General features: G+C 34.7%; 3 protein-coding genes and 3 long non-coding RNA genes across 7 annotated transcripts; 5 read left to right on the plus strand and 1 right to left on the minus strand.

Annotated features, from left to right (window-relative positions):
• Positions 1-1,833: 1,833 nt before the first annotated feature.
• On the plus strand, positions 1,834-2,810 carry LOC124456852. 2 transcript variants are annotated; one of them, XR_006952511.1, is made up of 3 exons: positions 1,834-1,855; positions 2,268-2,334; positions 2,420-2,810. It is a non-coding gene; the product is annotated as an uncharacterized LOC124456852 (long non-coding RNA). The 2 variants fall into 2 exon arrangements; XR_006952512.1 differs by having other exon boundaries at positions 2,486-2,810.
• Positions 2,811-3,349: 539 nt separating this feature from the next.
• LOC124457355 (52 kDa repressor of the inhibitor of the protein kinase-like) lies at positions 3,350-4,402 on the plus strand. Its single transcript, XM_047007623.1, has one exon. It carries the CDS (start codon positions 3,350-3,352, stop codon positions 4,400-4,402), a length of 1,053 nt encoding a protein of 350 aa, XP_046863579.1.
• A 2,225-nt stretch (positions 4,403-6,627) lies between these two features.
• LOC124456844 (nephrocystin-3-like) lies at positions 6,628-7,273 on the minus strand. Its single transcript, XM_047007166.1, has one exon. It carries the CDS (start codon positions 7,224-7,226, stop codon positions 6,669-6,671), a length of 558 nt encoding a protein of 185 aa, XP_046863122.1. The 5' UTR covers positions 7,227-7,273; the 3' UTR covers positions 6,628-6,668.
• Positions 7,274-20,335: 13,062 nt separating this feature from the next.
• On the plus strand, positions 20,336-21,332 carry LOC124456861. The gene is made up of 3 exons (XR_006952521.1): positions 20,336-20,382; positions 20,456-20,560; positions 21,308-21,332. It is a non-coding gene; the product is annotated as an uncharacterized LOC124456861 (long non-coding RNA).
• A 2,199-nt stretch (positions 21,333-23,531) lies between these two features.
• On the plus strand, positions 23,532-24,220 carry LOC124456858. Its single transcript, XR_006952517.1, has 3 exons — positions 23,532-23,571; positions 23,644-23,712; positions 24,208-24,220. It is a non-coding gene; the product is annotated as an uncharacterized LOC124456858 (long non-coding RNA).
• Positions 24,221-25,256: 1,036 nt separating this feature from the next.
• LOC124457357 (retinol dehydrogenase 8-like) lies at positions 25,257-31,574 on the plus strand. The gene is made up of 3 exons (XM_047007624.1): positions 25,257-25,317; positions 25,366-25,639; positions 31,430-31,574. Exons 1-3 carry the CDS (start codon positions 25,257-25,259, stop codon positions 31,572-31,574), a joined length of 480 nt encoding a protein of 159 aa, XP_046863580.1.
• Positions 31,575-72,089: the final 40,515 nt, after the last annotated feature.

A 72,089-nucleotide genomic window follows, 5' to 3' on the forward strand; every position in this document is an offset into this window, starting at 1 on the left:
CACAGCTCAGTAACCAGAGATACTTCAAAATTGATAGCGTTTGGACTTGTAAGTTCATCATGCAAAGTTTTGCCATTTTGTAAATGTTTGACGCAAATAAATAATTTAAATAGTCTATCTTACAACAATTTGAACAATTATAGACCAGAAAAAAATCACGTGTACTAATTGGAATGTTCAATAAATGCTTGATTTTAATCACCTGCTGTTTTTATTGTAAAATATTGAATTCTGTTCATAACAGCGAGACGATAAAATGAGATAGAAAAATTTCATATTTTAGCTATGACTGATGAGAATACACGAAAAAGGGATAAATTTTACAACAAATTATGTTTCAGTTAAATTTCATAAACCTTATACACAGTTCACATATATTTATTTGAATTATTAAAATGTTCTGAAAACTAAACTATTAACAAACGCAAAGTTGAGGCAGCCAGGCAAAATATATAATACAATTTTTACCAATAAGATAGGTCAAAAAAAGTAAGATTATAAACAACAACATTTCCAGTAATTATTTTTGACGACTGATACTAGGTAAGACGATTAATTTTGTCACATCTCAGTAATCAGAGATTCTTCAAAACTGATAGCGTTTGGACTTGACAGATTATCATGCAAAGTTTTGTCATTTTGTAAACTTTTGACGCAAACAAATATTTTAAATAGTCTATCGTACAACAAGTTGAACAAATATAGACCAGAAAAATCCCGTGTACTATCACGTGAATAAGTGAGACTTTCACTCCAAGTAGCCGCAATTTCTAAAGACATACCTATCAAAGCGTTTTTATGTCATCATCTGTGTTACGAATATGATAAATAGATACATGACTTTATGAATGAGGAGAAAATTCTTCTTGATAAAAGCCATGTTAGATAAAATTAAAATTATTACACATAATGATATGCATAACTGAAAAACTGTGAAGTGTCATAATTTTGATTTATCTTATTAAATTTTTAGCCTTGCCGTACAAATGATATTTGAAAAGACTATTGAAATTAATTGTTAATGATAATGCAAGAAAGGTCAGTATTTTGAAAAGATAAATTATCCAATGTGTTCAGTGGCGGATCTAGGGTACCTCAAGACCCTCACGCGAGGTACATAAAATTTTCAAAGAATTACGTAATAATTGAGATCATAGGTTTTAGTCCAGTTAACTGAGTTAAGTTACTATTTGCGATCAGCGTTCAGTATCTGATCGCAAAATACTCAAATCTGATTCCAGTTTTTATAGTTTGCTTTTTGAAGCAAAGCGATTTTTTTGAGGTACTTGTCAGCGGCTACTGAGGTACCCAAGCTTGAATGAGCATTTTGATTGGCTAAAACTTGCAGTTACCATGGTTTCTGAGGGACTTGAGGAAATTTTGAGGTACCAAGGAAAATTTTGAGGCATAAGGAGAATATTTTGAGGCACAAGCTGGTTTTGACCTTGAACTTTGTTTGGAATAATGTCTATGATTGGTTACGATGTTCCATGTTTATTCTAACAGTGCATTTTATTGGTGCATTTTATCAACTCCCTCAAGTACAGCAAGCGTACCTCACTATTTTCGACTTTCGACTTTCGAGATACTAGTATCGTTAACATTTACCGCACGCAATTTCTTCTGAAAATGGATAGAGATTGTTTTCTAGAAGCCCAAGAGGCAATGAACAGCAACAACAAAGAAGCTCTGTTGCTTCTGTACAACGAGCTACGCGGGCAGTTGAATTCAAAGCCAAGATGTTCATCTTACTTGCTTCGATCAAAACTGGGCAATTCACTGTACCGGCATATTGTCGCTGAGACATATATTCCAAGCAGTATGAAGTCGCAGGAAAGATCTACACTGCAATCAGGTAACGATGTGTTTATATGGCTGTTCAATTTAGCTTTTATTCTACTTCTGTCCGATTACGATGCTTTATCTGAATTTTAATAAGCTTGTCAATATCTGATGTTTTGTAATTCTTATATTTTGCATTACTTGCCAGTGCAGAAATCCTTCGTTTACCAATCGAAGTTTGTATTTTATTCGAATAATTAAATAAGCGAATAATAACTTATAAATTTAACTGAAATACTGGTATACTATTTATGTAAGGAAAATTAAGAATCTGAATGAATAACTTTATATGGCAATGTTACATGTGCTTAGCTGTTTTTAAATACGTAATATAACATTATTGGATGTTTAATATTTAAAGTTACGCTGTTTAGTACAACACAAAAGAAATTTAAACTAAAGAGGGATTATTTTGAACCTTGTAGATCTCAAGCATCAGGGAATTGTCTTTACAGCTCAGTATCTTTGCTGCTTGTAGGAGACAACAGCTTAGTAAATATTTTAAGAATACTGACTTCCCTTGAGCTATACCTTCATTGTGATTTTTACAATAAACATCCTGCATTTTCTTTGGCAGTGACTGAGCACCATGACCTTAGTCTTGTTAATCTTTTGCCATTATCAGTATCGGCCTCATGTTTAGATTCCGGCTTAAAGAATGAGGATTTAATTAAGCAAGAAGCTATTTTAAATTGTTATGATGGTACCTGGTCACCTTTCTTGTGTATTCTGGGCTTATCATCAGTTATTGGTAATGAAATATTTACTTATTATCCAGATTGTGGGGACATAAGACCCAAATTACTTTTTAATAGACATGTAAACCCTCGCTTGGCAAATGAAGCAATTGTGAAGGATGTTGCTGTTCACATATTATTCTGCTATGAAGGCAAGGTTAAGTCTGGCGAGAGCTTTTTGCCAAACCATTATGTTCCTCTTCTTTGCTCAACAAAAAATGAAAACATAAAGTGTGTAACAAAAGCGCAAGCATCCTGACAACTCTTCTCTACAAGAACACCAAGATATTAAGCGATTCTTCCAGCTGTCTTGCATTGATAAACCTTCTAACAGTAATTTTAAAACTGATAAGTCTAGCCTTAGCACCTTATCTATTGACAAGTCTTCTTCTCTTGATGCAACTTGCTACAAAAAACCCCCTTCTGATAAAATAGTGTCATTTAGTGAGGCTTCTTCTCTTGTTGACTGTCATATTCCCTTAATTTTGATGTTGCAACTTTCAGAGAAAAAGAAAAGGCATGAGCGATGGGAAATTTACAATCTCATAGTAAATGTTTATAGACCAGATGAAAATTTTGAATTCCCAAAACGAATGGAAGATCTTTTCGTTATGATTGGTTAGAAAGGTATGAATGGTTATGTTATTCTCCATCCTTGGATGGGGTTTTGTTTGCCATGTGTCCTTTTTGGTGATAATTTTAAAGATAAGGCCTCAAAAATTTCCAACCTATTCTCTCAGCCACTTCGTCGTTGGACAGATGCATCCAAAATGCTAAAACGTCATGATGGCAAAGAGAGTACTGGCAAAATGAGTTTTCATGGTTTGAATGGTTTGCATGCTTCTACTTTTCCAGTTTATTCTGCCTTCAAATCTAACATGTCTGGTAAAACAAAAGGCATTAATGTTATTATTGATTCTAAGGTTAAGAAAGAAGTTGAAGGTAACCGGGCTAAATTAAGTTCAATTACCGATACGGTCTTAACATGTGGTCGTTTGGGCTTAGCCTTTAGAGGTCATCGTGATGATGGGCACTATCATCCTGAAACTGGTAATTTTTCTGCAGGTGGTGTTGGGAATTTTGTTGAACTTCTTAATTTTAGAGTGCGTGCTGGGGACAAGGTGTTAGAGGACCATCTGAATTCATGTGGTAGGAATCAGACGTATATTTCTAAAACTTCCCAGAACAAGCTTATTAAATGCTGTGGTGAAGTAATAACAGATAAAATCATTTCTGACTTAAAAGCAAGCAGGTTCTACTCTGTAATTGCTGATGAGGCTCGAGACATCTCAAATACTGAACAGATGTCTCTTGTTTTGCGTTTTATCGACCAAAATATGGATATTAGGGAGGAGTTTGTTGGATTTCTTCCTTGTAAATGGGGCTTAAAAGGTGAGCAGCTTGCTAAGGTTGTTCTTGATGCTTTAGGCAACCTTGGTCTTTCTATTGCTGATTGTAGAGGACAGGGATATGATGGGGCAGGTGCTGTTGCTGGTCATATTAATGGGATGGCTGCTCATTTGCGTCGTTTGAATGATAAGGCTCTTTTTACCCATTGCTACAGCCACAGATTAAATTTAGCGATTTGTGAGTCTATTAATATAATGGATGTAAAATCGATGCTCAATAGAGTTAAAAAAGTTTCTGATTTTTTAATATTTCCCCTACGACAAATACCTTTAGAAAAGAATATTGACCTTCATGGTTCTTTATCAGCCGGTAGGAAAAAGAAATTAATAGATGTGTGTCGAACTAGGTGGGTTGAGAGAATCGACGGCTTAGATACTTTCCAGCAGCTTCTTATTCCTGTTTTAAAACGTTGAGAGAAATGAAGAAAAATGTAGATAAAGATCACAGTCTCAATGTTTCTTCGGATGCCTCTGAACTTCTTGATCTTTTGGAAAAGTTTGATTTTGTTGTTGCCCTGGTTATTTGTAGAAATGTGTTTGATTCTACAATTGGTGTTACTCAGCTTCTTCAAGGGAAGAGTATTGACATTATGGATGGTTTACATCTTATTACATCGTTGAAAACTTTTGTTGTTAATGTTAGAATTCCATTGATAAGTATCACGATACATGGTATGAAGAGTCTCTCGCACTGGCTCGAGAATTAGATATTGATGAAGCAAAGCCAAGGACAGTGGGAAGACAGACAACACGAGCTAATGTCCCCTATAAAACTACATCTGAGTACTATAAAAGAATTTTTCTATTCCACTTGTTGACCACCTAAACTCTGCGTTGAAAGCTCGTTTCAATACTGATAGCGTTAATGTGTACAATGGGCTTAGCATTGTACCATATAAAATGATTTCTCTTCTTAACAATGGCATGAATTGGAAAGAAAAATTCAAAGTTGTTTCCAATTTTATCACGATGACCTACCCAATCCATTGGCTTTGGACTCAGAGATTTTGCTTTGGGAAACTTATTGGGTTGATTACGAAGGAACCATTCCAGACTCAATTTCAGCAACTTTAAAAGCTTTAAAATTTGAAGGCTTTGAAAACATCAAAATTATTCTTCGTATTCTTGGAACCCTTACTATCACATCTTGCGAATGCGAACGCTCTTTCTCAGTTTTGCGCGAACTGAAAAATTATAAGCGAAGTACGATGGTTTCAGAGCGTCTAAACGGTTTGGCCATGATGAGAGTTCATCAAGAAATTGTGCCCGAAACGTCAGAAGTTATCGACAGATTTGCTATGGATAACACAAGATTAAAGTTCGTATAGTCATTATTAACAACAATCAAACATCAAACATGAAAACAAGAAACTTAAAATAATAGCATCATTAAGGCAAAGTTTCGCAACCATTTAACTAAATGGCAGTCAAGTTGACTGTCCATGTCTGGCTGCTTTTTAGAAGCATGCCTAGGCATGCTGATGAGCTCTGATATTGAGCGAAACAGTCAGAATTATTGATTGTATTAAGTGCTTCTTTAATCCGAAATCCTTGTTTTGCCACTGCTTCTTTTAAGCGCCGCCCCCTGTTACCGCGCTGCTCTTACGATCAAACAAAGTTACAGCGCTGCGGCGCTAAAACGAGCACTCATAGTAATGCTACTTTGAGGGAGGTAAACGATTGGCCTGTATCCGCCACTGCCCCAAGTAAAGTATAATTAAATCAATTAGCAATAACTGCATGTCTATTTCAAACAACTACAATTCTCACAAATAGAAAACATATTTTGTAAATTATATGAATAAATAGAAATAAATATAGAAAAGGCTGTATTCATACTTATATAGCAAAGCAAATCTTGTGGGATTTTCAGCATTTCAAAAAGGGATGTTACATGATCATGGTTGCTGTAAGATCAGTAATTACTCTCATTATACAAGAAAATGACCAAACAACATTCATTTTAAGGAACTTCACAACTTCTGAATAGCTAGATATTGCAAACTCATAAATACACTTTGATAGTTCCATACAAGTTTCTTAATAAAAACTGTTCCAGTAAATAAATGACATTTAAAAACTTGAAAGTACAAATGTTTGAATATTGTCAATAATATATTTATACATTTTATAAATATACAACTGTTGTTATTTGAACTTTGTTAAAAGAAATCTACAATACAACTGTTTCTAATCATCTTTAGTATAAAGAAGACATAACTAAAATGAAAAGAGAAATTTATTTTCTTCTTCATTGAAAATGAGCTACAAATTCATTTCCTCTTCTTCTATCTCCTTCTACGTTTTCTAGCAAATAAAAGATAAACAGAAGTCAAAATGCTTCAGTTTCAATAGCTATAGTTTGTTTATAAGAAAATAAAGATTGTTGTCTATTATTGCAGTGCATGTTCAGGTCCAAATGCTTTCGTCTTAATTTCTTTCGCTCGTTCATAAAAATCTTTGGCTTTTTTGTACTTTCTCATTTTACTGTAAACCAAACCCAGACTGCTGTACGTTGTCGCAACATTAACATGGTCAGGTCCAAATGCTTTTGTTTGAATTTCATCGCTCGTTCATAAAAATCTTTTGCTTTTTTGTACTTTCTCATTTTACTGTAAACCAAACCCAGACTGCTGTACGTTGTTGCAATATTAACATGGTCAGGTCCAAAGGCTTTTGTTTAAATTTTCATCGCTCGCTCATAAAAATCTTTTGCTTTTTCGTACTCTCCCATATTTTTGTAAACCAAACCAAGATTGTTGTACGTTGACGCAATATTAACATGGTCAAGTCCAACTGTTTTCGTTACAATTTCTATCGCTCGTTCATAAAAATCCATTGCTTTTTCGTATTCTCCCATTTCACTATAAACCAAACCCAGATTGTTGTACGCTCTCGCAATATTAACATGGTCAGGTCCAAATGCTTTTGTTTGAATTTCTATCGCTCGTTCAAAAAACTCTATTCCTTTTTCGTTCTCTCTCATATGTATGTAAACTGAACCCAGATTGTCGTACGCTGTCGCAATATTAACATGTTCAGGTCCATATGTTTTCGTTTCAATTTCTGTTGCTCGTTCATAAAAATCTTTTGCTTTTTCGTACTCTCCCATATTAATGAAAACCAAACCCAGATTGTTGTACGTTGACGCAATATTAACATGGTCAGTTCCAAATGCTTTTGCTTTAATTTTCATCGCTCGTTCATAAAACTCTTTTGCTTTTTCGTATTCTCCCATATCATCGTAAACCGAACCCAAATCGCTGTACGTTGTCGCAATATTAACATGGTCATGTCCAAATGTTTTTGTTTGAATTTTCATCGCTCGTTCATAAGACTCTTTCGCTTTTTTGTACTCTCCCATATCTCTGTAAACCGAACCCAGATCGTTGTACATTTTCGCAGTATTAACATGGTCAGGCCCAAATGTTTTTGTTTGAATTTTCATCCCTAGTTCATAAAAATCTTTTGCTTTCTCGTACTCTCCCATTTTAATGTAAACCGAACCCAGATTGCTGTACTCTATTGCAATATTAACATGGTCAGGTCGAAATGTTTTCGTTTTAATTTCTATTGCTCGTTCATAAAAATCTTTTGCTTTTTCGTACTCTCCCATTTTAATGTAAACCGAACCCAGATTGCTGTACGTTGACGCGATATTAACATGGTCAGGTCCAAATGCTTTCGTTTGAATTTCTATCACTCGTTCATGAAAATCTTTTGCTTTTTCGTACTCTCCCATTTTAATGTAAACCGAACCCAGATTGCTGTAAGTTGACGCAATATTAACATGGTCAGGTCCAAATGCTTTTGTTTGAATTTCTATCACTCGTTCATGAAAATCTTTTGCTTGTTCGTAATCTCCCATATTTTTGTAAACCGAACCCAGATTGCTGTACATTGTCGCAACATTAACATGGTCAGGTCCAAATGCTTTTGTTTGAATTTGTATCGCTCGTTAGTAAAAAGCTTTTGCTTTTTCGTACTCTCCCATAACATCGTAAACCGAACCCAGATTGTTGTACATTATCGCAATATTAACATTGTCAGGTCCAAATGCTTTTATTTGAATTTCCATCGCTCGTTCAAAAAAATCTTTTGCTTTTTCGTACTCTCGCAATTTATCGTAAACCAAACCTAGATTGTTGTATGTTGTTGCAATATTAACATGGTCAGGTCCAAATATTTTTGCTTGAATTCCTATTGCTCCCTCGAGAAAATCTTTAGCATTTTCATAATCTCCATTCTTCCAAAGCAATACACCCAGGTCGTTGTACGAATATGAAACATCAATATGATCAGCACCTAACACTTTAGTTTGAATTTCTGTTATTTCATAAAATACTTTAGTTGCAAGTTTATAGTTGAAACATCTTTCCAAAACATCTACAAAATATTTGGCAAGTTTCCAATTTCTTTCATCAAGTTTTTGTTTTGATGATTTTACATCGATCAACTTATTTAGGAAATGTTGAAATGGTGAATTTGTTATGAATTTAATTAGATGTGGAATTATTTTGATTTCATCTTCTCTGTCTTCAAAATTATTTAGTGCCCAAGCAACTTGACAGGCAAGATCAGCTGCAGACTTTTTAGAATTATTTTCGTTTTGTTTACAACCAAAGGTCTGCGATGAATAATTCATGATGGCTTCATGTACAAAGCTGTGCAGGCGGATGTCGTTGTTTTCCGTTTGAAGGAATAAAGAACAATGCTTTAATTGAAGACAGACATCTTCTGCAGATATTTGTGGATCAATGCTTTTAATAAATGATATTATAATATCTTGTGGTAAGGGATCGAAAGATATTATTGAGAAAAGTTTAAAAACATGTTCCAACAAGATGGATTCTTTAGCATTTTTTTGTACTGCTAACATAACAGTTTTCATTCCTAAGTAAGATGTGTTTATCTTTTGAAAATTGGCATCCATGTTCTGTCTCTCTCCTTCATTCAACTTATCAAAATATTGCTCCCACGTGAATTTCGGATTTACACTTTTTACACTACCTACGTAGGAAGCAGCATTTGCCAGGAACAACGTTTGACGATCTAATTTTTCTGATAAATCTTTTAAAAATTTTTCATCTTTATTATGAATATCAGAAAAGACAGATAGAATTTGTCGACATTCTGCATTGTTCATACCATGACTAACTGAAATGTGTTTATTTAAATTTACATCTGGTGGTATAGCATCTGTATTTTGGACAGTTACTATAATTTGTCCATTTTTCCAATTATGATCACCAACTTGAGGTAATAATGGATAAATTTTATAAAGTTCAACCACGTTATCTACAACAATCCACCATGTTTGCCAAGATTTCAGTTGCTGTGTCAGCAAAAATTGAAAATCTTTAATTTTTTCTTCGCTGCTTTTTGATTCTTTTAAAATATTTTCAATGACAGTTTTATCATTGTTTAATAGTTGATAAAGTTCAGCATAAGTTTTCAAAAGAGAGTCGATGTCTTTTCCTTCGAGTGTCATCACAAATGTCGTATTCTTTTCCCAGTCAAACGAGTTATACATTTCTTCGCAAATTTGTCTAGCTAATTGAGATTTACCACTGCCAGGATTACCAGAAATATAGTAATATGTTAATTCATTATTGTTAGTACTGCGCAAGTTATGAGATCTGCTGTGATTTGATTAAGTAATTCTTTACGTTCAACGACATCGTGATTTGCTTTGCCAGGAAGTACTTGAAAAGAATTAAATTTGTTTCGTTCACTTTTTATTTTGACAATTTCAGTGAATGAAAATCCTAGATCTTTAAACGACTTTTCAACATCACAAACCATTTTGTGACAATCAGCATCAGATAATTTTCCATCTTCATTATGAGCGATTTTGTTTCTTATTTTACGAATTTCATTCACAGCTTCTCTAACTTTTGGATCACTTTTTGCTCCAATTGATTTGGAATACAATATCGCTGCAAATAGTGTCGTACAATCCCACTTACTAGTGTCACCATTTTGAAAATTTGAGAGAATATGTTTTTCAGGAGGTCTCCCTATTGAAGTTTCAATTTTGAACAACTTCTGACCACTAACGTTTGTATTTTCCCATTGTCCGAGAGAATCTTTGTAATGAGTGTCCCATTCTTGGATAAAAAGATCAACAAGTTTCTTTGTAACATCTGTAAGTACTTCTTGCAGGTAGAATTTATTAATTTTTTCTCTTTACTGCATCTAGTGATCATCAAGTTAAAAATGTCAATATAAATTGGTTCTTTCGTTAGAGTTTATAGACAACTAAAATTGTTGAAGATCAAACATAGCTACCTAATGTTACAGTTTTACTTGTACGTGTAAATGAATATCGAGGATGGCAGCTGAAAACAACGCAATTGGACATTTTAGTTTTCCTGCATTTAGGCATTTGGCTACATTTTGGTAGTGACGTCGCAACGATTTTGCAAATGGGAGGGGGACGAAATTTGTACCACGTCCGTCGCTAGCGAAATGGCCCTAATAATTGCTTCTGCACTAGAAATTTTAGAAATATTTATCACAACATGAATAGTTTCAATTTTTTAACTTCCTAGTTAAACCATGGCGGATTTGTACATCCTTCGTGTTATAACGTTACGTAGATTGATTATTGATTTTAATGAAATGTTTTCATAATATAATACTTCTAGAATTGCAGTATTTTCATGAGCCTTACTCTTAGTCATTGCTATATTTGTATTTTTGTGTGTACAAGTTTGAGTCTACGAGTGTACTTGTCCACGTTCTCATACAAGTTCTATGATATGGTGTAATGTGGTTCATGATAAGCATCCCAATATTACTTGTTCTTCCTTGCCTACTAGAGACTTGTTTTATTCCAGAATTATTACTTTGTTTTTTTTTCATTTTTAAGGAATTAAAATCTTCACCATTCGGCTAACAACCCAGAAAGGGTAAATGCAACGCAAAATAGTTTGCACAGCGAATAGAATGCTTCTTTTTACAGTAAAGTTGTGCGAATTCCGTAAGAGCTACATTGATCCCATGTGTTTCTTTTTCAATTTAGAATGATGCATATGAAGACTCTTATAAAAAATTCAAATGGGAAGCACTTGGGGGGCACAGCCAATATTTAGGGGGCACGTTCCCCCTTCCCAGGCTCTCTTTAGGGACGCTACTGCATGTTGGAATGAAAATAGAGGTACTGAGTTATATTATCACTTAGTAAGGTGTTTAACAATTTGTCTAACTGACACACAAAGTTTGTGGAAGGCAGTCTACTTGAATACAATGACTACTTAGTCAGCTGTACAATGGAAATCTATATGAGGCAGAGTGTTCTGTAATTTAGCCTTGGCATTTAAAAAGATTCCTATTTCTCATAAAAGATCTGATTGCCTTCTAGAATTAATTGTAAAGGCAACCATGAGAAATTTTTCAGGTATTTTTCCTTTTCAATAAAAAAATCATGTTAAATATAGGACATGTCTTGGAAGTCATGTTTTATGAAAGAAAAACAAAAAATTCATTCTAGTTGTGTAGAATGCAGATTGAATTTGTGTCTAGACGAACATTTAAAAACGTGTCTGTTTTTTACAAATATATTGGGTGTGGCATAGGCTTATTAGAGAGGAGGCAAAAGCCCCCTAGAAGTTTGAGTGACCGTCGGGCATTTGAGCTTAACTCCATGGGCTCGTTTGCTCGAACTCAACAGGTTATGGGCCCAGGAGAGGTTTGCTTTTCGATGGAATCGAAAGCAAATACGAGTTATGGGAAGTAAAATTCTTGGGCTATATGCGTCTTCAAAAACTGTACGACGTATTTATCGAATCAGCAAATGAGAGAGAAGAACCAGCAGCTTCAAAACTGGCTGACGCTTTTGCAGAGTTGGTCAAATGTCTGGACGCTAGAAATTTGTCTCTTGTGATTCGGGGGGCGAAAAACAATGGACGGAGAGCTTTAGAAATCTTCAGACGTCACTATTAAGGCAGGGGAAAACCTCGCATCATCGCTCTTTACAAGGAACTCACTTGGCTGAAGAAAAGTGACGACGAGACTGTCACAGATTATATATTGCGAGCGGAACGATCGGCAACAGCCTTAAGAGAAGCCGAGGAGATAATAAGTGATGCACTACTCATTACAATGGTTTTAAAGGGTCTGCCAAGGACGTACGACATCTTTGCTACCGTAACAGTTCAAAGGGAAAGACAAATGATATTTACGGAATTTGAAAACTCGTTACGAAGTCATGAAGAAAATGTCAAAGTATTGTCAAAAAAAAAGGTAGGTGACAACGTTATGTATGTGAAACCAAAATTTGACGGAAATTGTTTCAAATGTGGATGAAAGAGACACAAAAACTCACAATGCCGACTGAAGGGGAACAATGAGGTAGGTGCTCCATATGCAAGACGAAGACCCACGACACGAAAGATTGCCGAAAGACGAAAGAAACGTCCAAGTCAGCTAAAGACGAGCAGCGCTGTGACAGTGAAGGCAACACTCCTTTTTATTCGTGTCAAAGGATGAAGAAAAAAACGCTGAAGCAGACGTGAAGGATAAGGATCAAGCGAATTTCACTCTACTGGTGGACACAGGAGCTACAAGCCTCATTATTAACGATAAGTCAAAATTTATAGATTTTGATAGTAAATTTGATAGTAAAGCGCATGCTATTGAATTAGCAAATGGCAGTAAAGCCAACGTAGTAGTCGCTAAAGGTACTGCTAAAGTCAAATTAGTTGAGTTGCATAGAAATGCACAGGATGTCTTATTTAGTAATGTGTTATATGTGCATCTTACGTTCAAAATATATTCTCAGTAAATGCTGCTGTAGAAAAGGGGGCAAAAGTCAAATTAGATAAACACGATAAGCATGTACAGTGCCCTGATGGCACAACGTTTGGAATAAGACAAAAAGGCAAACTTTACTATAAAAATAGCATATCATCTTCGAATAAAAATGCATGTTCTCTTTACGAGTGTCACAAGGCTCTAGGTCACTGTAACTACAAGGATGTTAGGAAACTAGAGAAGGTGGTTAAGGGGATGAAAATCACAGACTTGAGGAAGTTGAGTGTGAGGTTTGTACGCAAGGTAAAATGTGTCAGACGAAAAGTAAGCTGGAAGATAAAAAGGCGAGAGGTCCTCTTGAGTTTATGCACACGGATCTTGCAGGTTCTATTGATCCGGAAGAAAGAGAAGGGTTTAAATATTTATTGTCGTTTGCGGATGATTGTTCAGGATTGAATATGGTCTATTTTCTTAAGCATAAAAGCGATACACCACAAGCATTAAAACAGTTTTTAGCAGATGTTGCACCTTACGGAAGTGTGAAGCACATAAGAAGTGATAACAGCACTGAATTTACAAGCGAGAAATTCAAATCGATTCTTAAGAAAACAAAATTAGGCATGAAACTAGTGCACCATATTCGCCACACCATAACGGCACAGTTTAGAGATCGTGGTTAACTTTATTTAACATGGCTAGGTGTCTATTGCTAGAAGCGGAACTACCAAAATCCATGTGGACATGTGCCGTCATGGCATCTGCTTATATTAGGAGTCGTTGTTTTAATTCGAGGTTGAACAAAACTCCGTTCGAAGCGTTTACAGGCTCAAAACCAGACTGGACCAAAATGCACGTTTTTGGTTGTGTTTGTTATGGTTATTCACAAATTTCCAAAAAGTTAGACCCTAGAAGTAAAGAAGGTATTTTCGTACGGTATGATAAAAATAATCCAGCATATCTACTATACTACCCTGACATTAACAAGGTAGAGCGTGTAAGATGCGTTAAGTTCTTCAGGGAGGGTAGCAGGGAACTGCCGAAACTAGATGATGAAGAACTTGCACCTCAGATAGCAAAACTGCATAAAAGAAACCCCAAAACAACTAAAGAAGATATTAGTACTCCAGAGACGTCTAGAGAATCAAGATACCCCACTAGGATAAGAAGTAAGCCTAAATATCTTGACGAGTATGTGACAGAAGAGGTTTCAGGGAAGGATACTGTCTCATATACCATAGATTATTGCTATAGAGTATCCAACATCCCAACGACCTATTGCCAAGCAATAAGCTCCAATGAAAAAGTAAAATGACAAAAAGCCATTAATGATGAAATGAAAGCGTTAATTGACAATGATACGTTTGAATTTTTTCCACTCCCAACAAATAGAGACATAGTGGGGGGAAGATGGGTATAAACCGTAAAAGTAGGGTAACATGAAGAAGAGACCCAAAAACCTGTTACGTAGCTAAAGGGATACTCGCAGACTCTCGGTATTGACTACAACGAAGCCTTTTCGCCAACTGTACGCATGAGTTCTATCCGTGTATTGCTTAAAACGCTGTTCAAAACAACATGTCATTGCATCAGATGGATATAAAAACAGCTTATCTTAACGCCCAAAATGACGGCGAAATTTATATGCATTAACCTGAAGGATATGAGGAAGTAGATAAAAATGGTGAAAAATTAGTGTACAGGTTAAAAAGATCTTTGTATGGATTAAAACAAAGTGGTAGGAATTGGAATAACGTATTGCATGAACACTTAATCGGGAAAACTTTCAAACAATCATTAGTCGACCCAAGCGTTTACACGCGATTTGAAGGAAAAGATGTTACTATTCTTATAGTATGGGCAGATGATATTATCATGGTTGCTTACAATGACACATCAATGTAGAGTGTCAAGAAAATCTTAAGCGACCAAGCGTTTCAAGATGAAAGATTTAGGAATATTGTCCTGGTTCTAAGGGACTGAATTCAAATACTCAGAAAATGAAAAAACATTGAGTCAAAGGCAATATATTATTAAGTTACTAACAAAATTTGGCATGTCGGAGTTCAAACCCAAACCCACTCTATCATCTTCCGATACAAATAAAATGTCGCATGATCAATCGCCTCAGTTATAAGATCCGAGTCTTTACAGACAAATTGTCGGTAGTCTTATATATGTTGTGACAGGAACTAGACCTTATCTGTGCTTTATTGTAACAAAGCTGTCTCAAAAGATGGCTAAACCGACAAAAGCAAACCTAATAGAGGCAAAGCATGTTTCAAATCACATTTAGAAAATGTGAAAGTGTTTTAAAATAAGTTGGTTTTTCTGATTCTGATTGGACTGGCAATGCGGATGACAGGCGTAGTATTTCAGGTTACGGTTTCAGGTTGAGTGAGAACGGTGGTTTGGTTTCTTGGAGGAGTAAGAAGCAATCTACAGTTGCTTTGTCAACTTGTGAGGCTGAGTATATGGCATTGACTGAAGCTATTCAGGAAGCAAAATTTTTGAAACAGTTGTGTGTTGATTTGCGTATTTGTAAGGAAGGCGAGTATTTTTTGTTGAATGTTGACAATCAGGGTGCAATTAACTTAGCAAAGAACCCTATGTACCAAAAAAGGTCTCAACACATAGATATTAGATATGACTTTATCAGAAGTGAAATAAGGGCTGGTAAAATAGAAATTATGTATGTAGCAACACATGAAAATGTGGCTGATATATTTACGAAGGCTATAAGTTAGATTAAATTAAGTAGATTCAAAACATTTATAACTAGTAAATACATATTAATTTGTTAATTTAGTTAATGAGCAAGTGAGGGGTGTTGAGTCATGCTCATAAACCACAGAAACATGTTAAACTTATTGCACATAATAATATGCAAAACTAAAATTCTCTGGCGTGTCATTATTTTGATTCATCTTGTTGATTTTTAGTGTTGCCGTACCAATGACATTTGAAAAGACTAATGAAATTAATTTTTGGTGATAATGCAAGAAAGGTCAGTATTTTTAATTGACAAATTATCCAATGTGTTATTGGGAAAATCCCACAAAAATCAACAGATGTATCAATATAAAACAAATGAAGTGCGAATTTCACCACGAAAATGACATTGAGGTTTTTTATAACAAATATAACAAAATTCTAGACATAAGAACAAACAATGACACTATGATAGGTGAACTTTATAATAAACATACCTTAACAAATTTTGAAAGAATAAAGACGACGCAACCATCTACAGATGTCTTTGCTTTTTCTTGATAATAAAGAAATTGGAATAATCAATAAATGCTTGATTTTAATCAACTACTGTTTTTATTCTAAAATATTGAATTCTGTTCACAACAGCGAAACGGTAAAATGAGATAGGCAAATTTTTATATATTAGTTATGACTAATGAGAATACGCAAAGAAGGGATGATTTATAAATTTTACAACAAATTATGTTTCAGTTAAATTTGATAAACTTTATACACAGTTTACATATATTTATTTGAATTATTTAAATGTTTTAGAAAACTAAATTATTAATAAACGCAAAGTTGAGGCAGCCAGGCAAAACACATAATACCATTTTTACCAATAAGATAGCTCAAAAAAATAAAGATTATAAACAACAACTTTTCCAATAATTATTTTTGACGACTGATACTAGATAAGACGGTTAATTTTCTCACATCTCAGTAATCAGAGATACTTCAAAATTGATAGCGTTTGGACTTGACAGTTTATTATGCAAAGTTTTCCAACGTTAAATTATCTAAAATTTATTTGTGATTGTTTAACAAACCCCATCAAAATCAACAAATGTTTGTCATATCAAAAATGCCTTTAAACAAAGACACAGAAGAACACAAAAATAGTGATCATGCAAATCTGTAGCAACTAATTGTTCCATAGATATCTAACGCAAAATTTGCGAAATGTAAACATCTAGATAATAAATTTCATACTCTCTTTCGATGTAAATATTCTGGTGCTACATTGTATAAAATGTAGTACACGTTATGATAAAAGCCATGTTAGAAAAAGAAAATTATTGCACATAATGACATGCACATGTAACATTCTTTGACGTGTCATTATTTTGACCCAACACATTAATTTAATAAACTTTGCTGTATTAATATAATTTGAAATAAACGATTGTAGTAAATTGGTATTGATGTGAGAAAAGTCGTATTTTCCACGTGTAATGTATCCAAAATTTATCTGTGTTTTAAAATCCCACCAAAATGAAGAAAATTTATCCATATAAAACATACGTGGCACTAATTTATAAGTTATATTTAACTACAAAGTTCGCGACATCAAAACTAAACAATTGATACATGGAAACGAAACATTAAATTAGAAGGTTAAATTACACAATTACATAAAGGCGAGTAAACTTTAAAATCAACATACCTCAACGAATTTAGAAAGATTAAAAACGACGCAACCAACTACATGATGTGTTTGCTTTTGCTTGATAATAAAGAAATCGGAATGTTAAATAAATGCTTAGTTTTAATCACCTGCTGTTTTTATTGTAAAATATTGAATTCTGTTCATAACAGCGAGACGATAAAATGAGATGAGCAAATTTTATATTTTAGCTATAATTGAAATATACACGACAGGGATTGATTTACAAATTTTATTGCAAATTCAATTTCAGTTCAAGTCAATCAACTCTTAAATGTTGTACACATTTAACTAATATTAATTTTCAGTATTGACATGGGTGTACGGGACCAAAAACATCAGGATACGGACATTATTTTGCTCGACGAAAGCGGAAATCCTTTACATACAGTGTCGTAGTTAGACATGAAGAAAGACATGAACTTCTGGGGAGCATATTTTCTAACGCCAAACGCGTGAGCCTTTCTAGCGAGTCTATAAAGTCATGCTCACCTTTGGAAAATTTCTAAATCTGGAGTTCGTCAATAACGATTATCAGTGTTTCTGGAGTGTTATTTTTCATAATTCTTAAAGTTATTTGCTTCAAGAAAAACATTATTTTTATTGTTTACTTAAACAAAGCTACTGCCAAAATCCTTGCATTTAATTTTAAAATTTCTTTGTCAGAAAATTTCACCTAGTTTAGTAAGGACAACTTTCAAAGTAATTACAGCATTACTGAGGTAAATTTAGTATCTTAAATAGCTGTGCTTCTATCAAAATTGTGAGGATGTCGTGATATTGTCATGATAAATTTATTCTCCTTGGTGACATTTCAATAAATAAAATGCTCAACTGGGTTTTAACCAAAAGCATATTTTAATCACTTATAATGTCGGATTTTTCCTTTCAATAACTACGAAAAGTGGGCCGTTCAGATTGTGGGCCTACATGCTTTAATTTGGTAAGCTTCCTCCCCCCCGACTTTTAATTGTAGCGTTTGTTTGAGGACAGTGTTAACTTAGAGATCAGTGTCAACTTGATCTCGTCCAAGTCACATGTTTTTCATGTGCATATTAAAAGCCGTGTTAGGATTTATATATTAGAGATTAGAGGGAGGCCTTCATCCCATCTAATCCCAAAAAGGTGATTACGATGATTTAGTATAAGGGTTTGCGCATGAAATCTTTGATTGGCTAATCTATAATCTAAAACAAATATGGCGGATTCAACTCTCGTCTTTCGTATTTCAAAAATTTTAGTTGACGATATATTTTCTTACTTGGAGCAATACAATGTTTTCTGTTAGGATTGTAGATGCTGATTTTTACTAGGGAAAACCTATAGATGACTTAGATATTTTGTTTTCCAAATTTCGCGAGGCGAATGTTAACCGTGTTCCAGTTTTGAGAATATTTGGCTCAACTCTTGGTGGACAGAAAACTTGTGTTCATATTCATCAAGTATTTCCTTACTTATACATACCTTACGATGGAACTAAGCCCACAGATAAATATCTGAAACAATTTACGACATGTGTAGACTTTGCTGTTCAAGTTGCGTTTGGTAGAACATCATCTTCTATGAAATATGTTCATAAAACTGAAACTGTTAAAAAAATGTAAGTTATTTTTTTTCTCCTCATGTTGACAAAGCTTACTATTATTAAATCTTTTTTACTCTCTTTCTTTACATCAAAATACAAAATCTTCTATTTTCGACCCAATAACGTTTCAATATCATTCACCCAAAATGATTTTATCTTTTAGACCATTTTATGGTTATCATGAAAACGAAGAAGAGTTTATTAAGATGGAGTTGTACCATCCAAGAATAATTCCCAAGTAAGATATATTTTTCATGTTTTTCTAGCATAAAACGATATCAAAATATTTCGTTTTTTTCAGACTTGTTGATCTTCTTCAGAATGGAGCTATATTGAACAAGTCATTTCAACCACACGAAGCTCATATTCCTTATATTCTACAGGTAAATATTGTTTTTTATTATTCATGAGGAAAAAAACATCTTCGATTGTTATAACCCAGATTGCAGTGGTTAGTTTGTAAACTGTGCACCAGACAGGGGGCAAGGCCTGCAAAGTTTGTTTTTTATTTCTTTAGAAATTAATCTCATTCATTGTTTTTCAAAATAATTGATTAAAGCAATATTTGTTTTGTACATAGGAGTAAAAAATGGGCTGACTTTTCTACCGACATCAGAAATGCAACATTTGCATGTATAGGTGCCCACTTTGCTATAATTATACATCAGATCTCAGGTGCCCAATAAAAACATTCCATTGAGGATTATAACTGTAAATTTCATGTGCAAAACATTTTGTCAATGAAGTGAATGGTTTGAACACATTGTGGAAGTATAGCTGCATGTTTGTTGATGTTGATCATAAAGGATACTACAGTATTGAGAAGGACTGTTGGGGGTAGTCTTGATTGATGTTTCCACACGTAGATGAGATGATTACTGGTAACAATGTTAAAATGTCATTCAACACTAATACCACTGACCTTCTTTAATCTTTTCCTGCCTGGAGTGTCAACTTCTATAGAGTTTCACTAAGTTACATTATAAGAAATATATTGAAATATCGTTTATTTTTGTTTCTAATTGATTACAATCTTTATGGTATGAACTTACTTGAGTTACTTCAGGTAAGTTCATTTTAGAGGATTTTCATTAAAAACAGGAAAGTTTCATTATTGGTTTTTTCAGCATTCTATTAAAATCTAACACCACAAATGATTATTTACCATCAAATTGAAATTATAGATAAAAATCTTTATATAATAATAAATCAATTCCATTTCATGGTTCATCTCGAAATTCATTTTTCAATTTTCCTTCATCTCAACACTGGAATGAAGACACTATTCCTGGGTTTGTCTTATTCATATATGTTTTACACTTGAAGATTAATTGAAATCAAAAGGATTTGTGCAAATCCTTAATCCTAAATTTGACACATGTGCGTATGATTTATGCCAAGATTTAGAGTCAATGCTCAATCCAGATTACAAAATTTACATTTAAAAAATTAGTTTAACTTTGGAATGATTCTTTGTGATAACTATCTTTACAGTTGATATTCATTATTTTAATGTTGGTCATTGGTCATTATTTAGAAATTTATGCCTGGATCCTACTGTGAAAAAAGTCAGTCGCTGTGGACTTGAATTTAATGTAATTGCTGAAGACATCTTGAATCAAATAAATGTTGAAAGTAAAATTTACTTATCTTTATGTCTTCATTTTACTGTTTATACATCTTTAATGAGTTTATTATGTTTATGAAGGTTGTATTGGTCATAATCCTGGTATAACTGCTATGTGGGAAGATGAAAGACAACGAAGACGAGATATTGGACTATCTTCACAAGTTGCTCTTCCTGTTTCACAAGGTAAGGTACAAAAAAGTACATGTCACATCATTGTATAGCTCACAATACATTTCATGTATTTTATATTGTCATGGTATTTATGATTTACGAGGCTCTGACTTATATATCCCAAAATGCAGCTGTTTTCTAGTGTATAAAATTTCATGTTTTCTTAAGTTTAAACATTGTCATCGTTACATGAAGATGTGTACAACTGCTCCTTTATTAATTTTCTTTTACTTAACAGTTAACAATACGTAGGTAAAAATTAGTTAACAAACTTTTTTGTCGTTAGATCGTATTCAGTGTAAGAATTAGTTGAGAAAAAACGATGTGCAATTTTTTTTGACAAAAGTGTTTCTTTAGAGGCATAATGAAATCGTTACTACGTTAATTATTATATAGCGCTAATTGCTAAATTATTATTTTTATACGTGAACAAATTCATATGATTTACGACAGTGTTTTTCGTTGCAACCGCTGATTCAGTTACAAATGTATGAGAGAAATTTTTTGCGCATGTTATTCTCTCCTCTTTTTTGTGCAAAAGTGAAAAGAGAATAACCGAATATACTTTTGCTTTCTGATTATTAACATCCTTGATGTTTTCTTACGATAAAAAACATCATATTTGTTCAAGGTTGCCAGTTTGGCTTAATAATTTGAGCCAAATTTCGTTTCTTTTTCTCACGTTAGGCTTATTTAAAATTCCCTTTGGTTTATTTTTCAAATTTGGCTTAGTTAAGTTTTTTTTTGTCTTCTTTTAAGAATCAAAATAAAAATGTTTCCTGATTTTACTGAAAATACTCCAAATATCTATGATGCCGAAAACAGTACGTCTCTTGGCTTGGCTTCGCGAACGAAGATTTTATGAAGGGGGCTGTCCACGTCGACTACAGGCACGCTTGTGGCTGACAAGTCCGATGCGAGACAAACAGGTTCGGCCGCAGCGGCTACAGTCAAAGGTCACGTCAGGTAAGGCTGCTGAAGCTTCCCGGTTCTTCCTCCTGCGGCGTTTCTCCCTCAAGTTCTCTGTACGAGAGTCCTCAAAGGAGGAGACAGCCTGGTGGACAGTACGAGGCCAGGCATCACGGTCAGCAGCAAGAATACACCACTGGCGGTGGTCGATATGGCAGGCTCCGAGGGACTTCTTAGGAGAGTCTTTGCAGCGTTTCTTCGGTGCCCCTCTGTCACGGTGGCCAGTGGAAAGTTCGCCATACAAGGCAATTTTGGGCCGGCGCTGAACATCCATTCTGGAAACGTGTCCTGCCCAACGTAGCTGTGACTTCAGTAGCATGGCCACGATGCTGGTGATCTCCGCCTGTGTGACGACCTCAACATTGGTGACGTAGTCACTCCAGTGAATGTTGAGGATGGTGCGGAGACAGCGCTGATGGAAACGCTCAAGGAGGCGTAGGTGGTGACGGTAGATTACCTACGACTCAGAGCCGTACAAGAGGGTGGTGAGTATGACGGCTCAGTACACGCTGATCTTGGTGCCCTTCTTCAAAGAATTGTTGTTCCACACTCTGTTATACAGTCTGCCAAAAGCGCTGCTTGCCTTGGCCAGTCTGTTGTCGACCTCCCTGTCGAACTTCGCATCTGATGTGATAACACATCCCAGGTAGGTGAACTGGTGAACGCTTTTCAGCTCAGTCTCGCCGATGGTAATGTGAGGATTGCACTCTACCCGAAGTGCAGGCTGATGGAGGACTTCCGTCTTTTTCAAGCTGACCTTGAGTCCGAAGAGCTGGGCAGCCTCTGCAAAACAGGACGTCAGGCGCTGCAGGTAACAGTATGTAACGGTTTACAAAACAACGCAAATGCAAAAATTGACATTAATAATGTATTACCCCCCTACTGTCATAAGCATATAAGCACCATGTATGTTGACTGTTGACAGACTTTCCAGTCTTAAAGTGACAACGTCTTTGAATTTGATGACATTGTGTCAACATGGATTTTAATGTCGTGCAGCGCACTTGTTTATAAAGTAAAGATCAGTAAAGATTAAGCTTGAAAACTTTCCTCAATTTATGTGGTAGTAATCAATAATGAAGTTTTTTGCACATCGTTTGAAAAAGTGATCTGCAATTGTTTTCATTTTAGCTAAAACGATGTGCAAATTGCACATTGCACACCGTTAATTCGCACACTGCCATGATTAGACATGGATATCAATGGTGATTGTGTACAGTTTCATTTGTGTTTAGTAAAATTTCTCTTATATGAAGTTTTTTAATCAATCTTTTTTATTTTATTGTTTATTGAGAAGGTAATGATGATGAACATGATGAAGATATTGATGAAGATAAAGAATCAATATTAATGCCACAGCCATTTTGGAAAGATGATGAAGAGGAACATGATTCCCTAAGATAAAAGTATCCATTTTTGTTTATAAAATAAAGACAGAAAAATGCGTGCGTTTTTGTCTATGGTTGAGTTAACATTAGCTAACTTGGCATGAGCGAACCTATCTGAGCTCAATCAGTTAAAATCAATCAAAGATAATTTCCAAATCAATCATGAATACATGTTACAGGAAAAATTAAAACATTTCTTTTTAATTTGTCTGTTTTGTATTATCGTTGTTTTATAAAAGAAGTAAAAGATGTTTTTTTGTGTTTACACAGGCTTATGCAAATCTTGGAGACGTTTGTGAGAACTTTGGAGCAGGTGCAAGCCTTTGACTCTGGACATCACTGATCGAGTTCTCCCAAAGGTCTCCTTGCTTTTCATAATCCTGTGCAAACACTGTAAACATCTTAAATTAAAAACAATCAATCTTCTCTAAAGTTTTGAGTAGCTGTCTTCTTCACTTGCAGTTCGGAGAATGAAGAGGAAATGGACTGGAAATCACCTTTACGTATGTCTCAAGAGGATGGTCTTGGTGATGACGAGGACTCCAGGTGACATGTGTAGTCAATCAATTTTCACTCCGCGAGAGAATCTCGAAACACTAAACACGCGTGTCTGTGTGTAATCTCTCGTGTCTGGATGTAAGATTTGGCTTTAATTATTTGCTTCAGGTAGCGTTCCATGTTCAATGGTAACAACATACATCATCTTAATGTAATTTTATTTGTTTAATTCCCACGCAGGCAGAAAGTTCTCTCTCATCCTAAATGTACAGCAGCCGTTCGACAAACATCATTTAGTAAAGATGGAAGGTAAATTTTACATATTACGTTTCATCTCACGGGAACAATTTCTTTGTTTACCCATGTAAAATTATTGTTTTTTGAACATTTTTCAAAGTCAAGGAAAGCATGTGAAAAGAACATAGATAACATTTTCATAATGATAAAATAACATGTTTTTCTCATTAAAACTTTCACTTTGCGAAGATATTTTACTATTTGTTTGCCTGTGGCATATTTTTCATTTATCTACCAAGAGCCCATTTCCAACGCGAAATTGAAAGTGACCGTTTTCGTTCATTGGTCATTGAAAAAAAGTTTTTTGCGAGATTTTAGAGTTGATTTCACAGTATTTACACCTTGTAAATTGTCAAGTTTTTTAGAGTAAAGTCCACTTTGACTGGATGGTAAATAATTTGCATAGCGAATATTTCACTTTTGAACAAACTTTGCGAAATTTTTCGGAGAAGTTAAGTGAATTAACCATGAAATATTTATTGATCCTGTTTACATATTTCTTTTCAGTGTTTTACTTTGTTTGCGATGATGGTACTATATGGAGATGGGATCGATCTCCTTGAACAATAAAAACGGTTTGAATTTTTTTAATGTTCGTATATTTTATTGTGTCATGAAATTTTTTACCCCGCAGTAAAAGGTCTTTCTGCGCAATGCTCGAGCGCATGCGCAGATGATTTCTCTATTAAATTGTTACTAAGCATGCTCTTTACTTCAAAATCGGTGCTAGTACGTGCAGTTGGTTATTGTGCTGTTGCCATGACCATGAATATGCGCAGCTGGTCAGGTAGACTGCGCATGCGCTGATGATTTACTTAAAATTTGTAACTATGTCGAAAGAATGCAACAACTCAAGCTTTTGAATAACGATATTTATTCCCTGGCAATGTTTATCTCAAACATATATTGCTCGCTTTCTCAGACTCTCTCTTCAACAACTTTCCAAAAAAAACATCAATCAAAATTCTTTTAAGCCTATTGGTTAACGAAATTATAAAAACTAGGGAGAATTTATCTCTCTGTCAGTAGGACATTCAATTAACATAACTTATTCCCAACATAGGTTCATGTTTAGATATTTAACTTATTCATATTCATATTTTTATTCATGTAACCTTTGCTGTTACTTTGTACATGCCATGATGTACAATTGAAACAAACGAATGAATAAATAATAACGAAGCGTACAAGTTGCTCGGACGCAAAAGTCAACTACTTTGCTTCGCAATTTTTCATACTTCATGTTTTGATACGATACAAAGCAGTGAAAGGTCTTACTGAGTTACATTTTTGTACATTTTGGTTGTATTATATTTATAAATTTGACTTCAGTTTAATTACACGTGTAACCATTAAAGCTCATTTGGTTAATGCTTTCTTGTGTTATTTTAAGACTAGACATTTAATCAAAGAATTTATCTTTACTAACTTCAAAAGTTTAAGCAAATTGTAATTCAGACGGTATTTTGTTTACTTCGACTGTTCAAACGTCGCGTATTAATTTTAACAAATTGATAGCATTTTACCGTTGTCTATACAGTTATAGATACACGGGTATGACGTCATTTGTGATAAAAACTAAGAAAGCGGCCACGAGCCACGACATTATTGTCAAAGGTGTTCAATTTTAAATGCTTCATTATCACCATAATACTCTATATTTAGTGAACAACGCTGCTATTGGTTGGTGTGGTGTACTCGAAGTGCAGGCTTGGGAAAGTATCACAAGCATCTATGAAACGAACGTCTATGGGGTACTGCGCGTCATCCGTGCTGTTGTTCCCTCTATGAAAAAAAACAAAAAAGGGCGCATCGTTAACATCAGCTCAATTGCTGGAATATATTGCTCCCCGTTCTTCACTGTGTATGGCTCATCAAAATATGCTTTAGAAGGAATTTCGGATTCTTTGGTCCCTGAGCTTGCATCGTTTAATGTTCAGTAAGTATCTAATGTAGAAAGCTACATAATATGTACAAAAAATTTCATTAACATAACATACACGTTTCATACACTCACAAATATTCTCAAAGTAATGTGCGAAGTGAGTTAAAATGAAAAAATCAAATATAACTATTTACAAGATATATCATCAATCATCAAAATACTTTTTATCGTGTTCCTTTCCGGACGAACTACTCTTTCGGGGAACCTTTGACTGTTTGAAAAACACAATTTCGTATGCTGATCTTATGTAAATTTGTATAGGCTATAATTAATATCCCAATTCTTATGCTAACTTTAAACTTTTATAGGGTTGCTTCTTGTATTTAAATTTAAAGACAGTTGTTGTGAATGAGGAGGGGGGAAGGGGAGGATAAGGGCTATTTAAATTTTTGTTTTTGCTTTAATTTTTCAAATTTATATCCAGGACCCTTATTTCCAGCCAGATGTATTGCTTGGAACCCCCTAACTAGAATCATGCTCCGTGGTCCTCAAAAGACATTGGTTGTATTATTATGGGTTCATTATTATAAAATCATGTCCGTGAAATTCTGCAATGTCTTATATGCAGCATGTAACAATTGCAAATATTTTTAAGCTACATGCTGTGTTTGTTGAAGCTGAAAAATATCTATGATAGCTAGACTAAAATATGTTCAATCTACGTAACCTCAGCATTGAAAAAAGCCAAGTCATAATTTTTTAGTTTTGAGATTTTGACAAGTTATTTATAGCTCTGTCTAGAGGTTTTCCATAAGGTTGAAATTTGGAAACCAGGCTGCTCATTGCATCATATTAAATCATTTTATTAGAGAGACATTTTAGGTAATTCACAAAAGACAATTCTTGTCATGTTAGGACACATCTTACCATATGAGTATTGAAATTTATGCGCAACAAAACGGTGATCCAAAAATCATATGCCTAAAATTTCCGAGCGCCTGATTGGACATGTCATTTTCTTCGCTAGTGAAAAACGTCGTATTCTGATTGAATATACTATATTTTCACTAAAGACAAAATGCATATCAACTTTTACAGCAAATCGTGCACAATGTTATGTCGCTGTTTTCTTCTTTGAAAGAACATTCGTACTCGTCGTAGTCGTACTTTTGCTAAAGCTCTTTATTGGTGGATGGTTGGAGGACATTTAAAAATTAGAACCAAGTGAAACACAAAGTGTGAAGTCGTCTTATCTAGCGCTGCTTTTTAAAATTTCTAGAAATATCGATATGCACATGTATTTGAAGCGTTTGATGAATTGATCAGCAATCAAAGCAGATAACTTGAACCAAGTCAAAACACAAACCGTGACGTTTCTTGTGTAGCACTACTATTAAAATTGTTTAAAATTGCTAGAAATATCAATATATACATGTATTATTCACACTTTATACATTTATCTGCAATCGAAGCAGATAACTAGTTTCATTTACTTTACTTTTCAAAGCATAGAAATATAACCATGCAAAATCGGTGGTTCTTGGTTATGGTCTATCAGGAGAGTGAAATATTTTTACACTTCATTTCTTGTTAAAGGCGAATGCTCTGCAAGACAGAATTTTTTTGGAGAATGACCTAGATTTGGTCGACTTTTGAAATCTACATGCGAAGAGTGTCTTGAAGAATCATTGCAACGCCAATCATTTTCAACTTTACAATACACTACTGACTACACAAAATGAACAAAACTACACAAAGTGAATAAGTATAATCTGAAGCACTGGAACACAACAAAAGCATGAACCTGGCCACCTCTACATTTTAGTTCCATGATTTGTGCGAATTCTTCGAGGGTAATGGTAAGTGCTAATATAGTTCAGAAATAAGTCAACGACTGTTTTAGCATCGTTGTTGGAGCAACTGAGAAAAAGGATGACTCTTGAAAACCCATCAACATAGCCACGGACAACCATCCTCCATCTTAGTAATTTGTGATTACCATCAAGATGCCTATTAAATAACAAAAGTATCAGTTTAATTAATAGGTTTGGCCATTGCATTTTGATAAATCATCATGAAACACCACTGTGACATTAATACTGCACAACACCATAATTCATTTGAGTAGGAACATAAATTCGTCGCTGAATAGATGCGTGTCTCCTAAGTTGTTTAGTAACATGGTCAATTCTGTTAATAGAAGCACGAGTTATTCTTCTTTGTTCGTGCACATTTTGGGATACCCGTGCTCCAGTAACCATTCTTTCCACAGAATTTGGTGAGTTTGCCAGTATCGCAGTCACCGTTCTATCAAATTGTTCATCAGTTATGCGGAATTATTGTTAGCACAAATAGACTTGTCAGACTCATCACGACGACGACTCAATGTTTTCGTAGAAAATCCTAACATTGCAGCAATTTCTTTGCATGAGAAATTTAAAGATCGAATTCTCACTACTTGACTGTCAGGAATATGAACTTGGGCCGTTCCTTACTACTACATCTCTTGGGACTTGAAAGGAAATAAAAGCGTTCATCAGGAACATTCTCAAATAGTTCTCCATCTATATTACTCAATCGTTTCAGCTCATTAATTAGTCGGCATATACAATCGAAATTTCGCCGCTACAAAGATGATGCGCTATTACAACCAATCAACCATTAATGAACGCATTGCACCGTTGGCATAAAACAATTGCGTAATAATTTTGCACAGTCTAAAGATTTCTTTTCAGATCAATTAAGACTTGTTTTCCAACAAAAGATACGTTAACAAATTGTCAAAGAAAAGAATTTCTTCACCGTTCGCCATGTCATATTACAACAGTGGTTTCCCAAAAATATGCGGTATGAACCATATAACTTTTCAGGGGTAAATTGAGTCTGTGATCAGTGTATATTTCAAAATTGGTTTATATTTTATGATTGAATTATATATTTCGACTTAAGTACCATTTATTATGAACAAGTATTTCTGTCCAATTTAGCGTGTCATAGTTGCTGCACCAGTGAATATAAAAATCAGCGTGTAGTTTTTACTTCAAGCATAAGAATATTTCTAATTTTTCTATTTTTGTAGTCTTAGAAAGTACATTACACAATTTCTAAAACGTCAAGGAAAAAAGAAAAGGGAAACGGATGGAGTTAAAGAATTCAACAAGGTTACAATGTAATTTGTCATGCTGAAAACTGCTACCCAAGTGTCCACTGATATGATTCATATTGTGCTCAAGCAGACTTGCTTATGAAAGGTGTAACGTATTTTTTAAAAAAGTTCGCCGTGCAAATTTGCACAATCTGAACTATAATGAAATTACTGTTTATCAGAGCTATTGTATTTGGATTTTACGTTAAAACAAGAAGTGTATAGTGGACGAAACTGGAAGAACACTGCATTAGAAACACTGATGGAACAATCAAGATCAAAAAATTATTTTCAACAGCTCATTTGAAGAGCATTGCCATATACAGAATAGGAAATTGTCACTTGCCAAATCCTTCCAGACGGTGTGACCTACTTGATTGCAGATAAGACTTAATTATAAGGAAAATTTTGGGAGCCTAGTCCAGCTTTTTAAGCTAAGCAGCAATTTCAAAGAGCAGTTTCATTTCAATAATGAACTTGTCATATTTTGATCATATTTAGCGTGTCGTTTGCTCGTTTGTGCTTGATGATCGAAAATTGTACTGAGTACAATTCACAAATGGTGTAATTCAAAGATGTAATCAAGAAAGCACTTGAGGCGTGTAGTGTGTGCATTTGAGGATGGAAGACACGACTATCTTCACGTAGCAGAACAATTTTCTGAACTGTTTCAATGTATTTAAAATATATACGTCAGAACTGGCATACGTGTAAATGAAATCTCTAATTTTGATTTATTTTGCTGGTTTTCTGGCTAAACAAAGCTCGTTTTATCAACCAGATGGCATAAGTGCATTCCCTAAAGAAGATCTACGTTGAAAAAACTTTAGTTCCTTTTTATTATTTTCTTTTAAATCTCGACAATCATCTTGTGATTTGAAAGAAGAAGGAAAATTGCACATACTTTTGATACTTTTATTGATGTGTAGAAATACTGACGCACAAACTGGCCTTAATCTCTCACTTTTAAGGAATCAATTTGAGGAAAGCGCATAAAGAAATGGTATGAAAATCGTACATTCAAACATCAGACGTCTTGGATATAACTTTGATATGTTGTAGTAGTTTGTAGAGTCGTATTATAGAATCGATTAATGCCTGAAACACATCTGACCGACGAAAGTTACAATCATTAATTGCCCGGATATAACAATGTTTGTAAAAAGGTTGGATGACATGTAAATGTACGGATGATTTGGAAGGAAGCCTCTCCGACCGTTTATGTATTGAATTATTGTAAATCATTAAAAATATTTTCAACTGGTTAAAAATATTAACTCGGATCACTATAGATCACGAATAAGCCCTTAATGACCGAGGGCGAGGTCTTTTACGGAGAAATAACAGACCAATCTTTATGATAAAGGGAGTCTCTCTGTTAATAACAACGTAAACTACAATGACTCTATCAAAAGAATCAAACCAACTCTTCCAGCGTGATCTCTATTAAACCAGCCAACATGCACTCGTTCAAACCGGATGAAGTAAGCCCTTCCGACCTTGCTAATGTGAACACTACAAACCCTGTCAACATTAACATCACCTAATCTCCAATAATCACCGCTTTCGCTTTACGCAAAGCTCACCTTTATAGGTTTGAGCGCTCTGGTGCGCTCTGGTGCGCTCTGGTGTCTCTACAATACAATCCATGAAATGTGTAACCGTACGTCCTGTGTCCCAAGTGCAGGAGTCACTATTTTAATATGGTGATAGCCGGGAGGACACATTGTATATACACTTTGCATATATACAAAGTCTGTATATATAGTCTGTATATATACAAAGTCTGTATATATAGTCTGTATATAAAGACTGTATATAAATATTCTGAGCCTGCGATGATATATATATATTTGAAAATTGGTAACCCAGGCATATTATGATAATGATAAGGGTTCTCTGGATTTGTTTTAAATTTTTATTAAGCTTTCTACTCGGTGCTTCGAGTCTTCGTCAGAATGTAAGAATATATTATTTACAAAGACTTTGTAGGCGTTTGGAGCGTCTGATTGGTTGGTTAGTACTTGAGTGGATATAAGTGTATAAAACAGAGTTACAGTATTCACCAAGGTACGTGATATACATATATATATGTTAGAGATCATTAGAAATGTGGGATAAGTACAAAAAAAAGAGAAGGGGGCGAGGGTTAGTAGAGAAAAGTACCTTAGTAGGGTAGGGTGTGTTGACAAAAGAACCTCAGTGGGGTTAGGGCAGTAGGTGATTTGGTCAGTAGGGAGGGGAAGGTGAGTAGACAAAAGTACCTTGGTAGGGTAGGGACGGTTGATGATTTAGTAAGTATGGAGGGGATGGACAGTGGGTTATTTGTACAGTAGGGAGGGGAGAGACAGTTGGTAAGAAATCATTATAAGCACATGTCAGACATGTTTGTTTTCATTTGTGATATGATTTTAGTTGTGATATGTTCTCTGGTTTGTTTGTATACCTTTTGTTTTTATACTTTTTCTTTATTCTTTTATGCTTTGTATTTCTACGTTTATGCTTTGTATTTTTCTACGTTTATACTTTGTACTTTTATACGTTTGTACTTGTACGTTTGTACTTATGCGTTTATACTTTTACTTTGTACTTATATACTTATACACTTATATACTTATATACTTATACACTTATATACTTATACACTTATATACTTATATACTTGTACTTATAACTTGTACTTCTATTTATACCTTTAGAGTTAGAAGAAATGCAAGAACGGGGATAGAAAGGGAAACCATGAACAAGAAAAGCAAGGAAGAATGGAAAGAAGAAAGAACAGCAGGACAAGGCAGAAAAAAGCAGGAACAAGGCAGCAGGGGAACAAAGGAGGCAGATGCTTAACCCGGATACTGAACCTAACCGTGGATACTGAACCTAACCGTGGATACTGAACCTAACCGTGGATACTGAACCTAACCGTGGATACTGAACCTAACCGTGGATACTGAACCTAACCGTGGATACCGACCCTGATCCTAACCCCATAAGAAATGCCACCACTTTCCTCGCCAGTATTGAAAACATTAAACTACGAGCAGACGAAATCATGATATCCTACGACGTGACACCACTCTTCACATCCATACCACTAGACATCGCCAAACAAATTACAAACGAACTACTCACAAACGACAAAACTTGGCAAGCTACAACACAACTAGACAAAAATGACATCCTAGACTTACTCAACCTTTGCCTCTCCACTGAATTCACCTTCCAAAACACATACTACAGACAAATTTCAGGCACACCAATGGGATCACCACTATCCACCTTCCTCGCAGAAGCTGTCATGCAACACCTCGAAACACAATCAGTCACAAACAACACAAACATCAGACTATGGAAAAGATATGGCGACGACATCTTTTGCCATAGTCAAGAAAGACAAAACTGAACAAATCCTACACACCATAAACAATACCACAAAGAACATTACCTTTACTAAAGACGAAGAACACGACAAACAACTTACCTTCCTCGACATCCTACTAACCAGAACAGATGACGGTACACTAAACACACAAGTATAACGCAAAACCACCCACACAGACCAAATACTCGATTTCAACAGCAATCATCCAACACAACACAAAATAAGCTGCATTCGAACACTTTTCAACAGGATAAACACTCATTGTAATACGGAAGAAGCCAAAAAAACGAACGCAACTACTTATACTCCACATTTATTAAAAACAACTACCCTAGAAACTTCATAAACAAAACTATATACAAATTACAAAATAAAACACAAACCGACAAAAGCCACATAAAACCGGACGAAACAGTAAAATGAATGTTTTTATGCAGTGCGGTATTTGAAATTAAATGAAGATATGATCTTCGCACTTTGCTGGACAATTTAACAGCGCGTTCAGACTGAGTGCTCCGGTACGGTGCTCAGGCACGGGCACCAATGTGAACGCAAAGAACGGCGTCACAACAGAGATAGCGGGTGCTAAATGGACGAACGAGGAAACAGTTGCTCTTTTGAACGCTTATAACTCGGAAACTGTGCAGAACAACATTGATAGTATGAGCTCAAATAAAGAATTGTTTAACAATATACAAAGAATCATGAAAGAAGAGTCGCATACAGAAAGGACTGTTGATCAAATTAAGACAAAGCTGAAGAAGCTGCGAAGTGGATATGTAAAATTGAAGGACAGAATGAAAACATCTGGATCCGAACACCCATACTTCTCAAGCGCTCTTAGCAGCGTGGAAAAAATGGCTTTAAAGTACTGGGACTTGCTGGATGGAATTCTCGGTAAGATAGCATTATCACAGCTCTACCTAAAATCTTTGTTTTTCTACCAGTTATATGTTGTTTTTGAAAATACTGAAAACAATTGATGTAAACATAATTATTGATTAAATATGAAGGTACTAGGCCGGTTAATGATCCTCCTGAGGATCAGTTGTTTCAAAGTGAAAGTGTGGTACAGACAGAAGACTCTGGACAGGATTGTACTGGTCAATTGGTCACTGGTGTACATGCTACTAATCATCATGCTGCTGATCACGATGTTGCTGATCATGACCATCTACTGCGCCTAAACACTGGGGGATATTCCACTTTTTGGCAAAACCATCTACTATTTCTTTTAAATTTCTACGCTCTTGTAAACGATTCAACATATATGTTTTTGTACGTATCAAAAATCTCAGAGCTTCGTTGACTTTTGTACAAGCTGTTGACGCTCCTACTCCGAATTTGTCTCCGATTTCTCGATAATCAAGACCCTTTCCTAGCCTTTTTAACATCATTGCTACAATGATGTTAACTGTATAACAGGTCGCAGCCTTGTGGATTGTCGACCAAGTAAACGCATCGAATTTACTAGTTGCAGAAATAGGCGCTTTGGTAAACGATAACTCTCCAGCCATCTTTTTCGCTCAAGCCAGTGAATTCACTGTCCAAAATGTTTTCATGCGAGGAAAGGCCCATACACGTCCACAACGATTATGATGTTTTGATTCAATAATATTATGAATTAAAGATCTTGTCTTGCAAAATACTTTTGTCACATGTAAAACTAAAGCACGATGACCCTGCAATCTTCTGCTGGACTCTGCTTTATTATGGTGAAACATTACAATAGATACGGCCGCCATCACACATACCATAACCAGAGTGAAATGTACGCAGAGGCACGTATTGCACATGGTTTTAAAACTTGTTAACTATGGAAGAAATCAAAATAAACATAGACGAAACTAGTAAGTACTTGGTAGTGTGAACAGCCTGCAGATCTGTGCCCGAACCCGGGTATCGTTCTCCGGCACTCAGTCTGAACGCGGCCTAAGCAATCGTCTCAGGACCTGAAAAAATCAGGTGACTCAACGGGATTCAAACCCATGACCTCTGCGATGCCGGTGCAGTGCTCTGACCAACTGAGCTATAAAGTCACACAGTGGGGAGCAGGTCAATATTGTTGGGCTCATGTTTTCTCGCGAAAGGAATGTCGTATGAATGTTTTTATGCAGTGCGGTATTTGAAATTAAATGAAGATATGATCTTCGCACTTTGCTGGACAATTTAAGCAATCGTCTCAGGACCTGAAAAAATCAGGTGACTCAACGGGATTCGAACCCATGACCTTTGCGATGCCGGTGCAGTGCTCTGACCAACTGAGCTATGAAGTCACACAGTGGTGAGCAGGTCAATATTGTTGGGCTCATGTTTTCTCGTGAAAGGAATGTCGTATGAATGTTTTTATGCAGTGCGGTATTTGAAATTAAATGAAGATATGATCTTCGCACTTTGCTGGACAATTTAACAGCGCGTTCAGACTGAGTGCTCCGGTACGGTGCTCAGGCACGGGCACCAATGTGAATCAGCGTGGCAGCACACTAATCTTGACATGTCTCGGCCCATTCCTCTACTCGACCAATATAGAGGTAAAATTTCGATTTGTGTCGGTCGGTCTGTCTGTTAACATTTCCGGGGGGGATTTTTACGGAATGAGGGGGGAAGAACAATCACAATAAGGTAGAACCTTTCGGAACTCCTGTCAGTTTCTCTTTGATTTTAAATGTCTGGAATCCGAATAGATATGGGGCCTAAACAACGTTATACAGTAGATACCAAAATCGAGTGATTACCGACATCAATTACACATATCTCGTTTGGCGAAAAACACATGAAATCGATTCACCGTGCCGTATTTAGCCAGCTCGGTTCACATATTTTATCTTGCGCTCTATGGTCAGACGGTGAGCAAAATATAGTGTAAGCATGTATTTATTTTCGTTCGAGCTTTTATTATTACTTGAAATATCGGTGTGGATTTAACAAAACGTCAAAATAATTTAAACGCGTGGTGCGAGTTCAACCATGAAATATGAATTATGAATATGATGAAACGTTTGCTCTTTGCGATAACTATACATCATTTTATCGCAGTCGCACAGAATCATCGGAAAAAAGGTTCTATCAAAATGTTATAAAGGAAATAATGGAAACAAAACTACAGTTTTATAATATAGTCCGTTTCTACGTTTGTAAACATGCGGACGATTGTTCGGTTGAGTAAACAACGTATCATACTTTTAATCAAAAAGCATTTTAAAAACTCAAAAGAATCAAAACAATCAAGACATTTAAAAGAATCGAAAAAATGTTTTCATTCAAAATGGCAAGGAATTTATCTTTTAATTTTATGATTAAAACGTATGACTGACGAGAATCGATTGAGCATTGAAGCACTCACCTCCATATAAGGTGAACTGTGCGTCGTTTGTGCATGGCGATTGGATAGAAATTGGAATGCTATGATTAAACGATCGTGACTAAAACACCACACGAGTACATACGAGTACATACGAGTAACATACGAGTACATACGAGTGACATACGAGTACATACGAGTAACATACAAGTACATACGAGTAACATACGAGTACATACGAGTGACATACGACTATTTTCTGGTCAACAAATGAGAAACAACACAATTTCTTCAATACATTGATATTTGCGTTTATTTTTCCTTGTATTTGTATGGACTTTGGGGCAACCATTTGATGGATTTAAATGCTGAAAAGGTATTTTACTTTTATACTACATTCATTTGTATGTTTTAGTTGAATTTATTATAGATATTTTGTCGATGCGATTTGCCATTATTTGAGCGCTTTTTGAAACACTTTCACCTAGGAAATACATATTTATGAAAGCGATTAAATAAACAACGTGTAAATAATGTTTTCAAAACGTGCTACATGAAATAAATGTACATTATATATATTTGAATTAAATGAGAGTTGCACTGTTACGTATAGTACTGAGACGGACTGTTTTTGTTGTTGTTGACTGACGTTTCGACAACCTTAGCGGTAGTCATCTTCAGAGTCAAAATGAATGTATAATCACTTTCATAAATATGTATTTCCTAGGTGAAAGTGCTTCAAAAAGCGCTCAAATACTGGCAAATCGCATCAACAAAATATCTATAACAAATTCAACTAAAACATACAAATGAATGTAGTATGAAAGTAAAATACCTTTTCAGCATTTAAATCCATCAAATGGTTGCCCCAAAGTCCACACAAATACAAGGAAAAATAAACGAAAATATCAATGTATTGAAGACATTGTGTTGTTTCTCATTTGTTGACCAGAAAATAGTCGTATGTCACTCGTATGTACTCGTATGTTACTTGTATGTACTTGTATGTTACTCGTATGTACTTGTATGTTACTCGTATGTACTTGTATGTTACTCGTATGTACTTGTATGTTACTTGTATGTACTTGTATGTTACTCGTATGTACTTGTATGTTACTCGTATGTACTTGTATGTTACTCGTATGTACTCGTATGTTACTCGTATGTACTCGTGTGTTACTCGTATGTACTCGTATGTACTCGTATGTACTCGTATGTACTCGTGTGGTGTTTTAGTCACGATCATGATTAAACATGGCGAGTAAACCATGCATCATATTGTATTGGTTGTATTGCAAAAAAATGATTTGCGCTAGACTCAGGTTACAATTATCTCTCAGGTTACAATTAATAAGGCGAATGAGCTTCACAAAAAGCAGTCTAAAAGAAAGTGACACAAATCAAACAAGAAATCATGCCGTGTTTTTATTTCAACCTAAAGAACAAAATCAGAATTGTGAATTGTCTTAAAATATTTAAGAAAACAAAACTTTAAGCTTTTGACAAATATGAAACATTTTCAACAGGAACCATATGTCTTTTCAAAGTCAAAAAACTTTTCAAGGTTAAAATCTGTTCAAATGTCCACAATGTTTACATCAACCATGTGGCTTTTTACAGAATCATATTTTACAAAATCAAATTTAAGCTCCGGTTAACATGATTTAATTGTTATTGGCCGAGTTCTAAATGACAATATGCAAATTTTTGTAAAATGAGCTTTGAAAACTGTTCATCCAATTATTCCATTTTGAAATTAGCATAATTATACATACATACAGTGTTACTTCTTGCATCTACTTCTATAAATTGATTTATATGACAATTTGAAAATAAAAGATGACACAATTAGCTTGTTTTATGCAATGACAAAGTATACGAGTTGTTGCGGTTTCTTGCTGTATTTATATTTTTACCATTCATTATTGTATTGTTTATGGCAGATGATAAATGATGGAAAACACGCAATAGCAGTTTCCAAACTGTTTTACCTTACTTGGTGGAGGGGCAGCACTTCCCTTGCGATAGTAACTCCTAGTATATACAAGAGGAAGTTAGGATAAAAATTGAGATATAATTACATAATATATTGAGTGTACGATTACAAATTACATAAAAGTGCTTTGTGTCTATGGCGACAAGAGGAGATAAGTTCGTTACGTTTGTTGAGTGATGATAGTTGTGGTTGGTAGGTGATGAAGAATTTTTCTTTCAGGCATAGGTTGCATCTTTTGTTGGCGCTGTTGTACGGTTTGCTGTGAGTAATGATGTTCCATGAGATATTGTGAGCAATGTTGTTGTCTTTTAGTGTCCATATGTGTTTGCTGAGTTCGGTGGAGTTTCTTAGTTTTTTGTGGCGAAAAGAGGCAGTGTGGTTCCTGTGTCGAGTCTTAATTTCGTTTTCTGTAAGTCCGATGTAGGTCTCAGTTGTGTTATTGTCTAAACGTTTAACAGTTGCTTGGTAGATGACAGATGATTGTAGGCAGTTTCCGTTAAGTGGGCAGTTTTGTTTTTGACGGCAGTTGCATGTTTTAGTTTGTGTATTTTTGTCATTGATGGTGTCATTAGTATTGTCAGGTTCTCTCAATATGCGTTTGTTAAAGTACCAATCAAATATTGCGTTGGTCAAATATTGCGTTGGATAATTAGGCTAATTAACGAGTTTGTGAAAAAAATTTCTTAAAAAGTACCAATCAAATATTGCGTTGGACAGTGTAGTCCTTTTCTTCAAGAAGATAAATCTGTTATCACATGATAACAGTTATAAAATAGAAAAAACTCCACTGTATATTGCAAATACAAAAAAAATAGTAAATTCTGATAGTAATAAATTGTCGCTACACTACTGTGAAGGTACCACAGGATTCATACTGACATTCATTCTGACATACATCCTTACATTCACCACAGGATTCACCCAGTGAACTCCGAACACAAACGAGCTACTAAGAAACAAGACAAAACTAATCACATTGCCGAACATCACCTAATCACAAAGCACAACATCACCTAATCACAAAGCACAACATTGACTGGGACTCGGCAAAATGCATTACTTACAGTACTGACTATAGTCAACGGCTTACATTAGAAAGTTGGTATACCAACTTGGAACAAAGCCCTTGTATAATTCATCGATATATAGTTGCATTATATGAAGCGTTCATCCTTATTTAAAGACGAAATAAAAGTTACATCGTCGAAAATATCGCTAACCTATTTATGTAAAATACAAAAGTCTCAAGCGTGTTGAATTATAATTATCGGTTGAATGAAATATGTACGTGTCAGAAAATTGTTTTAAAAGAGTTTTTGAGGATAAAGTATTCACAGCAAAAAATCGTTTTCGGTGCACGATCTTTTGGACTTCACTTTTCTTAATAAGCACAGTCACGTGACATGCAATTTAATAAAAGGCGTCTTGTAAATGCAGAATAGTTTAGATAGTTATTGTACCCACATGTGTGCATTGCTTAACTTTGCTTTTGTTAATGCTATTGCACTATTTTGGGGGGATAAGTTCCATAAAAATTTGCGTGTATCTATACCATAGGCAACATATGCCTCACTTGCACTAAATTGTGTAGTAATTCAATTTTTAAATAATGCATTTAAATGGCTATAAGCCAATAAATATCTTGGTAACGTATACTCTATCGGGAATGATTTATGCAAATAGTTTTGATTTGGGTAATGCATTTCCATAAATCTGGGACTGACAGGAATCATATTTTTATAATTCATTTTTAATATGAAATGTCTAAATGTCCAAGAAATGTTGTTTCTTGGCAGATTATTTACATATTTTGCTATTTATGTCCTATCAATTTTAGTCAATTCATCTTTTGTGCGTAAAGTCAGTGAACATATATTATGGACACATTTTATTGTAGCACATTTATTAACTGCGTTAACTAGTTCCTTTCTTTGTTCTTTTTGGTGGCGCTGCCAGCATTCCTGTTGGAGATATAGTGGGGGAGGAGGGGAGGACCCACAGAAACCTCACACCTTTTTCCAGCATATGACACGGATGTTCCTTTTACTGTACCTTGTCCGTCGTTCGCAAAGTCTGGGACGACTTTGTGACGTCATGTAAGAGATTTCTCAGTACAAAATATATATACCAACTACCTTGGATGACGTCAGAATTTGGCTAGACCCAGACCACATGCCACAACGGACAAGGTCTATTGAAAGCCAACTTTAAGCCTCCGTGGCAAGAAGACAATTTTACCAAATTGAAAAATTTTTACACTGATACTTTAGATATTACACCAAGTTTTGATATCGCTATTAAAAATTTTTGCTGATAGGGGCACTTTAATATAGAAACACATTTCACTGGAAATTTGCACTTTAGCGTATGTTTTAAGTTTTAACACATACGTGAAATACTCTTCGAAAGGTTTCTGTTCTAGCATCTTGAGCATGCTTCTCATATATAGTCGTCCGCGTCATTTCAGTCCTACCAAAATTTCACAGACGACCCGTGCGACTATATGAGAACATTTCAAAGGCGATCGGAATGACCTCAAATCAGTCAAATGACTCACACGACTGAAAGGACCAGGGTCGCATGGATAGAACTTTGCTCTTTCGGGACAACCGAAACGACGTTGAGAAATGCAAGCAATCTTTTTAATGTGCAAAACGATTTGAAGAAGCAAATAACTAGGCAAAAGACTTTGTCTTTGATAAACAGCAGCTGCCATTTTTAAATGTTTCGCGAAAAAATTAATTACAAGCAGTCTCTCAGCAGCACTACTACGAATATTTGAGAAGTACATAGCTTGAGTCTTTCCAGTCGTTTTGAAAAACAGCGAAACAACTCGGAACGACTCGGGTGACTCAAGCGACTTAACGAGAATCAGGCTTAAAGCAACAATGTGCTTTGCTAAGAAGCACAACTCATATAAATAAGAGACTTCACAAGTGAAGTCATCATAACACTCATCTATAAGTCGAATGAATATTTCGTTCGCGCTATGTCATGGAATAATTTGACTTCTTAAAAGATGAGTCGAACGTACATGAAATATAGTTCATATTAATTTTTAGCAACGGCAATTTTCATAATTGAAGCGGCATGCATGACAATCAAATTATTGCACAAAATTTTGGGTTTATAATTAGTCTAAATAGAACTAAGGAAATCAGATGAAGACAGAATACGAGATGAAGTCATGAATAATTAGCTGCTGTGAAAGCGTTCAGCTTCAACTCTTGGAAAGTTTCATTAAAACTGTTTTATCAGGTATGCGAGCTACACACGATGATTTTTTGCTCGTGACAAAGTTATCAAAGATGTTTGATACTTTGCTTGTTGTTCAGAAAAATGCAAGAAAATTTTTTGATCGAACAGATTTTCGCGACAAGTTCATTAAATTGAACTTTGTAACCTTGTATGGGCCGTTACACACGGAGGATGGCACAATATCGACAGTAGTTGAACGTTGTGTTAACGCATGGCACGAAGTTTTCTATTTATTGGCCATACTCCGAAGCTTTTCGACAAAATATATTAACTTGCTGTAAATGTATAAATTTTGACAAACCACACGAAACTTAGTAGAGTCTTCGAATGTGCTAATGCAGTGAAAATTTTTTAATATAATGTGTTCCACCAAAGTTTATCGTGTCTTTCTAAAGGGAAAATAAAGAAAATGCAGCTTGCCGAATGCTTTTAAATTGAAAATGATCGCAAGAAGGGGTTTGTGCAAATGTTTTGGACAACATGAGAATTTAAGCCAGCTGCAAGCCACGTAATTGACAATTGAACTTTGTTGCCCTTTCAGAACCGTAACACTTGGTGAATGGCACTTCAATTTTGTTAAATTGCGTGATGTTTCCAAGTTAATTATTACTACAGACATAAATGCAAAGATCAGCCCCATGTATGAATTACTGAGGAGTGAAAAGAAATAAATTAAAAAGTGGGAACTACAAAATCGTTTTTACAAATCAGAAGTTGCTACATGAGAGTTTGAGATTTGTAACAATGAGCATTGGTCATGCTGCTCACGTGCTCAGTAAAGTATGCCAGACAAGAAATCAATTGGAATAAATCGATCCGCATTCCGAACATCTCCTCATATTGCAGTTGCGAAAGCCAAAGGAAGCAGTGCGTCATTTTGGAGAAAATCTACATTACAGAGAAATTAAAATGTCCGAGAAGAATGTTGTTCGTATTCCCATGAAATGGGGAAGAATAGAAAGAGAAATTCTAACGCAGAATTCTATTCCCAAACTTGTAGACACAAACCGTCTCATCAGTTGGGTAAAGGAATGCAACCTGGCAGACGAGGCTCTCGTCACGAAATACATGAACGTGATAAGACCGTACCATTTTTCTAGACTCTTGTTTCCAATTTTGCCGGACAAGGATGTTTGTCGGGAGGCATTTGCTGTCTTCATAGAATTTGTTATTGTACTTTATTTATGTGATGATGAACTCGAGGCAAAGTGTAATCTGAATGAATTAGAGATAGTTTGCAGCGCCTATGATTTCTTAGATGAAAAATTAAAGCAATGTTTCCCCAAAATTCCTTCTGTTGAAGAGCTCAGATCGTTTCTGCCGCATGTGAAGAAAGAAAGGCTTCTTGCCCTTGTGGTAAGTTTGATAGACAGCGTCAGTCGCGTCGTTTCTCCACTGCTTAAATACAGTGTTTTTCCACAAGAGAGCGTGTTTGATTTTCGCTGTCGCTTCGCTCACTCCTTGGGCTACAACTTGAAAGGGGTTCTGCACGAGAAAAAAATGTTAGGCGGCGTGTCGGAAAACAAGTTATTATGGCGAAGAATATTTGAAGGAGCATCTAACACTTTTCTTATGTACCTTGAGATCTCGTCGCTCTCCGTAACAGGAAGCAACAAGCATATTCCTATTGCCACAGAAATGTACATCCTGTCGTCTTTGTGCTGCGTGGTGACCAACGACGTGTATTCTTATCATCGCGAATGCAATGAAGGCCTGAAAGTTGACAATATCATAAATCTTTGGCTTCACAATAAGCAAATAGCAAGCGTGGCAGAAGGGGTAAGTAGAATTTCTAGAATTGTTAACTCAGCTGTCAAATACATGTTGGCCAAAGTAAAAAGCATGAAATCAGAGTATCCAAACAACTTCAACGTGCAAACCCTAACTGAGTTTATCGCTCTATCGTCTGTCGGGTGGTTATACATACACGATCAAGGTGTTCCGAGGTATAGTGACTCACCATGGAGATTAAACCTTGTTGACATCGAAGAAAGCGACATTACCACTTGGCTGGCTGAAAAAGATCCGTATGCTGATGGCGTAATCGATCAGTTCAAATATTCCAATCTGGATGCAAAGAAATTCATCGATTCTTTATGCGAGAAAACTTCAGTCAGTGAAAAGCAATGGAATGATTGAGCACTAACATCTCAAATGTGTAGATTCTCTAGAATGCTGAATTTTAACTTATGTAATTGAAAATATTAGTTCGTTTTTTTGTCATTTCAGTAATCTGTATTTTTCATTTTCAGTCAAATTGCTTTGATTGAACCAATTTTGGGACATGAAAAAAGGAGACTTCTATTACTTATTGTTGAACTGATGATTTTTGCCGTATCATCCAGTTGCTCAAAACAACAGGAAATTTTAAACTATTATTAATGCCTTATTGATATATACGAACAATATAATACGATAACTTTAAAGAAAATGTGATAGATTTTTTCTTAACATTTTATGCAGATAAATTTTCTGACGTATATATTTTTATTCGTTTATTTTCTTATTTGATCTGCCTTTCCACTGAGATTTACCGAAACTGACCGCTTTTCTGAAAATTTTACATTTTCCCACTCCCTCCCGAGAAAAGAGTGAGGAAAATGTATGTGTGTATTTGGGATTCGGCAAACAATTTTTTGATGAAAATCATATTGCATAACAGCGAGTCAACTGTGGTTGTCAGTCATCTGCTCATACGAGGATGCATTTATAACTATCGACGAAAGAGCTATATGTCTGCTACACATGTATATATGAATGCAGATGTGCGTCGTTTTCATACTCAAACTGCAACAGAAAATTTTGGTTGGCCTTCTAGGGTAAGGTCTGATAAAGGTGGAGAGAATGTTCTTGTCTGGAATATGATGGAAGAAATGAGGGGTTGTAGCAGGGGCAGTTATTTGGCTGGTTTATTATCAACAATCAAAAAATTGAGACATTGTTGAGGGATGTTTTTTGTATTGCATGTAATACATTTTATTATGCTTTTCAAGCTATGGAAGAATCTGATGTGTTAATCATAGGTAATGTGCTACATAAATTTGTTCTACATTTTTCATTCACTTCTCGCATTAACAAAGCACTTCTAAGCTTTGTGTCAGCTTGGAATGATCACCCTATTTGCACTGAGCCTAACTGGTCACCTAACCAAATCTGGTCAAATGGCATGATCGATATGAGAAACCAGCACAGGAACTGTACAGATGACCCAGCAAATTTTTCTCATGACTTAGAATGGTATGGATATGATGGTTTTGCCCAGAGACCTTAAGATGATGGGCTTTCAATTGTTGAAGTTAATGAATTAAGCTACAATTTTCCATATGATGTGATGCAGCAATTAAGCGTTACTGTAGATCCATGTGAGCATTCCAATAACTTTGGGACAGACATCTATATAAGAGCTGTCGACGTAATGTTAGGATATGAAATGCATTGAAGATAAAATTTAACCATTTTCATTGTTTGACCAGTAATGTTATTTTTGAAATCACGACGCGAATTTTTCTGTTTTTCTTATTTTTTTTAATTAGATCTTTTTGAACATTCACGACACGAGATGCCACTGACGTGTGTAATGTTAAAAATTACTCTGCTTTTGTGTATATTAGTGTTTTAAAGCGTGTACCGATGACGCAAGATCTAGGTTCTCGCTCTATTTTTTTTTAATAAAACAGCCCGGCAAATATTCACCGACTTTGGCACAACAAAAAAGCACAGAGATCAAATTTTTTAATTACCAATTTACCAATTACGTTTGAATTCTTCTAAAATATCTAGAATTATAGAATACGTTCATAAAATTTAACACCGGTGGCTACGAAGGTAAATGTTTTGAGGCCACATGCAGGCAACGGACTATGAAGTATGCTAGTATTACAATAAATAGCACAATAAAGCACTCAATTCACAAATTTTCTCTTGAAACAACAATTTGTAATCGTAAATAACAAAAAACACATATAACAGCTCCAAGTATGGGTAAATGAGTTTTTCAGGTACTTTCCATTGCACAATTCTAATAGTACTGTATGTTAGTGTGGTATATTTGAAAAAAAATTGTCAATCACTAGTCAAGAAAGGCATTAGGCTTAAACATATATGACAAATTGAGTTATAAATGACATTCTTTAAAATGTTATAAATAAAGTCAAATCTCGTGCGATAAAAATGTGGTTTTATACGCAGGGGTTGTCAATAATTGATTGCAATTAAATTGGTCTGCCCAATCAATTAATTGAAATTGGGAGTTTTGCCCAATCCATTAATTTTAATTGATGCTTTGTCCAATCAATTAATTGGTTACAAATAATTGCAATTAATTGAAACTCGATTAATTTTTGACAAACCTTGTATACTTTCTCTACATATCTTTTTAGTATTAGAACGCACACTAACGCTAATATCGTATAGAAATAGGTAGGTCTATTGTACAGGCAATAGCAATAGGTATAGCAACAGTAAATATATTTAACTTTTTTCTCTATGTCATAGGTCAGAAGCTTGTTATATTAACAGTGGTTATTTCAAAATCTGACATAATTACATTCAAACACATAACCCAAGAACTGTTACAATACTATTTTTTGAGAGAATTATAAAGCTCTGTATAAAGTATTTTTTTACCAGAGCTAAGGTGTTCATTAAATTTATATATTATCTTATGAAATATTTGATATGGATGTCATCGGTGGCATATCCAGAATGAATGTTTTACACTTGCCATTTAAATTTCACTGCATCATTGCTCATTTCATTAGAAATTTATTGTTTTTACAGTGAGTGAACACAGCAAGATTAAGATAGCATGAGCAAATAAAAATGCTGGCTATGGCTGAGATTATTATAAGATATAGCTATGAATAAAATATATGTGACTTTTATGCTTATCATACTTAGTTATAGTATATGTTTTTATTATGCTATAGCTACAACACCATCTATGATACCAGTTGTCCCCAATGGCAATACAATTTTATAACTACAAATGTCTAAATTGCATCACATTATTAACATGCAACTAATGACTTCTGACAAAAATTGTATCATACTGCTCAGTTTGTTCATTTTATGACACTTACGTACAAAGATAAGTAAACTACTGATATTTCTTTGTTCAATACATGACAGCCCCAGCAACTGCTTTGTTGTAAGTGAAAGCAAGCTGCTGTTGCAAGACAAAAGTAGTTTCAATGTAAAAAAAATGAAAAAAGCAGTCAATGCCAATCAATTAATTTTAATTGGAGGTGCGCCCAATCAATTAATTTTAATTGATGCTTTGTCCAATCAATTAATTGGTCACAAATAATTGCAATTAATTGAAACTCAATTAATTTTTGATAACCCTTGTTTATACGTGAGTGCATACTTATGGTTAAAAAATTTCAGTTTAGATGACACATGAATACATAAAAATTGTAGCTTTTTTGGATTTTATGTTGTTTAAGGTAAATGCCTTTCAAAGAAACAGTAATTCCCTCCTAGTTTCAGTGTGACATGGTTAATCCCTATGCAAAATAGCCGTTATAGATCGCCACCTAAAAATATCAGAAGTCGAAAATTTTAGTTAGTTCTGCTTTATAAATAGCTGACAAAGAAAAGAATTATTTTCTGCACGTGTTTCTCCACTGTGTGAAAAAGAACTTGCCCAAACATGCCCAATCCCCCGCCCCTGTCAAACCGGAATTTATTCTTTTGCAAATTTCAATCTATCGACTGTCCTATATATTAAAAAGAGAGAAATCGACAAATCGTACGCCTTTCGCATATTAAGTTTCCAAGCGAAAGAAGTAACGTATCTCTGTCTGAAAATGGTCTCCGTTGAAAAATATTCCTGCTTTTGTGGCTCAGGTCTTTAACGAACTGTTATTTGAGCCTGAAGAAAAGTATACGCACTTGATGGATGCGTACGAAATTAAAGTTGTGAAGCAGTAAAAACCGAATAAGTTCTCTTCATGTAAATGCGATAATGTCGCCAGTTTGTGGGTGTCCCAATCGTCTTCCAATCCGGAAAGGCCGTACTTTAGATCTAAGTACATTCCCAAGGAAGAAAAGTGTGATTTTTTCAATTGGCAGACATGGTGAAGAAGACGAACAAACGTAAAAGTAAAAACCAATCGAAAACCGTTCCGAAGAAAAAGAAGAAAGCAGGAAAATCCAACTCTGACGATGGGAATGAACAATAGCCTTTTTAATGCGACCGGCGAACATGTCGTAAAATTACGCTGTTGCTCATTTCTCTGACGGTACAGAATTTATTTTTAAAGCCTATAATGCACTGAACGAGTTGTTTTATTTTTTTTTCCCGAAAGCTCATTTGTTTTTCAGCCATTGCCCATAACGCGAAAGCCTTTGACGGTGTGCTCATTCAACGGTGGCCACTTGAACATCGTCCCACTGTAGACATGCATGTCATTAATTTGGGACAGAAAATTATGCAATTGACGGTTAAAGATTAATAAAGTCAGCTAATCAATTCATTAAATTTCTTACAAATGCATTTTCAAAATTTCCTAAGGCCCAATTTACATGAGACCGGAACGAAGTGAAACCGGAATGAAAATCAACATTTTCATATTTACATGGGACCGGCACTAGGTCAGGAAAAATCCTTACTCGCGTAATGCCTCATTTGCAGGCTACATTTACTTTTGCTGGCCATTTTAGTTTTATAATTCGCTATTGTGCACATGCATTGCTGCAATTTCAGACCGGTCAGAAAGTTAATTTGAGTTTGCATTGATGCCGTTTTAATACATACCGCTCTGAACTCAATCGGATCGGTTGAGCAAGCGATACGACTTCAGACCGCTCTGAGTTCTTTTCATAACGGCCCCATGTACACATCTACTATAAATGATACTATAACCGACACGAGCTGGTACCGGTTTGACTTCGTTCCGGTCTCATGTAAACAGGTGCTTAAGATATACGGACTTGATGAAGCAAAATTTTCAAAAGGGGATTTTCCGTTTTTGTTCAACCGAGAAGAAAATCAAAACTGTGTAGGACCAAAGCCTGGCATAGAATATTACAGCTCTGATTTAAAATCAGAAAAAGATCGTACTAAATTAATTGCCTGGCATGAAGATCGTATAAAAAATCATTAAGTTTTTGATTTCAAAAAGTGAATGGCGCTTTATTGCTCTCAAGACGTAACCATAATACGGGTGTGGTAATAACAATTTCGTAATTTGTTCCTCGTGGAAACGCATGTAGATCATTTTGCTTATTGCGTCATTGCTGTTGCCGTCATGGCCATTTACCGTTTGAAATATCTTATGCCCGATACTATTGTACCGAAAAACATGTATCGAGATTCAAACAAACCCTATTCAAAAAGTTCAATTGAATGGCTTGAGTTTGTTTCGGCACAGACTGGTTGCTAAATAGACATTTGACTCTGAAGATGACTACCGCTAAAGTTGTCTAAACGTCAGTCAACAACAACAAAAACAGTCCTTCTCAGGACTATACCAACCTGGACGATCTGCATTTACAAACATGTAATAATTTGTGGATTAGTTTCTTTTATTTTAAAGATAAAATTTTATTTCCATTCATAACAGTTTCGTGAATTGGATTTTTTTGTCAATAAGTATTTAATAAAAATATTGTGTGAGTTTTCTCGCATTTTTGACATATTTCCGGAATAACACAATCGAATGGTATCAATAAATTATTTTCATCAGTTTTGGTTTCAAAATCAAAAAAAAAAATAATGTTGGTGTACGCAATACTTATTTAAGTCTAAAGGTTTGATGTGGCACTTATTTTGCTTGTCCAAATATTTTCTACAATGAGCAAAATATATTTTTTTACAATCATGAAAAACAACCTTCTTTTTATCAATAATGCATGCATTATAAAGAAAAATAAATCTAGGTTTAAGTTTGAAAATGTTTAGGATTTAAGATTAAGTCGTAGTGAGGATCATTTAACCGTAAATAAATAACCTTATCACTTATGCGAAAGGATTCGTGATTAGTCACTCTTGAATCGTAATATATTGTATCTAATTTATCTTTAGAAAAATTGCCAAATGAAATTTATCTTTTTTTAAATAGTTTTCATAAATTATATCTAGTTGGTTACTGGAAACGCTTCCTTCTGGTAATTTAGCTTTATAATGGAATGTTTTAACTTCGTTTACTGTTACCATTTCATCAACTGATTATTTAATTCTTTTTTAAATTTAGATGGTTTATCATCACTATTAATAAACATTTTTCCAATTAATACAGCCATAGCAAAACAACAATTAATTTAGTTTTAAATAAAAATGAAAAATAAAAAATAAATACTAATGGAAGAGTCAGTACTACTTGTACCTACGAGATAGAGGATAGTGTTTAATGTATTTTATTCTCATCTTTCTTATTTCAACCATCAATTCCAGATTGGAAATCGGATGATAATGATGATAATTGTGTAAGATATTATGATGTTGATACAATCAAAAATGATTTTTATTTGTTTGAAAAAGATATATATAAACCCAAATCCAGTCATGTTGATGTATGTTTTAAAATTGAGAAATTAATTTAATATATTGAACAAAATATTGGGCATTATGCTGGAATAAGATTAATTTGCTAAAAATGAAGCAAAGTATAAGAAAAGTACAACAAAGTTATGGACTTACCTTGAAAAATGTAAAATGTCGAAAAAAACTTCAATGACCAATTTATGTTAGATTCATTTGGGAAAACAATTTAATTTAATAATTAAAACATTAAATATTTCTATTGCTGGAAAAGGAGTATTTGCATATAAAAATCCAATTTCAAAAAACAAAAAAATTCTAATTACACTGGAAGATATTTTACCTCAAGACAAGTAATAGACTCTATTTGATGTCATCACATCTATTAAACAATTATCTTCAATATCTGTGTCTGGTACAATCTGACACTGCCTTCAACAAAATCCAAAATATGAATTTTGCATCAAAAATTAGCTGTACAAAAATTTTTCACCACTTTATAATGTATTTAATACTTAATTTTGTTTGTGTTATAAAAAAATCGCAAGTTTTTATGTATAGAGTCACAGCTAAAGTCAAAACAGAATTGTGTAAATTCGAGAGATTATATTTGCGCACAAATATTAATTTAAACAAAATCCACTTGCTGTCATCACATCTATTAAACAATTATTTTTAATAAGCATACCTGGTACAATCTGATACTGTCTTCAACAAAATATAGAAACATAAATTTTTTTGTCAATACTTAGCTGTAAAATTTTTTTCACTGTTTTCATATATATAACAGAGGATGCGGTTTGTGTTATCACAAAAAACCAAATCAATAAAGAAATTAATAAAATCGTAAAAAAACCCAGAAAAACATATTTAAGCATGCAAATATTAAACGTTCAAGTTTATCATGCAAATAGTAGCCATATATGGTAATAAAAACATGTAGCTGTTCTTCATTGATGTCAAAAAAAGGCAAAGCATCCTATTTCTACAACTTCTTGACAGTCACTAATGTCAACCAAATTAAAAAGTCAATGTTATGTTCTAAATTTAACCAAAAATTAGCATTAGCTTGCACCAAGTACAGCCAAGGGTTATCATATAAATGGGAAAAATAAAAGAAACCTTTGACATTAAAGTAGTATCCAGTAGTATATAAGAGCATACTCCTTAAAAATTTCTTTATTATTAAGAAGATATTAAGAAAATGGAATCAGACAAATTATACAAAAAATTTTATTTTTTTTGAAAGATGTAAGAAACAAAAAACGTTTTCCAATATTTATAGAAAAAATAAAGAACAAATTAAAAAAAATCGTAACTATCACTGGAAATTAAGTCATCAAATTGGAAAGAAAATCAAATTCAAGAAGAAAAAAGTGAAAATGAGCAAGTAATTCTATAAACGCCCTTATCCAATTCAGTAAATAATAATGATCTAAACTACTATGAAAATTAAAGTCGTACATCACCGTCACTGGCATTTCTACAGCCTATGGATGAAGATTTAACAGAGGAAATCGATGGTAAAATAAATTCTGAACAATCGCAAACTGCGAAAGATTTTATTAAAAAAAAATCTTTTTCTAATACTTATCATCATAATACACAAAAACCAGCCCCTGTAATCATGATTCAGAATGTACATTCAAAAAATTCTCCTAAAAGCATGCGTCTATGAATCTTATGAATATTATGTCTCCAATTACAAACACAAGTATTATTTCACTAAACATGTATAACTCTCTCTTAAATTGTAAAGATATTCTCACACCAGGTACTATTATAAGAGAATTAGAAAACGATGAATATAATCAACCAGAACAATTGGTTCAAGATCAAGTATTTGCTAATCACGATCATGCATTTACAATTCCTCCTACGAATAATACTGATTGGATAGGGGGGGAAAGGAAATTGATGGATGTTGCTGAAAGTATAAAAAAAGTTGAGGACGACCCACATAAAAAGAAAAACTGAAAGAATACAACAAAGAAATCAATATAAATTCTGAATACTCTTGCAATATGCCATATTTTAACAGCGAAGAACATTGTAGTTAATACTATTTTTTCAACATTACTGTTCATGAGGAATTTCATTTTGTTTAAAATGTTGATGTTTATCATCATTTTCATCCAATTATTTACTTAATACTTTAATAAATGCTTCAATATGAGATTTTTGTTCCAATACATATTTATTTTCATTCGGAGCAATAAGAGATTTTTCTCTCAACACATATTTATTTTCATCTGGATAAAATACAATCTTTGCAGTGTTTTCTTCACATTCATCAATAAATTCAAAACTCTACAATACTATTTCCATTTTAAAATTACGTCTGAAGACAGCAACAATTTTTCCGAAATTTCACCATCATCAGTTATGAATACAATAGTTCTACTGCACCAATCTGCCATTGTTACCAGCAAGAAATGATATTATGCAATTAACACTCAAATATCACCTAGACTTCAAAGTTGATAAATAATATGTACTACATCTTTATTTATACATACATATCGTATGGATACTAATACAATTTTTTCAATAACATTTTTCTAAAATGCGTTTATTAAATCCAATTGTTTAAAATGTATATTATTTTTTTATTATGATAGTAAAAATATTCACCCATTTTTTCTATAAATATCAATACTATCTTTTTCGCTGATTATCATCCCTTCATCACATAATTAATAGAAAGTGTATTTGGTTTGTGGCAATAAGAAAAAGCTGTTTGAGGTCATGTCTGTTGTTCCATCAATTCTTATAACTACAACCTTGCTAAATACTTATGCAACCTGCTCCACCCTATCATACCAAACGACTACACGACTAAATACTCCTTTATTTTTGTTGACGAACTTCATAATCAGGATATTAACAACAATTACATTATTTGTAAATGATGATCGTCCAGGTTAATAAGGTCCTGAGAAGGACTGTTTTTGTTGTTGTTGACTGACGTTTTGACAACCTTAGCGGTAGTCATCTTCAGAGTCAAATGAGGAAAAAACGTCAGGTTAGCCGTATTTGTTATCTGGTTCTTGCGTCATTGTATTGTGTGTACAGGAAATGCGTATTGTCATTGTGGATTAGTGTGAAGTGAAATATTTTATTTTTAGTTGTGATGTGTGATTTAGGTGTGACGTTTTTAGTTGTAATGTGTGGGTGTCAATTGTGTATTGTCATTGTGAATTAGTTTGAAGTGTAATGTTTTTAGTTGATCGTTTGTATTGTGAATAAGTCGTTTGTAAGGTGCCGGTAATTACTGTGATCTGTTCAGGGGGGTTTGTTCCAAGTTGGTATACCAACTTTCTAATGTAAGCCGTTGTCTATAGTCAGTACTGTAAGTGATGCATTTTGCCGAGTCCCAGTCAATGTTGTGCTTTGTGATTCGGTGATGTTCGGCAATGTGATTAGTTTTGTCTTGTTTCTTAGTAGCTCGTCTGTGCTCAGTAAGTCTTATGTTTAAGTTCCTGCCAGTTTCCCCGATACAGGAGGCGTGGCAGTCGGAGCAGTTTATTTTGTAAACTGCACCTTTTCGTTCGTTGGATTGTTCTTTGTCCTTTAAGTTCGCTAGTACTTGTCGTAACGTTGTGATTAGTTTATGTGCGACACGTATGTTGTATGGTAGTAAGATACGCGGGATAGTCTCAGACGTAGCTTTGATGTAAGGTATCGTTGCTGTTGTCACTGAGTTGTTCGTTTCGTTGGGTTCGTTGGGTTTGTAAGTGTTGCGTTTGATAAAGTCAGAGTTATAGTTGTTTTTGTCAAAAACACGTTTGAGATAGTTGTTTTCGTTTTGTAGAGCGTCCGGTGAATCACATATGATTTGTGCACGTCTTGTTAATGCTCTGATTGTGGTGGCTTTGTGTGATGTAGTGTTGTAAGATGATTGGTCTAGTAGTCGGTCGGTATGTGTTGGCTTGCGATAAACTGTTGTTCCTAGTTTTTGATTGTCATGTTTTACCAAACAGTCGAGAAAAGGAAGAGTTCCGTTTTTTTCGACATCTTTGGTAAATTGTATGTGGCTGTTATGTTTGTTGATGTGAGTATGGAAGTCATCAATCTCGTCTGCATGTAGTGCTGTGTGATTGTGTCATCTACGTAGCAAAACCAAAAAGGTAGTGCATGTTTGTAAGTCATGAGCGACCGTTCCTCTATAGATTGCATTACAATTTCAGCAACTACAACAGAAACGGGCGAGCCTATTGCTGTCCCATGTAATTGTTTGTAGTGTGTTCCTTTGTATTGGAAGTAAGTCGAGGTGAGGCAGAGCTCCAGTGACTCCATAATCTCTTCTGTCGGTAATGGCAGTACGTCCGTGGTGTTTGTAATGAGGGTTTTTGTACAAGTAAGTGCCAGATTAAGTGGAATACTGGTGAACAGTGATTTCACATCAAAAGACACTAATATATAGTTGTCCGGTATTTGTATAGTGCACAGTTTTTTAATGAAAGTTTCAGTGGATTGTAGCTTGTGTTTTGATTTGTTTGTATGTGGTTGCAGCTGTATGTTAGTCAAGTACTTTGAAAGTTCGTAAGTAGGCGAACCACAGAATGATGCAATTGGTCGCATGGGTATTTGTGCTATGTGAAGTTTTGGTAGTCCGTATAGTCTGGGTGGTCGTGGTACTGAACATCTGAGTCGATAGTAAATACGTTCAGATATAATGTTAGATTTTCTCATAGAGAAGATCTTGCTGTTAAGTTTGCGTACTAGTGATGGTGTTGGGTCTCGTTTGAGTTGTTCGTACGTTTGTCTGTCGTTAACAAGTGCGTCCATTTTGTTATAGTAATCATTCCTGTCCATGACCACAGTCACGCGTCCTTTGTCTACTGGTAAAATGACGATGTTGTTGTCGTGTTTTAGTCGTTTGAGTGCTTGTTGTTCGTCTTTTGTCAAGTTGTTGTCACGTATAGAGGACGATTGTAAAGTGGAGGCTATCCTGCTTCTGATCTTGTCTTTGGTTGTCTCTGACAAGTCTCTTTGATACGCTAGGACAGCCTCGACACTTGATACTATCATCTCAGTCGGGATTTGTCTAGGTGTTATGGAATGTTTTAGTCCGTAAGATAGTAGTCGCGTTTCAGTTTCGTCTAATGGGCGGGAAGAAATATTCCTCACCGAGTTATCGTCATGTTTATGTCTTGCACGTGTTTTAGTTTGTTTTAAACGTTCAAGTTTTTGTTGTTGTTTGATTTGGTGTTTTGTCTCTGTCTTGTTTGCTCGTTTCTCTGCAACAGTTTGTATGGTAGAAAGTAAAGTATCACTTACTGTCGTTGATATGAGTTCCTTCAGTTTGTTCAGTCTTTGGTCTTGTTGTTTGATGTAATAGTTGATTCGTCTGTGACAGTCGTTAATCCGTGCTCGTATCAGTCGTCTGATGGTGGATTTGACAATCTGAATAGCCTCTTGTGTGTTCAACGGAGACTTAATTCTAAGTCCTGCCGGAACGAGACCAAAATCCTTGCAGCGGTGGTTGAACCAGAGTTGTTGGCGTATGCGTCTGACGTTGCTTGCAAAACGTATGTAGTCGTTAGCAAGTTGTTCGCTCTGTCGTCCAAACAACCACGTATTATCTTAACTTAAAAGTCAAACATCAAATACAATTTATTAACAGTGTCTAGGATGGTTTAATATGTACTTTATTAAAAATATGAAATTGAAAATTACTTTCGTTTAGTTAAAATTCTTAATAAAGATTGTCGTGCTCAAGATTAAAATCATATAAGAGTAAAATCTTGAGATCGTATTTGTCACAATCACTAAGCCATGTTAAAGTCAAAAGAAGTTGGCCTTTAAAGGGTTATTGCTTACATAAGCAAATTTGTAAATCATTTTCGTTTTAAAGATTTAACATAAGCGTACTATGCAAGATGTTTTTAGCAGATTGCAATGATTCTCTTGATGGCCACTTCCGAAGTGAATCTGTTGCAAAACATGTATAGCGTCTTCTTACAATTTTTGCTGTAAATGTTCTTCAGATTGAACAATTTGTAATCTTTGTACGCCAATAAAATTAATTTCATAAAACACTTGAATTTATGACCATCATAAACATTGTGTTTTAACATGAAAAATGTAAGTTTACCTTCTCTATAGTAACAAGCGTAATATCCTTTACTTCTGAAATCCATCCTTCAGTTGTTATACTTGAAATACCTTCAGTCATATACATAACTTGTCTGAAAAGAAACACGGTGCTGAATTACCTTGCACAATTGAACTAATATGCATCAGTTGTCCTGCTACTTTGAACTTGTCACCCCAAGCGCTGCCATGTCAGGTTAAAGCATCATTATTAAACAGTTGTTGTTGGATGGTTTGAAGAACCTCTACAAATATAACTTTAAAAATTTTTAGTGAGTAATATATTGACAGCAACGAATATGCAAATTGATTCATTTTATTGCAGGTCTGGTAAACAACTGAAACATGTATACCAGAAAAAATTCACGACGAGGTCCGCCATCATCAATTGCAAGCTCTCAACAAATGTTACTTTCAGCAGCTGCTTGTTATTGAACCATTGTTTCTTTGAAATTTCCAAATAGTCAGAAAACTGATTTCGCCTCTCACATTAATTCGGATTTTAATAGGGTTCACATGTTCAGCAAGCTCAGCTATCAAATCTTTCATCTTCTTTTTCATTTCAACCGGATTCACATTACTATCATCACATGTTTCATAAAAATCACTATTTCTGACAGATGTAACAAAAGGATCATCTTTTATTGATCCAATTGTGTCTATCCACTTGTCAGCACAAATGTCTGCATGTGCCTCAATTTCATTAATGGGAAACATGCAAAAACAAGTTGGACAAGATTTTTCTGCAGATGACGGAGGAGATTTTTTGTCATCATCATCACTTATATCAATAAAGCTTTTTACTTTTGTTGCTTTTTCTCACTATACTTTTGATAATGTTGACTTTAGAGGTCATGGAACAACAAGACGGGATCTTCTTCGTGGATACGAAGGAAAGCACAGAGATCCCGAGTGAGTATAAGCTCAGGGATATTTTACTGGACGGCCAGCCACCCATAGAGTGAGAAGCACTTATCAGCACAGGATATCGGAGTCAAGGACAAAATAACGACATGTTGGCCACCATCAATCTGAATCGACGCGAAAATGTTATTATTGTTTGCGGTTATACTCATCAAGACTACAAGGCTATGTAGCTGGGAATCAGTTTCAAAAGCAATGTAAAAGTATAAATTAAAGCAAAAAGAAAAAGACATGAATGTCATAGCAATAAAATGACTCATTACTGTCCATATCAGTAGTAAAAGACACCAGTAGAAATGGATCGTGACTAAAACACCACGAGTACATGCAGTACATACGAGTAGTGACATACGAAATACATACGGCTGACATACGAGATTACATACGACTATTTTTCTGTTCAACAAATGAGAAACAACACAATTTCTTCAATACATTGATATTTGCGTTTATTTTCCTTGTATTTGTGTGGACTTTGGGCAACCATTTGATGGATTTAAACGCTGAAGCATTCATTTGGCACCGGTTGAGATTTGTTATAGATATTTGCCGATGCGATTTTGCCGAGTATTTGAGCGCTTTTGGACGCACTTTCACCTGGGAAATACATATTTATGAGAAGCGATTATACATTCATTTTGACTCTGAAGATGACTGTTATAGCACGTTTTCAAGGCACTATTTAGACGTTGTATATTTAATCGCTTTCATATATTAATATTTCCTAGGTATCAAGCAGCGCTCCAAACAATCACATCGACAAATATCTATAATAATATCTAACATGCGATAATGTAAATAGTCACCCTTTCAAATCCATCTTACTAAGGAAAAGAAATAAACACAAGCCAATGTAATTGTGTTGATATATAGTCGTAAGCCACTCGTATGTACTCGTATGTAGTCGTATGTACTTGTATGTACTCGTATGTACTCGTGTGGTGTTTTAGTCATGATCGTAGAAATGACTCATTTACTGTTCTTATCAGTTATAAAGACATTAGTACGGTGGCCTATAAGTGTCACGGCAACATTTGAATACAAAAATCTCACGGCAACGTTTGAATACAAAAATCTCACGGCAACATTTGAATACAAAAATCTCACGGCAACATTTGAAAACTCACGGTAACATTTGAATACAAAAATTCTCACGGCAACATTTGAATACAAAAATCTCACGGCAACATTTGAATACAAAATCTCATGGCAACATTTGAAAACTCACGGCAACATTTGAAAACTCACGGCAACATTTGAAAACTCACGGCAACATTTGAATACAAAAATCTCACGGCAACATTTGAAAACTCACGGCAACATTTGAATACAAAAATCTCACGGCAACGTTTGAATACAAAAATCTCACGGCAACATTTGAATACAAAAATCTCACGGCAATGTTTGAATACAAAAATCTCACGACAACATTTGAATACAAAAATCACACGGCAACATTTGAATACAAAAATCTCACGGCAACATTTGAGCTATGCGTTAGCCACACTGACCTGTATATTAACTTGGATGAATATTGACGAAATCTTCAAACCAATATGGCTGACGAACATGAAAGCAAGAATGTTTTGTAAGTTTATATGTCTATTATTTCGAGCTACGGTCTAGTTACAATATTTTTATGAAAGAATTACTATTGAATCATGCACTTGCTTCTTATTACAACATGCTTTTTTAACGTTATTTCTTAGCATAGCTAAACTTTCAAAATAATACAGCAAATTAATTTGGTTTAGTTTTTGTGGGGTCTGTTCTGCAGAACTGAAAGATTGAATAAAATACAGTTGGAAGTGTCGAGCTGACCAAACAAAAATTTTTCCACCTTCAAGTTGTGAGCCCTCAACGAGTAGTGTTTGTGGAGATAAACGGAAATCACCTGCAGATGGTCTAACCCAGCTGTCATTTGGCAGGCCTCAGAATGCGAGTAAAGTACTCACATTTGAGCAGTTTTTGAAAAAAGCAAGAAACTGTGCACATTTTCGATCAACTAAGAAAGCTAAATCTGACCCAAATGAAGAAGTAACATTATTTATTGGACTAAAGAGGTTTAAAGATGGTTCCCTCAAGACGGTTAAAGGGAAAAGGCTCCCAATTCGTGTTCCAAAATCAGCTCCATACAAGATAATATTGCAAAAAGCCATTGAAAAAATGACAGCATTTGATAGATCTTTTGATGGAAAGGAAAGATATGAGTTATTGTTTGAAGACGGAAGCTGTGCACTTTTCATGCCTGGTTCAAAAAATTTCTTTGAACTGGAAAAGTACAAATTTGAAATTGGAAGAGATTATAAACGCATAACTTTATATTTGTGCACTCAGTTTGACTTTGATCTGAATGAAGGCATAACTCATACCTCAAATGAATCTGATGAATCAACTGATGAGGAAAATCATCAGCACTTCCATTTGCATACAGAATCCATTTCAGAAGATAATGAATCCACAATTTGCAAGACAAAGGCAAGTGTAGTTGAATCTGCTACATGCACTAGTAAAGATGAAGAAATAGCTAGGCATTTGCAACTGCAATGGAATAAAGAAAGTGAGTTTACTTCAACATCCAAGTCTCTTGATTCAGAAAACTTAAAAATCATTGCAAATGCAAACTATTCCTTGATACATGATAAGCAAGATGTCATAAATGCTCTCTCTTCAAAAGTGAATGATAGTGACCAGTTTTTCATAACTACACAAAGAAAGGCAGATCTCTCAAGAATTTTTTCACTTTGGCAGCGTCAATCAAAGAAAAAATTACCGACCAATAGAATAATAGTAAAGTACTGTAGAGAAGCTGGAGTCGATTCTGGAGCCATTGCAAAAGAATTCCTTTCAGATACAGTTGCAAACATATCGACAAAGCTATTTGAAAATGGTGTTCCTATTAACTCCACATTTCATGTCCAAAATGGAGACTTTCGCACAAGTGGTGAGATAGCTGCTGCATCTCTTGCACAAGGTGGGCCACCACCATGCTTCTTGGAAGAATGTGCCTACAATTGCATCTTTGCTGAAATTGATTTGACCAAAGTTGATGATAAATATTTAACTGAAAAAGAAAAAGAAAAACTTTATGACATTAGACTTGATTGTACCAAATACTGTGATTTCATTTTGGATAATGGCTACACTGGAGTTGTTGACGGAAGTCATGTTGAAGATATTATAAATTCCCTGAAAGTAAAGTTTGTTAGCAATCGCATACTATACATGAATGAGTTTAAAAAGGTCTGGATGTTTATGGACTTGGAGATATGATTATGAAAAATCCAGATGCTTGCTGTTCTCTTTTTGTGAAAAAATTTTGTGCTGATATGGTTCCTGATGCAGATTATCTCTTTTCTTTGGTTGAACCTGTGTTTTCAGAGGAAGGATCTTCAAGGCGAGCCTTAGAACACACTATAGTGGACAACCTTCAAGATTTTTTTATTTCACTAGAGGACACATTAGTACCGGGGTATTCAACAGCAGTTGCTTGGAAATATGATGAAGAAGAGAAGGTTAACATAAACACAGAAGAATTATTTGAAATGCCAGAAATGTCTGTAAAAGGTGTTATGGGATGGCTCACTGGCCAAAGACATAAACATATTCTACCTAAAGAGAAACCTTCGATTAATCTAAATTTTGACCATGATTGCCTGGTAAGAAATCCAAACCACACGACGTGTTTTCCGTTAGTTGGAGCTTATGGGAGAGAGCTAACCATACCAGTTGTACATATGTGCGAGTCAGAGAAATTTAAAGAAATTTTTGTCATGGCATATTGTAAAGTTCAATCATTTGCTAAAGCATGAATCAAAAGAAGATTGACATTTTAAAATTGAGAAAGAAATATGTTCACATTTTGTTAAATTTTTTAATGAACTGTTTTACGTGAACTTTTAATAAGCTGGAGAACTTAAAATTAGAGCCCTCTAATGAAACTAATTTTGTCACTTATGTTAAAGTTTTGTTTTCATTTTAACAACAAGAAGCTTAGTAAATCAGTCAGAATTTGTTATGTTATCAATAAAAATCTATGCTATTCTCAGTTCACAATGTTTGCATGCCGTATTAGTGTAACAAACAATTCTAGAGCTTGCGTCCAGTGATGGGGTTTCTGTAATGAGCATTTTTCCATCACATACAAAAAATATCTCTGATAGTTGTTTGGTGCATCATGTTCACATATGATATGCTCTCTAGCATATAGTCTTTCAGACTCAAGAACAGGCAAAAGCAAATTACATTCACCATTCTGAAGTTCGGGAAAATAGTACAGAGAATCTGGCCTTTCTTGTAGAGTGTCATACCTTGATTTTCGGATGTAATGTGAATTCCAAAGCTCTTTTACTTCATTTAAATTTTTTTGGAGCAAATCTGCAAAAAACCAAAGGCATTCCACATGAAGAGGAATGGTGATCTACAGTTCCTTCTTCAGCCAGATCTTTAAAAATTGATCCACCAATTTGCATGATCTTTTCTCAGGAATGACCACCACCCTTCTATCCTTTGGTTTCTGGGTGAAGACACATACTTATGACTACTTGGGTCATTACGAAAAAATGAGTGAATGGCAGCGGCAAGGCCAATTTCCGTACCAAGGTCTGTAATAAAATCTACAGGACAGCCATTAATTTGTTCCACAGCCTCCAAATAATACGTTTCAATATTACTTGGTAGATTATTTGACTTAGTAACATATAACCAAAGGACTTTACGGCTCCATCCGTCTATACATCCATGGATTGGAAAGCCATATGGTTTTAACTTGTCATATCCGTCACAATGCCAGGAAAAATTTGGTCCAGGATTCAAGTAAATCCTTCTCTTCAATCTGCGTCTAGATCTTTCTTGCACTCCTTCTGGATCAAGCTCTCTTAACAATCCTGCCACAACGTCTCTAGGTACAGTTATTCCCTTCATTTGAAGGGCATGCCATATTAAACGATAACCTCGGCAACCTCCTGGACCGTCTAATTCCGCACGAATTGCATGACGTACAACGTCCATATCATAATGGTTGTTTTTTCGTCGAAGACCAAAATGTTTTATTCTTCGCTTTAATGTACTCAAGCTAATCTGCTTACCGTGATATTTTCTTATGAAGTTAAGAATTTCTTTGTATTGAAATCATTTTAGGAAATAATAACGTATGATCTCTTCCTCACTGCTTTGTTCAAGATTTTCATGGTCATCGACATCGTATTCTTCAATGTTTTCCGCCATTTTATATTTATTAGACTATAAGTCAATGATTTAACTTCCTTCACTTTGCTTCCGCCGTAAGAATTTCAAATGCTGTCGTAAGATTTTCGTATTCAAATGTTGCCGTGAGTTTTTAAATGTTGCCGTGAGTTTTCAAATGTTGCCGTGAGTTTTCAAATGTTGCCGTGAGTTTTCAAATGTTGCCGTGAGTTTTCAAATGTTGCCGTGAGTTTTCAAATGTTGCCGTGAGATGTTGTATTGTTCAAATGTTGCCGTATGTTGAGTTTTAAATGTTGCCGTGAGTTTTTGTTGCCGTTTTTAAATGTTTTCAAATGTTGCCGTGAGTTTTAAATGTTTGCCGTGAGTTTTCAAAATGTTGCCGTGGTTAAATGTTGCCGTGAGTTTTCAAATGTTGTTGTGAGTTTTAAATGTTGCCGTGAGTTTTCAAATGTTGCCGTGAGTTTTCAAATGTTGCCGTGAGTTTTCAAATGTTTGAGTTTTCAAATGTTGCCGTGAGTTTTCAAATGTTGCCGTGAGTTTTCAAATGTTGCCGTGAGTTTTCAAATGTTGCCGTGAGTTTTCAAATGTTGCCGTGAGTTTTCAAATGTTGCCGTGAGTTTTCAAATGTTGCCGTGAGTTTTCAAATGTTGCCGTGAGTTTTCAAATGTTGCCGTGAGTTTTCAAATGTTGCCGTGAGTTTTCAAATGTTGCCGTGAGTTTTAAATGTTGCCGTGAGTTTTCAAATGTTGCCGTGAGTTTTCAAATGTTGCCGTGAGTTTTCAAATGTTGCCGTGAGTTTTCAAATGTTGCCGTGAGTTTTCAAATGTTGCCGATCTTTGTATTCAAATGTTGCCGTGAGTTTTCAAATATTGCCGTGAGTTTTCAAATGTTGCCGTGAGTTTTAAATGTTGCCGTGAGTTTTCAAATGTTGCCGTGAGTTTTCAAATGTTGCCGTGAGTTTTAAATGTTGCCGTGAGTTTTTAAATGTTGCCGTGAGATTTTAAATGTTGCCGTGAGTTTTCAAATGTTGCCGTGAGTTTTCAAATGTTGCCGTAAGATTTTAAATGTTGCCGTGAGTTTTAAATGTTGCCGTGAGATTTTAAATGTTGCCGTGAGTTTTAAATGTTGCCGTGAGTTTTCAAATGTTGCCGTGAGTTGTTAAATGTTGCCGTGAGATTTTAAATGTTGCCGTGAGTTTTAAATGTTGCCGTGAGTTTTCAAATGTTGCCGTGAGTTTTCAAATGTTGCCGTGAGTTTTCAAATGTTGCCGTGAGTTTTCAAATGTTGCCGTGAGTTTTAAATGTTGCCGTGAGTTTTCAAATGTTGCCGTGAGTTTTAAATGTTGCCGTGAGTTTTCAAATGTTGCCGTGAGTTTTCAAATGTTGCCGTGAGATTTTCGTATTTAAATGTTGCCGTGAGTTTTTAAATGTTGCCGTGAGTTTTCAAATGTTGCCGTGAGTTTTCAAATGTTGCCGTGAGTTTTCAAATGTTGCCGTGAGTTTTCAAATGTTGCCGTGAGTTTTCAAACGTTGCCGTGAGTTTTAAATGTTGCCGTGAGTTTTCAAATGTTGCCGTGAGTTTTAAATGTTGCCGTGAGTTTTCAAATGTTGCCGTGAGTTTTCAAATGTTGCCGTGAGTTTTCAAATGTTGCCGTGAGTTTTCAAATGTTGCCGTGAGTTTTCAAATATTGCCGTGAGTTTTCAAATGTTGCCGTGAGTTTTAAATGTTGCCGTGAGTTTTCAAATGTTGCCGTGAGTTTTCAAATGTTGCCGTGAGTTTTAAATGTTGCCGTGAGTTTTTAAATGTTGCCGTGAGATTTTAAATGTTGCCGTGAGTTTTCAAATGTTGCCGTGAGTTTTCAAATGTTGCCGTAAGATTTTAAATGTTGCCGTGAGTTTTAAATGTTGCCGTGAGATTTTAAATGTTGCCGTGAGTTTTAAATGTTGCCGTGAGTTTTCAAATGTTGCCGTGAGTTGTTAAATGTTGCCGTGAGATTTTAAATGTTGCCGTGAGTTTTAAATGTTGCCGTGAGTTTTCAAATGTTGCCGTGAGTTTTCAAATGTTGCCGTGAGTTTTCAAATGTTGCCGTGAGTTTTCAAATGTTGCCGTGAGTTTTAAATGTTGCCGTGAGTTTTCAAATGTTGCCGTGAGTTTTAAATGTTGCCGTGAGTTTTCAAATGTTGCCGTGAGTTTTCAAATGTTGCCGTGAGATTTTCGTATTTAAATGTTGCCGTGAGTTTTTAAATGTTGCCGTGAGTTTTCAAATGTTGCCGTGAGTTTTCAAATGTTGCCGTGAGTTTTCAAATGTTGCCGTGAGTTTTCAAATGTTGCCGTGAGTTTTCAAACGTTGCCGTGAGTTTTAAATGTTGCCGTGAGTTTTCAAATGTTGCCGTGAGTTTTCAAATGTTGCCGTGAGTTTTCAAATGTTGCCGTGAGTTTTCAAATGTTGCCGTGAGTTTTAAATGTTGCCGTGAGTTTTCAAATGTTGCCGTGAGTTTTCAAATGTTGCCGTGAGTTTTCAAATGTTGCCGTGAGTTTTCAAATGTTGCCGTGAGTTTTCAAATGTTGCCGTGAGATCTTTGTATTCAAATGTTGCCGTGAGTTTTCAAATATTGCCGTGAGTTTTAAATGTTGCCGTGAGTTTTAAATGTTGCCGTGAGTTTTCAAATGTTGCCGTGAGTTTTCAAATGTTGCCGTGAGTTTTTAAATGTTGCCGTGAGTTTTAAATGTTGCCGTGAGATTTTAAATGTTGCCGTGAGTTTTCAAATGTTGCCGTGAGTTTTCAAATGTTGCCGTGAGATTTTAAATGTTGCCGTGAGTTTTTAAATGTTGCCGTGAGATTTTAAATGTTGCCGTGAGTTTTAAATGTTGCCGTGAGTTTTCAAATGTTGCCGTGAGTTGTTAAATGTTGCCGTGAGATTTTAAATGTTGCCGTGAGTTTTTAAATGTTGCCGTGAGTTTTCAAATGTTGCCGTGAGTTTTGAAATGTTGCCGTGAGTTTTGAAATGTTGCCGTGAGTTTTCAAATGTTGCCGTGAGTTTTAAATGTTGCCGTGAGTTTTCAAATGTTGCCGTGAGTTGTTAAATGTTGCCGTGAGAATTTTAAATGTTGCCGTGAGTTTTCAAATGTTGCCGTGAGTTGTTAAATGTTGCCGTGAGATTTTAAATGTTGCCGTGAGTTTTAAATGTTGCCGTGAGTTTTCAAATGTTGCCGTGAGTTGTTAAATGTTGCCGTGAGATTTTAAATGTTGCCGTGAGTTTTAAATGTTGCCGTGAGTTTTCAAATGTTGCCGTGAGTTTTCAAATGTTGCCGTGAGATTTTCGTATTTAAATGTTGCCGTGAGTTTTTAAATGTTGCCGTGAGTTTTCAAATGTTGCCGTGAGTTTTTAAATGTTGCCGTGAGATTTTTGTATTCAAATGTTGCCGTGAGATTTTTGTATTCAAATGTTGCCGTGAGATTTTGTATTCAAACGTTGCCGTGAGATTTTTGTATTCAAATGTTGCCGTGACACTTATAGGCCACCGTACATTAGCCACATGTCTGGTCATGTCATTCCCTCCTGAACATGGATACATACTTTAAAGGAGGGTTTTGAGCTAAAAATATATACCTAATATAAACTTTTTATAGCTTGTACACAATTTCTCTAATGTTCAAATGTTTTGGAAAAAAAAGAAGAATTTCCTTGCAAAAAGGAATACTAACTGTTACACACAATGCCAGAGCTCCTCAAGATGCCCTCGAAATAAATCACATAGCAGACTCTTTATTTTAGGTAGAAGGCACATATTCATATATTCATGTTCTGCCACATTAAGTTCCTTTGAAATCCATTGTTTTTAACAGATTAAGACATGCATATATGAATTTGTGCCCCCCCCCCCAATTAACAAGTATCCTGCCCCACCGCTGGATATTTTTCACATGATTTTTTATGTATTAATAAATCTGGTAGTCTAAAATCTGGTAGTCGGACAGTTAAATGTGTCATTTTCACTTCTGTCAATGATATGGCAATGATATCCTGCTTTTTCTTCTTCAGGTTATTTATAACTTTTACTTTACATTGCCTTTATAGTTTAAACTATAATAAAGTATTATTGAATCAATCATTAAATAAATATTTCCTCCTAAATAAAAAAAAAAAATTATCATGACAATTAAGGTGTTGGTCTCCAAATCAAGTATGATTGAATGAAATAACAATAACTGTATGTCCATTTCAAACAACTAACGAGCTTTGATCATATGAAAAGATATTTATCATAACCAGTAAGCATGAAACATGAAGCAATTTTAACATTCATGTAATTATGTAATTAAAGACATGTTGGTTACATTCTGTTTGTATTTGCAAATACAATGCTACTAGTGATTGCTATATAGCACACCTTGCATATACTTACAGAAGATAATAGTCTAGTGAAATGCCTAATAAACATTTATGGCATTAAGCTGTCCTTAACTGCAAATTTTCACTCTGATAATTTTTGTTTAATCTTTGGCAGAGAAAAATTTTGAGTTTTTTCTCAAAAAGTGAATTTGCTGGCACTGATGTGGAGATGGGTAAAGGGTTACAATAAACATGTATGGTTTGAAGTCTGAGCTTTTCTATATCTATGAACTGTCACTTGTAGTACCAAATTTCTAACTTAACTCGTTACATAAAGGTTTGAATGGGGGTCTCTAGGGGGGTCTATGCCTGACAACTTGGTAGAAATTTTTAAAGAATATATCTGTTTTTGAATAGCATTATTGTAAAATAAATTTTACGTCCCTAGACATGCTAATGAGCCATATATTTAGCATGATAATGAGCCTAAATATTTGGCAAAACATTCAGTATTGTTCACTTCATTTCTTTTTGGAAAAAAACGTAAGCAAAATGTGTTGTTCTTACGCAAAAACGATGCCCACAAATTACATTTTGTATTACTCTAAGACGCTGAAAATGGCATTTTCAAGGCTCTGAAATTCAAAATTTCTCAGGATAGAGGGCTTAAGACCCCCCAAGTGCGAAAATACAAATGTTTGAATGTTGTCAATAATATATTTATAGCTTTTATAAATATACAACTGTTGTTATTTGAACCTTTGTTAAAAGAAATCTACAATATAACTGTTTCTAATCAGCTTTAGTATAAAGAAGACATACCTAAAATGAAAAGAGAAATTGATATTCATCTTCATTAAAAATGAGCTACAAATTCATTTCCTCTTCTTCTATCTCCTTGTACGTTTTCTCAAAGACAGGAGTAAATAAAAGATAAATAGAAGTCCAAATGCTTCAGTTTCAATATCTATAGTTTGTTTATAACCAAATGAAGATTGTATATTATTGCAGTACATAATCAGGTCCAAATGCTTTCGTTTCAATTTCTTTCGCTCTTTCATAAAAATCTTTTGCTTATTCGTACTCTCCCATCATAAAGTAAACTGAAACAAGATTGTAGTACGTTTTCGCAATATTAACATGGCCAGGTCCAAATGTTTTTGTTTGAACTTTCATTGCTCGTTCATAAAAATCTTTAGCTTTTTCGAACTCTCCCATTTTTCTGTAAACCGAACCCAGATTGTTGTACGTTGTCGCAATATCAACATGGCCAGGTCCAAATGCTTTTCTTTGAATTTCTATCGCTTGTACATAAAAATATTTTGCTTTTTCGTACTCTCCCATATTATAGTAAACCAAACCCAGATTGTTGTACGTTGTCGCAAAATTAACATGGTCAGGTCCAAATGTTTTTGTTTCAATTTCTATCGTTCGTTCATAAAAATCTTTTGCTTTTTCGTACTCTCCCATATTATTGTAAACTAAACCTAGATTGTTGTACGTTGTCGCAATATTAACATGGTCAGGTCCAAATGCTTTTCGTTTGAATTTCTATCGCTCGTTCATAAAATCTTTTGCTTTTCGTACTCTCCCATATTACTGTAAACCAAACCCAGATTGTTGTACGTTGTCGCAATATTAACATGGTCAGGTGCAAATGTTTTTGTTCGAATTTCTATCGCTCGTTCATAAAATCTTTTGCTTTTTCGTACTCTCCCATATTATGTAAACCGAACCCAGATTGTTGTACGTTGTCGCAATATTAACATGGTCAGGTCCAAATGTTTTCGTTTGAATTTCTATCGCTCGTTCATAAAAATCTTTTGCTTTTCGTACTCTCCCATATTATTGTAAACCAAACCCAGATTGTTGTACGTTGTCGCAATATTAACATGGTCAGGTCCAAATGCTTTCGTTTGAATTTCTATCGCTCGTTCATAAAATCTTTTGCTTTTTCGTACTCTCCCATATTATGTAAACCGAACCCAGATTGTTGTACGTTGTCGCAATATTAACATGGTCAGGTCCAAATGTTTTGTTTGAATTTCTATCGCTCGTTCATAAAATCTTTTGCTTTTCGTACTCTCCCATTTTGTAAACCAAACCCAGATTGTTGTACGTTGTCGCAATATTAACATGGTCAGGTCCAAATGTTTTCGTTTGAATTTCTATCGCTCGTTCATAAAATCTTTTGCTTTTCGTACTCTCCCATATTATGTAAACCAACCCAGATTGTTGTACGTTGTCGCAATATTAACATGGTCAGGTCCAAATGTTTTGTTTCAATTTCTATCGCTCGTTCATAAAATCTTTTGCTTTTCGTACTCTCCCATATTATGTAAACCGAACCCAGATTGTTGTACGTTGTCGCAATATTAACATGGTCAGGTCCAAATGTTTTGTTTGAATTTCTATCGCTCGTTCATAAAATCTTTTGCTTTTCGTACTCTCCCATTTCTGTAAACCAAACCCAGATTGTTGTACGTTGTCGCAATATTAACATGGTCAGGTCCAAATGTTTTCGTTTGAATTTCTATCGCTCGTTCATAAAAATCTTTTGCTTTTCGTACTCTCCCATATTATGTAAACCGAACCCAGATTGTTGTACGTTGTCGCAATATTAACATGGTCAGGTCCAAATGTTTTGTTTCAATTTCTATCGCTCGTTCATAAAATCTTTTGCTTTTCGTACTCTCCCATATCATTGTAAACCAAACCCAGATTGTTGTACGTTGTCGCAATATTAACATGGTCAGGTCCAAATGTTTTTGTTTGAACTTGCATTGTTCGCTCGAGAAAATCTTTAGCATTTTCATATTCTCCATTCTTCCAAAGCAATACACCCAGCTCGTTGTACGAATATGAAACATCAATATGATTAACACCTAACACTTTAGTTTGAATTTCTGTTATTTCATAAAGTACTTTAGTTGCAAGTTTATAGTTGCAAAATCTTTTCAAAACATCTACAAAATATTTGGCAAATTTCCAATTTCTTTCATCAAGTTTTTGTTTTGATGATTTTACATCGATCAACTTATTTAGGAAATGTTGAAATGATGAATTTGTTATGAATTTAATTAGATGTGGAATTATTTTGATTTCATCTTCTCTGTCTTCAAAATGATTTAGTGCCCGAGCAACTTGACAGGCAAGATCAGCTGCAGACTTTTAGAATTATTTTCGTTTTGTTTACAGCCAAAGGTCTGCGATGAATAATTTATGATGGCTTCGTGTACAACGCTGTGCAGGCGGATGTCGTTGTTTTCCGTTTGAAGGAATAAAGAACAATGCTTTAATTGAAGACAGACATCTTCTGCAGATTTTGTGGATCAATGCTTTTAATAAATTGTATTATAACATCTTGTGGTAAGGGATCGAAAGATATTATTGAGAAAAGTTTAAAACATGTTCCAACAAGATGGATTCTTCAGCATTTTTTGTACTGCTAACATAACAGTTTTCATTCCTAAGTAAGATGTGTTTATTTTTGAAAATTGCCATCCATGTTCTGTCGCTCTCCTTCATTCAACTTATCAAAATATTGCTCCCACGTGAATGTCGGATTTACACTTTTTACACTACCTACGTAGGAAGCAGCATTTGCCAGGAACAACGGTTGACGATCTAATTTGTCTGATAAATCCTTTAAAAATTTTTCATCTTTATTATGAATATCAGAAAAGACAGATAGAAGTTGTCGACATTCTTCATTGTTCATACCATGACTAACTGAAATGTGTTTATTTAGATTTCCATCTGGTGGTATAGCATCTGTATTTTGGACAGTTACTATAATTTGACCATTTTTCCAGCTATGATCACCAACTTGAGGTAATAATGGATAAATTTTATGAAGTTCAACCACGTTATCTACAACAATCCACCATGTTTGCCAAGATTTCAGTTGTTGTGTCAGCAATAATTGAAAATCTTTAATTTTGTCTTCGCTGCTTTTGCTTCTTTCAGAATATTTTCAATGACAGTTTTATCATTGCTTAATCGTTGATAAAGTTCAGCATAAGTTTTCAAAGAGAGTCGATATCTTTTCCTTCGAGTGTCATCACAAATGTCGTATTCTTTTCCCAGTCAAACGAGTTATACATTTCTTCACAAATTTGTCTAGCTAATTGAGATTTACCACTGCCAGGATTACCAGAAATATAGTAATATGTTAGTTCATTATTGTTAGTACTGCGCAAGTTATTGAGATCTGCTGTGATTTGATTAAGTAACTCTGTACGTTTAACCACATCGTGATTTGATTTGCAAGGAAGTACTTGAAAAGAATTAAATTGTTTCGTTCACTTTTATTTTATTAATTTCAGTGAATGAAAATCCTAGATCTTGAAATGACTTTTCAATATCACAAACCATTGTGTGAAATTCGATCAGATACTTTTCCTTTATTTTCATGGATAATTTGTTTCTTACATCACGAAGTTTATCCACAGCAGCTCTAACTTTTGGATCAATTTTGTTCCAATTGAGTTGGAAACAATATTGCTTTACATATTGTCGTACAATCCCACTTACTGGTGTCACCATCTTTAAATTTTGACAAATATTTTTGTCACGAAATTTCTTTTTGATTTTCAATATTGAACAACTTCTGACCACTAACGTTTGTATTTTCCCATTCTCCGAGATTTTTTTAATGAGTGTTCCATTCTTGGATAAAAAATCAACAAGTTTCTTTTCAACATCTGTAAGTATTTTCTGCAGAGGTTATTAATTTCTTCTCTTGACTGCATCTAAGGGTCATAAAGTTATTAATATCAACATAAATTGGTTCTTTACTTAGAGTTTATAGACAACTAAAATTGTTGAAGATCAAACATAGCTACGTAATGTTACAGTTTTACTTGTACGTGTAAATGAATATCGAGGATGGCAGCTGAAAACAACGCAATTGGACATTTTAGTTTTCCTGCATTTAGGCATTTGGCTACACTTTGGTAGTGGCGTCGCCAGGATTTTGCGAGTGGGGGGGGGGCACAAAATTTGCACCACGTCAGTCGCTAGCGAAATGGCCTTAAAAATGGCTTTTGCACTGGAAACTTTTGAAATATTTATCACAACATGAATAGTTTCAATTTTTTAACTTCCCAGTTTAACCTTGGCGGATTTGTACATTCTTCGTGTTATAACGTTACGTTGATTGATTATTGATTTTAATGAAATGTCTTCATATTATAATACTTCCAGAATTGCAGTATTTTCATGAGCCTTACTCTTAGTCATTGCTGTATTTGTATTTTTGTGTGTACAAGTTTGAGTCTACGAGTATACTTGTCCACGATCTCGTGCAAGTTCTAGGATATGGTGTAATGTGGTTCATGATAAGCATCACAATATTACTTGTTCTTATTTGCCAACTAGAGACTTGAATTATTGTAGAATTATTGTTTTGTTTTTTTCCTTTTTAAGGAATTAAAATCTTCACCACTCTGCTAACAACCCAGAAAGGGTAAATGCAACGCAAACTAGTCTGCACAGCTAATAGAATGCTTCCCTTTACAATAAAGTTGTACGAATTCCGTAAGAGCTACATTGATGCCATGTGCTTCTTTTTCAATTTCGAATGATTCATATAAAGACTCTTATATAAAATTCAAATGGGAGGGCACTTGGGGGCACGGCCAATTTTTAGGGGGGCACAGCCAATTTTTAGAGGAGCACGTGCCTCCATCCCAGGTCCCCTTTTATATACGCCACTGCATGTTGGAATGAAAATGGAGGTACTGAGTTACATTATCACTTAGGAAGTTGTTTAACAATTTGCCTAACTGACATACAAAGTTTGTGCAGGCAGTCTACTTGAATACAATGACTACTTAGTCAGCTGCACAATAGAAATATATATGAAGCAGATTGTTCTGTAATTTAGCCTTTGCATTTAAAAAAGATTCCTATTTCTAATAAAACATCTGATTGCCTTCTAGAATTAATTGTAAAGACAACCAAGAGAAATTTTTAAAGTTTTCTTCATTTTCAATAAAAAAATCATGTAAAATATAGGACATGTCATGTAAGTCATGTTTTATAGAAAAAAAAACAACAAAAAATTCATTCTAGTTGTGTAGAAGGCAGATTGAGACTGTGTCTTGGCGAACATTTAAAAACAAATTATTTACACACAGTAAAATGTTGTGGTAAATTCTGGTACTACCATTTTATAGTATTCTGTATGTAATCGACATGCAAATTTCATGTAAATACCATAAAATGTACAATTTACTTGTTGTGTTTCTTTGCATGCATTTCAAGTTTCTTAAAACATGCCTAACACTTGAAATGTTTTGGAAAATATAGAAAATGACTAAAAAAATCAAAAAATTTGTTTTACATCTACACCAACAGAAGAGTACCACGTGT

The sequence above is a fragment of the Xenia sp. Carnegie-2017 genome, unplaced genomic scaffold, assembly GCF_021976095.1.
Source record: "Xenia sp. Carnegie-2017 unplaced genomic scaffold, XeniaSp_v1 HiC_scaffold_6, whole genome shotgun sequence".
Lineage (NCBI taxonomy): Eukaryota > Metazoa > Cnidaria > Anthozoa > Malacalcyonacea > Xeniidae > Xenia > Xenia sp. Carnegie-2017.

Coding starts and splice junctions, on each gene's coding strand:
- LOC124456844 (XM_047007166.1), bottom strand. CDS start 7,226: ATGGGAGAATACGAAAAAGCAAAAGAGTTTTATGAACGAGCGATGAAA.
- LOC124457355 (XM_047007623.1), top strand. CDS start 3,350: ATGCTAAAACGTCATGATGGCAAAGAGAGTACTGGCAAAATGAGTTTT.
- LOC124457357 (XM_047007624.1), top strand. CDS start 25,257: ATGACGTCATTTGTGATAAAAACTAAGAAAGCGGCCACGAGCCACGAC. Junction 25,318..25,365: donor CCACGACATTATTGTCAAAG/GTGTTCAATTTT, acceptor CTCTATATTTAG/TGAACAACGCTGCTATTGGT. Junction 25,640..31,429: donor CTTGCATCGTTTAATGTTCA/GTAAGTATCTAA, acceptor TTATACCTTTAG/AGTTAGAAGAAATGCAAGAA.